The sequence below is a fragment of the Saccostrea cucullata genome, unplaced genomic scaffold, assembly GCF_032062105.1.
Source record: "Saccostrea cucullata isolate Sc308-1 unplaced genomic scaffold, CSIRO_AGI_Scuc_v1 ctg830, whole genome shotgun sequence".
Lineage (NCBI taxonomy): Eukaryota > Metazoa > Mollusca > Bivalvia > Ostreida > Ostreidae > Saccostrea > Saccostrea cuccullata.
In genome coordinates, this window is record NW_026941126.1 from 1 (window position 1) to 72,089 (window position 72,089).

General features: G+C 33.0%; 3 protein-coding genes across 5 annotated transcripts; 2 read left to right on the plus strand and 1 right to left on the minus strand.

The window, feature by feature from the left end:
* Positions 1 to 1,323: 1,323 nt before the first annotated feature.
* Positions 1,324 to 5,646, minus strand: LOC134257237 (contactin-associated protein 1-like). Its single transcript, XM_062739876.1, has 3 exons — positions 5,603 to 5,646; positions 2,004 to 2,158; positions 1,324 to 1,578 (listed from the first exon to the last, which is right to left on the minus strand). Exons 1-3 carry the CDS (start codon positions 5,631 to 5,633, stop codon positions 1,324 to 1,326), a joined length of 441 nt encoding a protein of 146 aa, XP_062595860.1. The 5' UTR covers positions 5,634 to 5,646.
* Positions 5,647 to 16,407: 10,761 nt separating this feature from the next.
* LOC134257246 (small ribosomal subunit protein bS16m-like) lies at positions 16,408 to 18,653 on the plus strand. The gene is made up of 2 exons (XM_062739890.1): positions 16,408 to 16,690; positions 18,262 to 18,653. The coding sequence occupies exons 1-2, from the start codon at positions 16,441 to 16,443 to the stop codon at positions 18,531 to 18,533; spliced, it is 522 nt and encodes a 173-aa protein (XP_062595874.1). The 5' UTR covers positions 16,408 to 16,440; the 3' UTR covers positions 18,534 to 18,653.
* Positions 18,654 to 22,302: 3,649 nt separating this feature from the next.
* On the plus strand, positions 22,303 to 49,228 carry LOC134257238 (unconventional myosin-Ie-like). 3 transcript variants are annotated; one of them, XM_062739877.1, is made up of 30 exons: positions 22,303 to 22,521; positions 25,804 to 25,929; positions 26,176 to 26,265; positions 26,543 to 26,637; positions 27,259 to 27,346; positions 27,449 to 27,538; positions 27,914 to 27,991; positions 30,930 to 31,014; positions 31,238 to 31,341; positions 31,567 to 31,699; positions 32,095 to 32,291; positions 32,772 to 32,939; positions 33,157 to 33,327; positions 34,565 to 34,645; positions 35,186 to 35,271; positions 35,479 to 35,560; positions 36,545 to 36,651; positions 36,862 to 36,960; positions 37,098 to 37,242; positions 37,423 to 37,537; positions 38,286 to 38,455; positions 38,735 to 38,794; positions 38,972 to 39,057; positions 40,683 to 40,832; positions 41,715 to 41,869; positions 42,370 to 42,525; positions 43,112 to 43,253; positions 43,689 to 43,727; positions 46,231 to 46,409; positions 47,526 to 49,228. In XM_062739877.1, exons 1-30 carry the CDS (start codon positions 22,513 to 22,515, stop codon positions 47,600 to 47,602), a joined length of 3,363 nt encoding a protein of 1,120 aa, XP_062595861.1. In that variant the 5' UTR covers positions 22,303 to 22,512; the 3' UTR covers positions 47,603 to 49,228. The 3 variants fall into 3 exon arrangements, with proteins under 3 accessions (XP_062595861.1, XP_062595864.1, XP_062595863.1); XM_062739879.1 differs by lacking the exon at positions 22,303 to 22,521 and adding an exon at positions 25,302 to 25,451; XM_062739880.1 differs by lacking the exon at positions 43,689 to 43,727.
* The last annotated feature ends 22,861 nt before the right edge of the window (positions 49,229 to 72,089 follow it).

A 72,089-nucleotide genomic window follows, 5' to 3' on the forward strand; every position in this document is an offset into this window, starting at 1 on the left:
CGTTTCGTACCATCCCGGTATCTCAGTTGGTAGTCAACTCGATCCGTGATCGGAAATTGTGGTTGGAAAATTTACAAAAGACTTTAAAAGCCAAGGCGTCCTATCACGACAGTCGTTGTCACAATGCTCAGTAACCATGAGAACCGAGAAGTGTTCCAACTTTGAAGCTCATCACCGGTATATGATGACGTCTTTATATGAGTGAAAAATTCAAGAATGAGATGTAAAAACATGCAATTTATCAATCAATCCATCAAAGTCTCACTAGCTGTTGGAGAGCATTATGACACTTGACTCTTCTTGACAGAAAAGTCGTTCTTTCATGTGATATGATGTAACTTTCTAATACGAATTTGTTTGTTGTTTGACGTCCTCTCGAGATTTTTTTTGTTTAACGTCCCTCTCGAGATTATCTCGAGAAAATTATATGAAGACGCCAATCCTTGCCGTTGGGGAGCTGCAATATTTAAAACCTATACTCATCACTCAGTGGCAGTAAGGTATCTTTTTCGTGCCAGCATTTTTTGCGACACTGGACCTCGATATATACAGTCTTATCCGAAGGACCGGTCTTTATGTCCTACAGTGGGCGTCGAACTCACAATGAAAATATCAGCTCCTTACTCCGCGACTCTAGAGCAGACGCTCTACCACTGCGCCACAAGTACGATTTTTGTTACCGAGCATGCTGACTGACGTTTTTCATACTAATTGTTAGTCCATTATTTATACATGTAAACTGAATTGACGACGTATTTTCACGTTATTTCCCGATCATGACAAGGAGCACACGGTGGGTATGACCGGTAGGCAGGGGATGCTCAATCCTCCATGGCACCTGATCCCACCTCTGATGTATTAGAGGTCCGTGTTTGCTCTGCTCCTGTTTTGTATTGTTTTATGGACTTTGATATTGAATACTGTTCGTTATCTCCATATCCTTCATTCACTTAAAGTAACCTTCTGGGGGTATTTTTGAGAATTAGGTCAAAATTCGTTGTATTTTTCATAATGTCTCATTACATGTTCTTACAGAGTTATCTCTGATATGACCCAAATATGCTGATTATCTGCATTATGAGCAATGATAGAAAAATACATCAAATCAAGTTGACAAGTAACAAGCTTAATAATAAGGGTATTTTACAAACGCCGTAGTGCCCAACAATACTAGTATATTATGTACAAAAATTAAAAAAAAAAAATATCTCTCTGGAATTCTCCAGCTATGAGGAGTAACAGACGGACAGGCAGACAAACACCGGGTAAACTGATACATAGCTATCACTCGTCTCTGCAAATGACACTAAATATGGAACAGACTTAAACGACAAAATGAACTTTTCTTGGCATAAGTTTATGAAAAGATGACGAGAATTTTATTTGACCCAGAGTGGACATTAAAATATATACATGTATATGGTACTTTTGACGTACATTAGAAGAGCCATATTGCACTACCATCCAGGTAGATGCCGTGTTGCTGTATATGACCTGGTATTTCTTCACCCATTCCATTAACCCACCCATTCCTTTTGTCAGCACAGCTCTTATCGACATTTCTCTTCCGAAATCTACCTGTGAAACAAACATTATTGATATTATTCTCTCAGCATTTTGAATTGTAAGCAATATCAATGTAAAAGGTGTTATAATGAATAGTGAGGTCTAAAAAATCAATAAACAATACAACTCTGTTTAGAGGGCATAAAATAAGAACCCCTGGAAATTGGTGAGATCAGGGAGTACAAATCCCTTGTTGACCTCTCATATACTTCTCTAAGAATCGATCAAGGATAATTTTTCCATTCAATACAGGGGTCTCTTTGCAGGTGCGACCAGTCGACCGGAGATATTGTTTCCAGATTTTTCTTTTTTTGTTTGCCTTTTTCGGTATCTTCACTTTTTACATTTATTCAGACTGAACATTAATGCAGAATTAAAGTAATTAAAACTTTCACATAGAATTTTCATTTAATATGTCCGAAAAAAAAAACATGTACCTGTATCCAAGGATTGGCCTGTGATACCAGCGGACTCCATCCTTGTGCATTAGACAATCGGGCTTTTAGGGCGGGGTACTTGTAGCTGTAGATACTTGATGCTGTAAGTTTATCGTCTGTTACATTCTTTACTAAATAGCTGTCACATGCATGGACTAAAAAAATAATGAAGATATTTATTGAAGAAAACGAATCACGGGCAAACCTAACATAATAATCTACAATAACATATGATTTAACTTCATGCAGATTAGAATAACCCACAAATCGACTGCGCTAGGTGTTAACATTTCCAGACTTATTTGTATCTCAACAGCATACTATAAATATGATTTTTAAACCAAGAAAGGCAACTGACATATAACTTCATGTTACAGGAATTTCAACAAACTCATTTAAAATTAACATTTAAATTCTGTTTTTTGTTTTGTATTGTTTCAATTGCAAAAAAAAAACTTTACATGGCCTGGATATCAAGTATCTGAAACATAATCCTCCATCGTGTTCATGTTCTTCTTCACCCTATTACTATAGTCCTGCTGGACACCTTATTACAGTTGACGTAAAATAGTTAATAATGAAGACCTTAGATCACTTATTTTAGGTCCTAAATATAGGGAGCCCCAATCCTTCAACTGGCGTCGGATATTCATAAATATTATGGATTCTGTTGAAGATTACGCCAAACGATAGGCCAGATATGAAAAAGAAGACGTTGACACTTAGTCAGAATGAATTAAATGTATCTGGTACATGCTAAAATCACGTATCAACAGAGTGAGGGGCAATATGAAAACCATCTATCCATCTGTATTCAATAATCTAGAAATGAAAAAAGAATTAGATAGATTACATGATCAGTACATACTGGTCCCTGCCGACAAAACGGTTAACAACAATGTCTTCGTTTGTAAGGCTCATTATATAAATTGTATTTAGAAGAACTTGGATTTAATGCTACAAGTGGTAATCCAACTTATACTCATAGTTCCCTTTCTAAGAAAGACATTCTTCAAAATCATACGAGGGCTGTTCAATAAATAATGTCCTGAACTGTATGACATACAATACAGATATCATATGACATTAAGCTTGACTTTTTCGCATTATTGAATCTTTAATGAATCTGCCATTTTCCGGTATACTTATACCAAAATGAGTTCTAAAATCAGAAATTGGATAAAAAAAATTACGTTCATGTGTTTTAATTAAAAGAGAATATAAAGTTAAACCATTAAGACTAAATCATAGAAAAGCGTCTTTTGCTTCTTTCCGAGCACCGAGGACATTATTTATTGAACAGCCCTCGTATGTCAGTTTTGAATATTTTTAATATCCAGAGGAATCAAAATAATTTTGACCTACCGTATATATGTTTGAACCAATGTATGTTTTATTGACAAATACAGAATCCTTAAAAAAAAAGATATAATGAATCCTTACAAACAAAGATACATTGCAGGTTCCAGTAAATGTTCAATCAAGCCTCTTTCTTTACTCTTCACTAAGATATTGACAGTAGTGAAGTGAAGGAAAAACTTCAAGAGTACTATGCAACAATATTCAAGCAGCGGTGTAAATCAGATATGGATACTCAAAAATTCCAAAGAACTTTTGGACCATTTGAAATCACAAGATTTTACCAAATTCAACAGCTTAAAAACTTAGTACGACTTTTCAACTTTATACACAACCATTCCCCACAACAAATTAAAGTCCGGGCTTTTTTTATACCATTGACAGCTGCTTTTTCAATAAAAATGGAACTCGTAAATTTACTTACTTGGTCATTTGCAAAATTATTTTGTGAAAAAAATTCTGATTGCACACACAAGTAATCTGAAGATTACATCAAAAAGATGCTTCAGTTTTTGATTGACAATATCTATGTGGTTTTTGGAGACCAGGTCTTCCAACAGTCTGTTGAAATTTGCATGGTTACCAATTGCTCTCAGTTATTAGCAGACCTATTTTCGTATTCATATTAAGCAGAATTTGTGCAAAATCTTATGCATGAAAAGAAGAAAACACTTGCAGTGGGCTTCACCTCAACATTTATAGATATATCGACGACGTATTGTCAATTAACAATGGTTATTTCCATTCCTATGTCGAAACGATATATTCTGGAGAGCTTCTTGAGATAAAAGATACCAAAGAGTCTGACACATCTAATTCATACTTGGATATTTTACTTGAAAAAGACGTTCATGTTAATCTGAAAACCAAGCTCTATGATAAACGTGATGACTTTAACTTTTCAATCGCCAACTTATGCCGCAATATACCATCATCACCTGTATATATATATATATATATATATATATATATATATATATATATATATATATATATATATATATATATATATATATATATATATATATATATATATATACGGCGTTTATATATCTCAGTTGATTCAATACGCAAGAGCATGCTCTACGTATGAACAATTTCTAAAACGAGGTAAATCATTGACAATTAGACAAATTGATGAAACAAGAATATCAGCATTCTCGTTTAAAGTCATCATTTCGTAAATTCTTTGGTCGATACAATGACATTGTCAGCAAATACAATTTATCATTGAGTCAAATGATGACTGATGTTTTTCATACTAATTGTTAGTCCATTTTTTATACACTGAATTGACGTCCGATTTTTCCGTTATTTCCCGATCATGACAAGGAGCACATGGCGGGCGTGACCGGTCAGCAGGGTATGCTCACTCCCCATGGCACTCTATCCCACCTCTGATGTTTTAGTGGTCCGGAAGTATGGCCTTAGACTTAAGTACCCTTCATGTTAACCCCCAGGGATGTACGAAAGCTTTATAGGTATTGTCATTGAGAAACTATTGTAGAGTTTTAATCGTATATGAAAAATACTTTTAAACTAGACAGATGATGTTGTAGATAAGCACAAAATATTTGATATACGAATTTGGTAATAATTTACATGACAAAAAATATTTCTTTTGTATACCCAGCTTCTGAATCACAGACGATAGAATTACAACGAATAATTCACGCGAGGTGAACTCCAAACAGACAATGTGTGCATTTTATAAATAAAAAAAAGTTGAAGATTTTACTTTTTCCTCCAAAAAAATAATTTAAACGAAGCAAATTTCACTCAGTAAAATATAATGGTTTGCTCTTAAATTTGGATAATCAAGGCGTTTATGTTTACTGATTTCGATATATAATATTATATTCATTCGTGTTCTTTTCTTATCATTTAAAAAAGTCATTTTAGACGGCAATATACATGTAAAAAGATAAAGGATTCGTCGGATTTTCCTTTTTTGCGGGGGAGATGGGGTGAATTTGTTTTATTAATTTGGTTTAGATATTTTTGTTCCTTACACTTGCTTCCAAAAAATACTCGTTCAATTCTAATTTAATTATATGTTTGAAATACAAAGATGATTCTTCACTGTTCAGCTAACAGTCACGAGATATACATGACTAAATAAATCTAGGAGACACGTTACTTGAAGCAAAAAAGAGCATTTCTAGATACTAGTATATCCATTTGCTGCAAAAATAATTTTCATTACAACATGTACAAAATTCAAAATTAAAGTATCTTACCTTTTTCGGGCGTAGAATTTCCAACAGTCATCCAGATAAGTAAATGTAACGTTGAACGCAGCATGACAGAATTCTCATAGGTGGTTTTAGTTATATTATTCACGCCAGACGCCTTTGGGTGTAGAAGGTAGTTCTATATAGACTCATTATATGTCACCAAGGGATGAGCGAAAATCAATGTGAAACGGCGTCATCAGTAATGTAACATTTTACATTATGCAAACAGACCCCTCACGAGATCTGAAATCTCCATATATAAATATATTTTACGATTTTAAATGCATTGGATTTTCTAATAATTTGAATTTGATTTTAATGTTTATGCACAATGGGTTTGTGACAAATTGCATGACATTATTTGCATTATTTCTTATAAAACATTTAATTGCATTGTTTCAAACAATGGGTAAACCATGTTTTTCATCATGAACCTCTGTTGTATTCACCTGTCACTTCAGCAAATCATATTGATTACTTCTCGTACACATTGCATTCAAATTCTACATTTTATATCTTTTATATGAAAAGAAAAAAAAAGGAAAAAGATACTGCGAGTAAAAACATATTAATATAGGAGTTAATCATAAGAAATACAAAAGCTTTTTTACGGTACTTGCGCATTTTGTTTGATTCTCTCAAACTCCTTTATCGACTTTACCGTCTTATCCTTGACTTTTTAATGAGATCTTGTCTCAAGAGAAGTTCATTTCATTCTATGTATTGTAAAAAAGGGGAAGGATTCCTTTTATTTATACAAGGTCGTGTACTTTAATTTATATGAGGTTCATTCCGACATAATCCTCATTGTGATGTGTTCAGATCTTTGTACAGTGACCATTAGAATTTCGGAGCGTAGCGAATTTGATCTGATTTTCATCAGATCGGAAAAACGTAAGCCAAAATACGACCTAATGATAGGTCATATTTGCTAACTAGGTCCTTGTAACGACCATAGAATTTATGCCGATTTTCTGTTTATAAACAAGCCTGTTGAAATCCCTGTAACATCAACTTATCTGACAGCAGCCCGTGTCGTCTTAAAAGTTGTCCAGTTTTTGACGAGCATATATCAACAGTTCTTTAACATAAAAATATTTTTTCATTTTTAGTACATTTACTTTTTTTTTAATGTAACACCTAGCTGTATACTTTCGAAAATACTTCATTTAGACATTAAATATTTCAGTTTTAAATTAAAATTGAAACCCCTTGAAAAAATATACAGGGTTTGCAATGGCAGGTTATACCCGTATGATATGTTTAACATTTTTTTCTTTCTCCTTTTTGATTGTTTCATCCCAGCACAAACTAACAAGAGTAGTTACCGTTTTCACCACTTCAATTGTGAAATCTGCCTTTGATATCAACTCCTCTGGGTTGTAGTAAATGACAAAAAAATTGAAAATATTATCAATGATAATGATTTAGGATAGTCAGGGTTGGCAATTATTGCCTGTAGAATTCCGTCTTGATTGTTAGAACTTCGACACTGAATCAATGTAAAAGAAAAGAACATTTTGATAATTTGTATTGATAATTGAGAAAAATTGTTTATTGATTTTTGGGCAACAACGACCCGTGTATTAATGAGACTGTCAATAAAACATAAGTTTTTTGGAAATCGGGCACCAAGCACCCAAAACTTGTTTGTTTAAATTCTCCATTATTAGAAGAAGATAAAAAATAGTTTTATATACAATTATAAAATTGTTCAAGTTTTTCAAGAATGTCTTAAAAAATATTTTTAAGTCGTAACGTCATTTTTTTTTCAATCGGTATCTTTCAAGAACCTGCAAGTCTTCCCTTACTCATTGTCATTCATTCACTGAGTACACCTTCCGTAGACTACAGTATACGAGGAGAATTGTGAATAAAAAAAACTAGGGACAGCCGTTCCATGTGGATGTAATGACAATGTCGATAGTGTTGGAAATCTTTCCAGTGATCGAGCCCACAGTGTAACCATGTTAATTACGAGGGCTGTTCAATAAATAATGTCCTGAGGTGTATGACATACAATACAAATACCATATAACATTAAGCTTGACTTTCTCTCATTATTAAATCTTTAATGAATTTATAACAGTTTATGTTACCACTTTTCATCACATAGTTTCATTGTGAGAAGCTGGAAAACAAGGGCTATTCGAGACACTGCATTATAAATGAATGGTAAAGAATCAGAAAACTAGAGTGAAAATAAAAGCTTCATTAAAGCTTGCTGTAAAACTTGTTAAAAATCCCAAAGAAATATTCACTGAAATATGTGACATTTACAGCACCCAATGCCTGTTTTATAGACAAATGAGCAGGTGGATTTCAATGATAAAAAAATATATAGTAATGGGAATCAAAAATGGGTACCGTCCTTGCCAACAAAAAAATATAACAACTTATTTTCTGTTTGCCAAATTTCAGCAAATAATATTTGATGATGTATGATTGACTTTAAGACACATAGCAAATTTGATAGACATCATTTCGGGAGTAGTTTACACTGTTTTTAAAAATCGTTTGAAGGTAAAAAAGTTTAGTACTCAAAGGTATTATTTTGAAAAATTAGTTAAAAGGACAGCGAGTACAAATGTCTTAACAATTGTTTTAAAATATCAGTAATTGTAGTTATCCACGTTTGTTTGATATTCAAACAGATATTGAAACTGAATCTATTGCTTAAAACCCTCAAAACAAAATTTACCATAAGATGTACTTGATAAAAACAGCGAAGGTCTGACAGGAGCAAAGGATTACAAGAGCACAAAGACAGATTTATATGCAATTTTCTTAAATATTAGTGGTATTGTTGTTCAAATTCATATTCGGGGAGACAGTTTAATTTCGTGAGGAGTCTAGAAAGCAAATTTTTTGCCAAAAAATCGAAAGCTTTATTAGAGGAAGGACCCAGAATCAGGAATCCACTACATTAAATTTCTTCATGACAGCGTCCAAACCCGCACGCCCTGAAGAGTAAAGGGGTTTTCGGGATAAACAGAAAGTTAATGTTTTTTCACATTAACATTATTCGCCAGATCTTTGACCTTCTGACTTGTTTCTATTTCCAAACTTGAAAAAAACACATTTCAGAAGGAAGAAACAAGTCCAGGAAATCATTGGATCTGCCATTTTCCAGTATACTATGGGTCATACCCAAAAATGAGTTCTAAAAACAATCAGAAATTGGATAAAAAATGTTACGGATATGTGTTTTAATTAAAAGAGATTAATAAGTTAAATAATGAAGATACGTAACCGTAGTCATTGGCATCGGTCTTACAATCAATTTAATTAAAATCAGACTTAAAAGTCTTATTTTGATTAGATTAGTCATACAATAAACCTTTAATACACGAAGTCTCTTTTGATTCATTACTACCTTTTAAAGTAAATCAACAGTTTGGTATACATCATATTCGCACCAAACTTTTCTCTGTCTCTTTGAAACTTTAAAAAAATCTTCTTGAAAGGGTCAAGGAAAGTCCAATTCTTTTTTCTTCCTCGATACCAGAATATAGGCTCGGAACTTTGATTATGGATATTGCAAATCATAAGATTTTTTTTAAATCTGAAACATAATCCTCCATCGTGTTCATGGTTTCTTCACCCTATATCCTATAGTTTTGTTACTTGTGACGTAACTTATAAGGACCTTAGTTCATTGATTTTAATAGGTCCTAAAATAAAGAAACCTCTATCCTTCAACTGGAGTCGGAATTTCATTTAATATTATGGATTCTGTAGAAGTGTACAGACATGAAACAGAATATCTTGACACTTCGTTAGAATGGATTAAATATAATTATCATAAATGCATATTAAAATGGCGCATTTAAAGATTGAGGGGCCATATGAAAACCATCTATCCTTCTGTATTCAATAATCAAGAAGTGAAAAAAAAATTATATAGATTACATGATCAGATCGCTGCGGACATTAAGCAAGTAACAGCATTGTATTTGTTTGTAAGGCTCATTATATAAAATGTATTTCAGAATATCTATGATTTAATTCTACAATTTATAATCCAACATAATACACCCATGGTTCCCTTTCTTAGGAGGAAATTCTTCAAAATCGATATCATTTGTCAGTCTTGCATATTTTTAGTATTTCAAACAAAGTGATTCTGAATTACCATATCTTTATTGGATTCATAAAATCCTTAAAAATAAAGATGCGCGTACTTCTCACTGAGATATTGACAGTAGTGAATGAGAAACTTCAAGCCTTAGAGTACTGTGCAACAATATACTGGAGAAGTGGTAAAATCAGGTCATGGATACATAAAAATTCCAAGAAACTTTTGCAAAATTTAAAGTCACAAGATTTTATCGAAATACAGCTTAGAAACTTACGACATTTCAACTTAATACACAACCATTCGCCACGATAAATTAAAGTCCAGACTTTTTTTTTTATATCATTGGCAGCTGTTTTTTTTTCAATACCCTCAATAGTCATTTGCAAAATTATTTTGTTAAAAAACATTCTGATTGTACACACAAGTACTCTGAAGTTGACATCAAAAAGATGCTTGCGTTTCTGATTGACAATTATCTATGTCGTTTTCGGAGACCAGGTTTTCCAACAATATATATATATATTGGAAATCCCATCGGCACCAATTGCGCCCCGTTATAAGCAGACCTATTTTTGTATTCATATATGAAGCAATTTTTTTTTCCAAAAACTTATACGTGAAAAGAAAACATACATTTTGGCTTTCAGCTCGACATTAAGATAATATATCACCGACGTTTATTAACAATGGTAACTTCCATTCTTATGTCGATACGATATGGCCCGGTGAGCTTGAGATAAAAGATAAGATACTTCAGAGTCTGACACATTTGTTTCATATTAAGATATCTTACTTGAAAAAGGCGTTAATGGTAATCTAACAACCAAGCTTTATGATTAAAGTGATGACTTTATAACTTTTCAATCGTCTACTTCCCTTACTTAGGCAGCAATATGTCTTTATCACCTGCATACGGGGTATTTCTGTCAGTTGATTCTTCATGCAAGAGCATGATGCACATGTGTACAATTTCTATAATTGACAAAGAAGTTGCTGAAAATGGTAATATTTTCGTTTGAACGGAAAGTTTAATAATTGGGTGTTTCTTATCAATGACACACCTATTCCAAGAAAGAAATATTCGTCGTTTTTACTTAGGCCACCCTGGCAATCTTTTCGATCAGCAACATGAATTTCACTGAAATGGAGATTGTAAAGTTAAAAGAACAAGCAAATTCAAAGAATTGTGGTCCCCCGCTTTCGGTGTCTTTGTGGGTGAGATGTCATTTTTTATGATATATTGTCTCAAATATGAACGCCCTATCATATGTCATTTAGAAATTTAAAAATCAATCCTGAAGGTCAAGGTCAATAGATCACAAATCAAAGCATGCTTGGAAATATCTTGTCACAGGTAATGCACATGTCAAATATGAAAGCCATATCTCTTCTCAATATAAGGAACAAGATGTGTTTGTGAAACACTGAGGACCCCTGATGGCAACATAGCGAAGATTAAACTTTTCTGAAATGCAAAATAAATATATTATTACCCAAAATTTTTTTATTAAAAGTAGGTCAAACTCCAAGGTCAAGGTCATTCTGGAAATCCAGTAAAAGGTCCTGTCGCACGGATTAAATATGTGAAACAGGAAAGCCTTAGCCCTAACCCTTTAAAAGTTATGGTCAAGGTTTGTTTTTTAAAAGGAAGTTAACTCCAAGGTCAAGGTCAAAGTTCTTTGTATCCAATGAAGGGTCTTCTCACAAGAATTACATATGTGAAGTATGAAAGCCCTATCCCTTACCATTTAAAAGTTATAGCCAAGGTTAAAGGTTTTTCACAAGTACAGAAATCTCCAAGGTCAAGGTCAATAGATTAAGGTTGTTGGTATCCAATGGAAGGCTTTGTCACAAGGAATGCATAAGTGAAATATAAAAGTCCTAGTATCTACCATTCAAAAGTTATGGCCAAAGTAAAAGTTGGGAATTTTTGTGTAAAAGTGGGTCAAACTCCAAGGTCAAGGTCAAATTTGGTGGTACCCAAAGAAAGGTCTTGTCACAAAGAATACACATGGGAAATATTAAAGTCATAGCTCCACTTCATCAAAAGTTATGGGCAAGGTTAAAGTTTTTGTGACGGACGGACAGACTGACGGACAGACGGAGAGACGGACAGACGAATAAGATTTAATGTCCCCTCGCTTTCGCGAAAGCGGGGGAAAAAAGGTAATACTGAGATAATTCAATGCGCAATGAAGCGCATTGAAGTGGATCGATGTCACTTGCACGGGTTATTGATTGATTGTTGTTTAAAGGCAGAGATTTTAAGCACGTCCCTCTCGAGAATTTTTCACTCATAATGAGACGCCACCACTTGTCGGTGGAAGAGCTACAAATTTTTGTTCTATACTCGGCACTCAGGGCCATTGAGCAGTAAAAGATCTTTTTCGTGCCAACACCTACTGCGACACGAGACCTCGCCTTATACGATCGACTCCTTACTTCGAGACACTAGAGAAGACGTTGTTACCACTGTGCCACTTGCACGCGGGCGACTTGAACTAGCTAAGAGGAAAGTAAAAAAAAGAAGATTTTTTTAATTATAAAAGTATATAGGGCCCTGATAGTAGCTTCTATTCTTGAAAAGAAGACACAGCATAGTGTAACATCTCTTTCAATGCAAATAATCAAGTTTAAGGAGGAAGGCCACACCAATTTTTATGTTATTGATCTCTGGGTCAACCTTTTTAAACAATGGTTTCAGCATTGAAAGGCCGACATTAGCTCTTAATTATTTTATATGAATTTTTTTGTATTTTTTCAAAGAAAATTAAAAAAATTATTTACATAAAAATTTCAAAAAAAAAAAGCTTTCTTGTAAAAATTTTGCTGTGAATGAATGCATCACATGAATATGTAAAGAAGAGCCCTATTATGGAATGCCATATACGACAGCCAACTGCTGATTGCTTACTGCCAACTGCCACACATATTTGAATAAATTTTATTTTAATATTAATATTTATGTAATTAAAAAAAAATGGCGTGGATCTATAGACCATTTCACCAAGAGGGTCACTCTGGTAAAAAAAAATCCAGCCCAGAAATTTCTTGACAAGAAAAAAATACGTAAAGTCCTTTCCTAAATGTGAAAATTTATTTCGGCCGTCCACATTTTCGGTTGGGGAGGGGGAGGGGTCTAAGGTCCCTTTCATTTGATTTATTTTATAAATAACTTTTAGTTGGTTTAGTTTGCGCATTAAATAACATTACAAATTTCAGAGGGGCATTCTGGAGCCCTCTCTCTAGATCTATGCATGTAAAACATATTTTATTTGTACAAACAAAGAGATATAAATGTTTGAACGGCGTTTTCTAAGTGGAGGGTCCAAGGTCAGTTATACCAGTGTTTCGTTTAGTTTATTTAACGTATGACTGCATGTACAAATTTTAACCCCCCCCACCCACCCCCCAGATCTATGCGTGTGAAACATTATAACACACAGAGATATACATGTACATCTTTAATTTGAGGAAATTTTTAACTATATATAGAATATAATGGAAAACGGAAATTAATTTTCAAAACATCTTTCTCTGCGAAACGACAAATCTTTTTTATTATTATTATTCTCTCTTCAGAGGTTTTGTTGTCTCCGGGGGAGGGGGGGGGCTTCTTTAAAGATTAAAAGCAGAAAATGAGCATTTTATTACCTATTTCAAATAGGAAAACAAATAAAAAAATAAACAATGTACTTTATTAACCGCACATATTGAATATTACATAAGATAAAACATATTGGTCATTTTATTCAATTCAATTTTACCAAGGTGACCCCCTTGGAAAAAATATCCTGGATCCGAGCCTTTTTTTCCCTTTGTTTTTGTGAAAATTCATATAAATATCAATACAAATATAAAATTTATTCAAATATGTGTGGCAGTTGGCAGTAAGCAGCTGACAGTTGGCAGTAAGCAGTCAGCAGTTGGCAGTAAGCAGTTGGCTGTCGTATATGGCATTCCATACCCTATAGATATTAAAATTTTTTAAGTAAAAAAATATTTATGAAAAAAAACGCACATAATTTGTGAATATTTTTATACCCCCCGCTTGAAAAGTGGGAGGGTATATAGTAATCGGTATTTTTTAAACTTGTGGTTAGAATTTTCTTAAAACCAGTCACAACTGGGAGAACATGTTCGTTAATCATATTCATAAAAGAAATTTTAGAGAAAATAATTTTTTTTTTTAATTTTGGCCAATCCCGATCAAAATTAAACCGATCCCAACCATAATTGTACAACAAGGTTAGCTTTTTTAAAAAAGCTGAGAGTCAGCCACTGGAATACAGAAAGTTTCTTTCTTGTTTTGTAATGGTTTATGATTTGATCTATCCATCATGTTGTGTTCCTTTTAAAAATGTAATAAATGCCATTGTAAGAAAAGTTAAATTCTTGTAATCCTTTTCTTATTTGTAACATAATAGGCCTACTGTACATAAATGATAAAGCATAGAATATTTTTTTTAATTCTGCATCGTGATCATTACAATGATCTCCAATAAATTCTCTTCGGCGCAGACATCAGAGAAAGTTCATCTTATACCGGTAAATGAACAAAAGCCACCATGACAACTAAGATCACGTTAAATTCTATAAAAATGATATAGATTATGATGAATAAAAGGAAGGTAGACTTTGTGTTAGATTGTTTTTAAATATTATTACATAACAGTTTTCATTTGTGCATTTCGAGGCAATACATGATGTGGAAGGGGGGGGGGGGAGGGAGGGGGCATACTGCATGTACATATTTAATTCCATTTCTAAGTTTAAGCATCTATTTTAGTGTTATTAGGAAAGAAAAGAATTGCTTCCAAAAAAAGTAATGAACGCCACGGAAAACAATTTAAAATGGAAATTCAAAATATTTTTATACATGCAGTACGCGTACGTATACATGTACACAAAATGTCTTTGATGATGTCTACCATCATAGCAAAACTATAGATTAAAAAACTGGAATCCATCCCCACCCCCTCTCATTTCATTGTCGGGGGGGGGGGGTTGACCCTGTCTATAAATCAGCACAGTTCTCTCAGCTATCGCATTTCCACTGTGGTCATTTTCTCACATGTAGGTGCGGTTCACGTGCACAGGCGACACTTACACGTCTATCATCATGTAAATTATAAGAATTTGCTGTCTTACAGTGGTCTTCTGATGTTTTCATAACTTCCATCATTAGAGTGAAAAGAAATTGATCTTTCTTCCTTTTTTTGTACTATTTTGGGACCTTTGTGGCAAGAGGATTGTTGTGTGAATTCCGACCCGTACATGTCTTATGCAAGGTATTGAATATTGGTCGAGGGAGTCTTGCATCAAGCATCCAGAGGAATACACAATTTAAATCTTCGGCTTGCAATGGCGATTGGGGGAATAAATGTACTTATCTTCTATTAGAAGCAATGAAATATTTTCACAGTATTATTTAAAAACTGACAAATATCCCTTTTAGAGGCTGAACAGTCTATGTCATTCATTTTCGCCGAGAACGACTAAGAACGATCGAGGTCGTGATCGAGTGTGCGTGAAGAAGCACGCCCTCGGGTTGGAGAAAATTGTGCAAATCTTTTTCCCAGAATTCTGATTAACGCAAGCGCACTTGCAGTTTCATCCCAACGTAACTAGTCAGCCCGGGGGCTGACTAATTATTGGAAATAAATAATATTTCCCCAAGAACACTAGTCTGATTGGGTAACAGCATTGTCTTTGTTTGTGCTCATTATAAATAATGTATTTCAGAATATCTATGTAATAAGGGTTAAAACATTATTGAACTTGACAATAAAATAGATTTCTTCATTGTAAATACATAAAGAGGCAATAAATTAGTATTTTATTCATTTTGTGTTAATTTTGATCGCTTTAGGTCCAAATATTAAAAATTCCTCTAAAATTTCTCAATTTCGTTTCAATTTCCTTTTAAAATATGATTGACAAACATGTTCTCCTTGGTTGTGACTAGTTTCGTGGTGTTTATAACCATAGGTTTAAAAAATATTCACAAATAATATCTTTTATTTTCATAAATAATTTTTTATAAAAAGAATTAAAAAGTCTAACAAGCCTTTCTTTACATAGTATATTAGATATTCATATGATGCATTCATTTACAGCAAACTTTTAACTCGGAAAAAAAAAAACAACTTATTTGGATGTAAATAATTTTTTTCATTTTCTTTGAAAAAATACAAAAAAATTAATAAAAAATAATTAAGAGCTTATATTGGCCTTTCAATGCTGAAACCATTGTTTAAAAAGGATGACTCAAAGATCTATAAAATAAAAAGTTGGTGTGGCATTCCACCTTTATGTTTTCATCATTCGAATAACGCAAAGAACGAACTAATGCTAAAAAAATCCAATACGAAACAGTATATGAATGATATAATTAGGAGGTTGGAAACATTTTAATAAATATTTTAAGGATAAAGGTAAATCTACTCACTTTCTTTATGTATCAATTTGTTTCAAATATCAATAAACTCAAATTTTTAACTTGATACTTTTTATCCCGAATCGATAATACCCAGATCGAATTGCAATTCTTACGCCAGAGTTTCCTCTGATTTCTGAATACGTTTATTATTTTTTTTTAATTATCCAATAAAGAATAACTATGAAAAGAATGAGCACCATATTTTTGCAGTCTTTATACTAAAGAATGATTGTATAAGAAAGAAATATACATAATGTACGATAATATTTCGTGTCAAATACCTTCTTAGTTCAAGTATTTGTTCCATTGTATTTTTAGATGAAGCCCTATCCAGGAGCAAAGCTTGTGGTCAGAATGGCGCGCTATGGTTGTACCAATCGTCCTTTCTACCATATAGTTGTTACCTGGAACAGATATCCACGAGACAAAAAAATTAAGGAACAGATTGGCTTCTATGACCGAATACCCAACTTAAACGGAGAGCAGGTGCTCGGACTGAATCTGGATAGAGTTCGTCATTATTTTAAGTTTGGAGCAGAATTTTCCAGGCCTGTACTCCAGCTTTTAGGTATAAATTAAGCTAAAAAATAACACTGTGCGGAAAATTAAAGCTGGCCTCTTACTAGCTGCAGAACTGTAGCTCTCTGCTTTAGAAAATTCTGATAGATAAAGCAGAGATCTACAAATCCAAGCATTATTAAAACCTTCAATTTACGCTACTACTTTTTTGTCGCTCACTTGGGATAATATTTCTAGTATTTTTAGCTCCGAATTTACTCAAGCAGAGAGCTACAGTTCTGCAGCTACCCTGGGACTGTATCTGAAAAATACTTTTTATCCAAGCTTTTTTACAATTAATTTTTGATATGTCAAAATTAAAAATTAACATACCGAAACTTATACCTTGGCCTTAATGATGTTTTACACTATGAATGGATATATTATGTATGTTACGATTTTGGTTGTGTGAATTTAAAAAAAAAAAATTCCACAAAAATTTATTTAATGTTTAAATAATGTAAACCATGTTTGCAAGTGGTTAAATTTTGAAGCTGTTTGCCACAGAAACTTAGTAAAATTGAAGCAAATTTACCATTGAAACTTAAACATTGTTGAAATCACAGGCACTTAACCCTATTGTATAATAATAATAAAAGGTATCCAACTCCAAATTACCCTGGACATGGGGTATCCCCTCCGAAGAATCACACTCATTTACACTTTCAGAGGAAATGCTTGGGAAAACTATTTATTACCAATTTGTCTTCTATGATAATTTATAATACAAACATATATGGCTTTCTTGTCTTTATTTTCTTTAATCTCTGTAAACAGTATCAAAATTCTTCTCGCGGAATGGAAAAGTGGAATCACCCAATGAAAAGTGTTTATTTCATTTCATGTATCACTATCAGTATAAAGCCATGCAAAATAAAATAAAAGCTGTAACTTTAAAAGAAATAATATTGTCACATTATCAGGTAAATTGTTGGATGTCAAGATTTAATGCTTTTGATTTTTCTATTAGGCCAAACAAAAAAAAGGTGAGGTTCCGGTTACACCTCCAAAAAAATTAGGATAGGTAGGTAGGGATTTTTTTTTTTTTTTTTCCAAAATGATATTTTTAATTTTTCTTCATAATACCTATCACTGCTTTGCAGGTGGCATTTAGATATGGCATAATTATATACTAGTCAACATTGGTGGGTGCCTAGTTATGAAAATCAACCACCCCCTCCTTCAGTCATTATTCTATGGGGGGTCATTATTCGTCTTTACACCAGCTGAACAGCTGAAACAAAAACTAATACCAGGAACCAATGACGGAAAGAGAGGAAGTTCTGGAAAAAAATATGGAAATTGCCAAAAAAAAGTTTAGGTTCGGGGGTGAAAAATTATGGAAGGTAGGGTAACCGGAACCACACATATTTTTTTATATGGCCTTAGACACAGAGTACATGTAGGCCTATGTCCTAATTTGAGGCTGTGCAGAGTGGTCATTCTATAACATGTGGAAACATTGATATTGTATTCAAAGATAATCTAGATTTTTGATAATTTAATCTGTAGATAGAAAAAGTTGATCCTTCAACTTTTTCAGAACACCTTGTAAATGTATTGTTTCTGGGGTTTTTTTAGGAATTGTGGGATATTTCCCCATTCATCCATACACTCTGCTTGAGGCCAAAAGAATAACTCGCCGTCGGGAAGAACTACAAAAGAAAGTTTTAGCTTTGCACAGTGAACAAAAAACTGACCAATCAGATGAGGAAGTGGATAAAGAATGTTTAGACATTGACAAATCAGATAAGATGGATACTGACATTGTGCCTACATCAACCAATCAGAATTTAGAAACATTATCAGAATCATTAAGCAAAGCAAAAAAATTGTCTGTATTAAAAGTGTAATAAAAAAATACTCTTGTTGTTAGTTTCCTGCCTTAAGGTGCATTATATATTCAAATATATTTAGAGGCATCATTTTAAATTCAGTCACTCTTTACCCTGCAAAATCAAGAATTACAACGATGAACTAGTTTTAATAATGGAAGATGTAATACTATAAGATCTTTTGAAACACAATTTATCTGTTTTAAGTGATTTTGACATCTGCATTTTCAGTTCTGTGTCAATTTGTCTTTTCTAATTTTCTTTTCTGACTAGTAATCTATATAGGCCTTTCAACTGCCGCTAGAGTTCGCTGTTATGAACGATAACTCATTGCGGAAACGTGTTTAGAACAGGTCCGAGGTATCTAACTGTTTATACGCAAGTCAGTTTTTAGCATTTTTCAAGTGTTTCTTTGCTGTCAGTAGAATCCAGTGGTATTAAAATTTAGCTATAATGTTAAACTGTATAGTTGCAGACACCATTTAATTACATAAAAGTAAAATTTTTAATTAAAATAAAAAGTGAAATCTACCCTCCTTCTTAATTCTAACTGATTAAATTTTTATACTCGGTCGTTCTTAGTGCTTAGTAAAACAAATAAGATAATTATTAATTATTGTATTTACTTGTAAAAATATATATATTTATATACAGTTATTTGACCAGTTCCGAATAAGAAACCGATTCGGCGGTGCTATAAATATACTAGGCATTATTTTAAAATCCAATTGTTTTATCAAGGTAGTTCGATGACTTGTGGAATTAAATATTGTTTCATAAAAGTTCAGCCTTCCCTCAAAAAAATTTATTTCGCAAGTTACCATAGGTGTCCATTTTACCAGTTACGAATAAGCCGACGAGTTCCGGATAACCTAGAGATTCTTATTCAAGTCAACCCTAAATTAAAAATTATATGCCCCAGACGTTATCCATTGGCATGCCAAGAAAAGTTAAATAAATTGCTTACCAATAAATTATTTGTATTTCCAAAGGTTGAAGAGAAACTAGAGGTACTGTGGGCACTGAGCTCATTTTAATGATACCCCACACCTCCTTTATGATTATTTATGACAAAATGCATGTTTTGCTCTGGGAGAACCCGAAATAAGTGTCAGATCAAAAAGTAAAACAAAAGGTCACAATGTAATAAAGAATCGGTGAAGGTATCAATAAGGAATGGATACCCCAGAGCATATCAGACGGACGGACGTGCAGCTAGACGGACGTACAGACGGATGGATGGACAAACACCCCATTACTATATACCCCTTTCTTCCTGTTTTTCAAGCGCGGGTATAATAAGTCACGTTTACAATGAAGAAAACAATGAAGAGTGAATTTATAATAGTATTTAAAATGGGTATTCGGAACTGGTAAAATAAGAGCACGAAAATATTTCGATATCTTCCAGTGTTCTAAATATTTATTTTTGACAAGTTATTAGTATATGTTAGAGTACATATCAAATTTACTTTTGATACCTGGAACGTTGTCTTATGTGAAAAATGTATGTATCTACAGAGGTTTTTCTGCAGACTAACGCGTCGCGGAAATTCAGATTTGTTGCATTGTAAAAGTATGTCGACTGTTTCAAGTACGATAAAAATCAAAACTTCACATAATTCAAACACTCATAAATAAGCCTTCCTACCATAGATAACAATTTATTTTTACACCGTTGAATTTATTAATTATCAGTCCTTAAATTACTAATTATTCGGAACTGGCTAAAATCCGGAACTGGCCAAACGACTGTAGAAGCGCAAAAGTGCGCACATAAAAAAAATATGACGTATTTTCTTCTTCATAACAATCGTCAAAGAGAGTTAAAAATATTGAATATAGTCTGTTCCCCATTCATTTGACCCTGTTATTTCAGGTAGAGTAAAGACATTCTCCTTCTTTTGGTCAACACTTTTGTGTACAAAACAATGTAAGGAAACCTTTTGTGTACATAACAATACCAATGTCGATAAATCGGCCGATAGTTGGTCATTTTTCACACCTGAGTTACCTGTCCTTAAAACACAACATCGTACAAGTCCATTATAAATACTTAAACTTTTTAATGATTTAATTAAAGGTATGCGTAAGTTATTATCTTTTTTGTTAATTTCATGTACCTATAAATCTATCTATGAAATGTTTTTTACGATAATTTTTGCAACTTGAAAAATTAGTTGAAAGGCCTATAATCTGTTAATACTTGTTCAACAGTTAAAGCCAATATTAAGTTTTTTAAAGTAGGTTAAACTTCAAGGTCAAATATGGATGTCCAAAAAAAGTTCTTGTCATAAGTATGGCACGCCAAATTCACAAAAATGAGCAAATCATAGTTTCACAAATACAGTTTCACAATTTGTAAACTATAACAACGTTAATCTATATTTTACATTTGTAAACCGTTAACGCGATAATCTATAGTTAACAACGGAAACAAATTTGCGATCGCAAAACATAGATTATCTGATAAATACAGTTTCACAATTTGTAAACTATAGTTTACAAACCGTTAACTATAGTTAATTTGTGATAACTATGAAACTATTAACAACTCTTAACTATAGTTTACTATTGTAAACTATAGTTTACAAACGTGAATCTATGTTTATCAACAAAAACTATTGTTAACGCTTATTACAGACAGATAAACTTAGATAAGCATTCGTAAACTATAGTTAACAACCGTTAAATATAGTTTTACAGATGAAAACTATACTTAACGAATCGTTAACTATAGTTTACGATTTGTAAACTATAGTTTACAGTCGATAAACCTAGTTTATCAACTGTGAAACTAGGTTTAGCTTATTTTTGTGAATTTGGCGTGCTATACATAAGGGATACACATCTGAAATATAAAAGCCATATCTTTAACCAATCAAAAGTTAGAAACTTAGAAGCAAGGTTAAAGGTTTTGCGGACAAACAAATTAATTTGAACTTTATTCTCATAACTGACAAAACAGTGAAGGGAAGATACAGTGTATGTACAGTATAATAAACAGGAAATATAACAGACAAACAGCTAAACGGACAGGGCAAAACTTATATACCCCCAAACCTTCTACAACGAGGGCATAAAATAATGTTCGGAAAAAGGTACACCCCAAGGGCTTACGTACAAGTCTGCATACTAGTGGACTTAGAGAACTCTCAGATTTATAAGTCCAGTAACGTAGCATCGTTTTCGTACGAGAGCCCATTGAGCTCATTTTCGTAGGTTAAAAAAAATAATTTTTCGCGTTATAACGCGAAACTTTCGCGAATAAACGCTTAACTTTCTCGTTATAACGCGTTTATTTAGTTGAGGGTGCGAAATTTTTTTTCCGGATTTTTTTTTACGATAAAAACTTCAGACTCCTGTGCTTGAAGAATAATCTGTTTCATAGGGGAGGGGGTCCATTTTTCAATACCATTTTCTCCACTCGAACTTTATTTGACTGTACAAGATGCAACAAAAAATGGAGGCCATCCAACCGGACTTTCAATGAACATTTTCCATAGTACAAAGTTATGTCTGTTAAAAAAGTGGGAAGGGGCTGATACTTACATGCCTGTAAGTTGAACATGTACATATATGCAACTTTCAACATGTTTAATGAAACTAAAAGAAGGCAACAGACGCGTTCCTATACTTTGGAACACTTTAATCTTTAGGTATCAACCCGTAGACCCTTTTTACATTTATTATCCTTTTTAACCCTGATTAAGGAAGTATCCCCCTATATATAACGGGACAGAGAGTGATAAGACAGAAATATGTGTTTAAGCTATGTACTGAGAGCGTTTAGTCAGTTTCCGTGTAGCTAGTCGTATCGGAAGTTGGAAATCGACGAGCTCTCTGGGGTCATATCAATTACATCCCTCATGTTTACTCACTGGAGACCCAAGGATTAACCACAAATCACTGATTTTGTTCATTTATATTTTATATATGCCTTTCGTCACCGAGCATGTTTTGATGATATAACAGGACTCAAACAGAGGGGACAGAAATGGCGGCGGTAAGGTTCTTCCTTTTTTTTTTGTTTCCATCTGACCTTTTTGCTGTGTTGTTAGATCTATGCTAAAGTGATGCAGAGTGCCTAGATGTAGAACATGAATTTGTAAGGGCCTGTGAAGGGGGACACTTAAATGTGTATCCTCTTTAAACGTTTATCAGAGATTATCTATATATGCAACATTTCATGCACATTATCGTTCATCTCGAACGAAGAATATTGTACAATTTAAGTGATATAACATATCAGTTCAGATTTGTATTAATATTGAATAGACAAGGATACAAAATCTTTATAACTTGCGAAATCTCCTGGAAAGTGAAAGTTGGTATTAAAAATAAAAAAATATAACAAGGAAATCAAGTCAGTTAATGGGAAATTAATGCCGGGGAAACAACACCTTGTAAATTATGATTCGTTGTAAATTAACAGCATTTTTTGAAAGTACATTTCAAATTTATAGTAGATTCAAGTTTGTTCAGATCACGTATCCTTGGGGTAGGGTGGCCGGGACATAGTACAGTGTTAACTTGCAGTGTGTGTGTGTGTGGGGGGGGGGGGTAGTCAGTAGTCATTGACTTTTAAAACTTCATACCATGACTTTTCATACCAATTTTCACACATATCTGTGTTTTCGAGGAGGGATCCGCGTTTCTCGGGGGGGGGGGGGGGGGGTTCCAAGACTCTGGACAAGGTCACTTTTACTTGGTAAAGTATATACATTAATAACTCTTCTATCCCCCCCCCCCGGACACCCCTCTAGACCCGCGCATGGCAAAGGATCCTTAAAATCATGTTCTCAAAAACAGCAAAGCCACGATTGTAATCATTACAGTTTGATTCAAGTTTTAAGGAATAGATTCAAATTCGTTCAAATCATGACCCCGAGGGTAGTTTTGAGCCAAAGGATGCAACCAAAGTTATATAGAGGGAAAATCATTAATTCACGGATAAAAATACTGCAGGGCCTAAGTGGTTCAGATGAGTGATGTAATTAATATGTTTGTTTTTTTTTTTTTAGAAAAGTAATATTGGAGAAAACCGATTGAAATGTTTTTCCCCTTTTGTCTTTTTACTTGGTTATACAATAATGTTTTACTATTTTATATTGAATACAACATTCTTAAACATGATCTGATACGTTTTTGTATAAATGTAAAGAATCGGATCCTGACGACCTATTTAAGTTTGATACAGGGTCACTAAATTAACAATAATTATCAATAGTTTATCCGATTCTTCATTTCCTACATGTAGTTATAATTTAAAAATTTAAAGATTAACCTGAAATTAAGGAAAGCAGAGTCTGAATTCGACGAAAGTAGTGTAGTGGAAAGTCAATCTATACTGTTGATATTGCAGTGGTGGCGTCTCCACATGAGTAATAAATTCTCGAGAGGGACATTAAACAACAAACAAACAAACAGGCAATTTCGGCGTGTTGTATTTAATTCTATATACCCCCTCTCTCTCAGGTCCCGCGTTATTTTTGTTTTGTAAATAATCTAGCGACATACTAGTACCTAAATCTTTCTCCGAGACAGAATAATCCCGGGGTGAGAACTGACCCACAGCTATACATGTATAGGGGTAATATATTTCAATGTTGATTTTGAAAAATGAACCTCGGGTGAATATTTTTCAACCCAGTCACTCAGAATTCTTCGTTACACCCCATACAGGCCCTTTAGCTTGATAATCCTGGTGATTGTACGATTGGCTAAGATATTAAAACTTTCAAAAGCGAGATTAATTTATTTGTAGAAAAAACTGGATTCTATTCATTTCCAGCCTTATTCTCGTTTTGTTTACGACTAAATGTCATATTGGGGGTGGGGTGGGGGTGGGGGGGGGGTGGGGGGGGGGGGTAGTTGCCAACTTTTTCCAATGCCAAACCTCTTTCAAGTCCAATTATTTTCCATACTATACTGCATTTCCTTGATATCACTTTATTGTGGTAAGAAGTGGGGGGCCAACCATCCTTTCAATGAACATTTTCAATAGTAAAGGTATTATTGGGAAAAAAGTGGGGGGGGGGGAGGCAGACCCCCCCTGGCCCCCTGTTGCTATACGTGCCTGCCTTAGCAATGGTTTCGAAGGTGGGGGTTGGGGTAAGGGAATTCAAACGCTGCCCCCACCCCCGAAAAAAAATCTGACGAAAAAACTCATAAACTGTCCAGATCTTAAAATATTCAAATTTATTAAATTTCTCTGTCAAACAGTACAAACCAACAGAAAACTACAAACGCTACTTTGGCTACTTTGAGAATCCTAGCTCCTCACCCCTCCCCTGGAAGTCAAGATGAAAATATTCCTACATCTCTTCTGTCGAAATGAAATGGCAAAGTCACATTTAAGTTGATTTAACAGCAGCCAGAAAACTATAATAGGGTACTTTTTAATTTAGACGCCCCCCTCCCCCCGATGGCTGCCAAGTGAGTCGACTGAGCCATTTCATTTTGCTCCAAAATTTTGTTCAGTCAGTCGATCACGATCCACATCGGAACCATGAAAGATCAAATTGTATATACCACTGTATATTAGATCTAAAATTAAACTTGTTAAAGAAATCCAAAAAATTAAACTTTTTTCATAATTAAAAGCTTCTCAAAAATGTTATTATTTGCGAGTCAATTTAAAGATTAAATGAAATTACTAAACAAATCACAGGCGATTGAAATTTTGTCTATATACAAATTGTTTTATGATCATAGGAAACGGGATTAAATTTCCCGCCAGCACACCTACAGTTTATTACTTTTGACATTAAGTGCGCGCGCAACGTACAGGTGCTCCTTCCTTTAATCTGTCAACAATGTTTCATTAGATTTAACAATGTTAGTGAATGCTAAGTTTACGACTTTCTGAAACAAAAAATGGATATATGAAGAGGACAGTTTGTGTGGATAGTTTAGATTTACTAATTTAAAATGGTAAGATTGGCAATATTTGGTAATATTGTACCTTCATTGCATGTGTGATCTTTTAATTACCAGTGAAACATTTCCGGGATACCCAATGGTCACCCACTTGAAGGAAATTGTTCTGCTTTATTTCTTTTTATTGATACTAAAAAAGACATAAGTTTTTTTCTGCTTTATCGTCTTTCAAGAAAGACTGTATCTGTAGTGTTAATAAAAATAAATTTTGCAGTTTTAGTTACAAGGTGCGTGGGAGGAGAGAAAGGGGGTTATGTTACATCTAGGCATAAGAATATTGATACCAGTTATCTCACAAATATATGGATATGTAACTTGATGTCTTAAACAAAAGTTTTTTTTCTAGCCTTACCACTGGCAGAGCCACAATGTTAAGACCAGCGGGGTCGACGATATGGTTCTCCTCCAAAAAATCTCTGAGTCCGCAATCGTGGAGAACCTCAAAAAGAGACTCATGGAGGACACCATCTTCGTATCCTTTTTAATAACTGACATTGATTTCAATCCATTTTCCAGTTTTGATTTTTAAATTGGAAAAAAATACACACAAGTTATGTACAAGACTTACTGGAAAACATATTTTTGAATTTTAGTTCTGAACACCAGGACAGTTTCTCCCTTTTCTAATGAGAAATCAAAAATAATGCTCCAAAGTTGGATATGTCAGCCAGTGTATTAGTAATAATGATTGTTATTGTTTTTAACCTTAACTGTGCAGACCTATATTGGACCTGTGCTGGTCTCGGTCAATCCATTCAAACAGCTGAGCATCTTCACAGACAGAGAGGTGGAAATGTATCAAGGAGCTGTAAGTTGGTTAACACTTCAGATTCAAAATACAATTAAGTAAAGGTCATGAAATCTTAATCAAGGACTCGAGCTCTTTAGTGCAATAGTTCTTGCTGATTAACTGGAATAATAAATAAATTGCTCTCATCAATCATTTATTAATAATTCATAATTTTGGGAAAAAAATTGAAATTTAACAGAATGAATTAGGCTATAATGAAAACAAAAAGGATTTAAAGGGTGAATTACCAGTTATCTTTGGATTTTTTGCTGACACTTTAATTCATGTTTTTTAGGCTCAGTATGAGAATCCTCCACATGTCTACGCCTTAGCGGATAACATGTATAGAAACATGATGATAGACATGGAAAACCAGTGTGTTATTATCAGGTAACAATACAAATTTTCACATATGTCTACACTTTAGTGATAATAATGGCTTGAATTGTCTATGGGTAGCTGCAGATCTGTAGCGTTATGGTTTTATATATTTGTCTTTGACCATAATGCTCCAGATCCCGTAATGCAAAATGGTGCAAATTACGGCGCAATATTTTTTGCACACTTTTGAGGAGAATTTCTCTACTTTCAAAAATCGGTCTATTAACTGCCTTTTACTCCCAATTCTATGCACACTATTTAATCTGTAAATTTAATCCACCTCCAAACCCTTTATAGTTGCCTCTACAAGTGATAAACTCGCTTGATTAAAATTATTTGTTAGATTGCTGAAAATGCACCTCAAGCGAGTTTATTTCCTGTAGAGACAACTATAAATGGTTGGTAGGTGGATAAAATATTCATATTGGCTACAGAATGTGTGAAAGGTAGTTGATTGACCAGTGTTAGAAAGTGGAGAAATTCTCCCCAAAAGGGTGCAAAAAATATTGTGCCATAAATTGCACATTTTTTGCTTTATGGGATCTGTAGCGTTATGGTCAAAGACAAATATATAAAACCATAACGCTACAGATCTGCAGCTAGTCTATGGGTACATTTATTTCTTTTCAGTGGTGAAAGTGGTGCCGGAAAAACAGTGGCAGCTAAATTCATTATGGGTTTCATTGCCAAAGTCTCAGGTGGTGGTCCAAAAGTTCAGGTACCTTTTGAGAAACATGGGTCAACATGTGTGTAAAAAGGGAAGGTAAACCATTCATTATGTTTTGATGCACAAGAAAAAAAACTTTTTTTTTAATTTCAGAGAGTCAAAGATGTTATACTGGAGTCAAATCCATTGTTAGAAGCCTTTGGAAATGCAAAGACAGTCCGTAATAATAATTCTAGTCGATTTGTAAGTATAAAGGTTTGCAGGTGGTTCCTTTTTAACAATAGATTTTTAAATGCAATTTAGAGTAAACATGGAGATTTTTTTTAGGTGTTTTTTGATAGATACATGTACTTGGAGAAACATTTGTTTTTGTGGAGATACATGTACAAATTTTAATTTGTGTTAGTGTTTATACATTTATATTGAGATAGTTTTTGTGTTTAAAGGTAAATATGTGGAGATACAGATTTTAATGTGTTTTAGGGTTGATACTTGTACATGTATTTTGAGATAGTTTTTTGTGTTTAGGATAATTTGGAGATGCAGAATTTTATGTGATTTAGGGTTGTAACTGTATTTTGAGATACATGTAAATTTTTTTTTTTTTTTGCGTTTTAGGGTAAATATGTGGAGATACAGTTCAGTCGCGGTGGTGAACCAGATGGAGGGAAAATATCAAACTTTCTCCTAGAAAAGGTAAAGGATTAATGTAAATCTTAGTTGGAATCACATCTTATTTTAAAATGAATGTTTTTATTCATTTTATAGGCAAGATAGTACTTTGGCATTGTATAGCATTTGTGTAGTTTCAGCATAAATAAAAATAAAAACTGATGATAAATGAAAAATAAATTACAGTATCTTAGGCCATATAAAATTGAAATCTTGGTTTTCAGGCCCGCGCGCATCCGTTTTGAGGTAGCCGCATTGCCGATTTTACATATTTTTGATAAAACTTAAAAAGTTGGTCTTGCAAAATCGGGAAAAAAAAATTGAATTTGTTTGACTTTATTCAAATATCACTTCGGTAGCCATTTGTATATAAAATTGTTTTCACTATATAAAACTATATAGAATAAAAAATCGTTAAAAAGGTATGTTTTGAAAAAATATTTAGCAGGAGGTGTTAAACATACCTGTCACATTAGTAACAAAAAACTACCCACACAGCAAGGAAAATATGCATCAAATCCACGTGTTTTCACTGTGTTTATAAACATTCGCTATATATGGTAGCCTCCTATGACATGAAAAAAATAGTTCCTGTCAAAAACCTTTATACAAAGTACATAAAATATAGGCACAGGTACCAAAGTTGTAAAAATGGCATGAAAGAAAATAGAAAAACGTCTCAAAAGAAAAGAAAATCAATTTTATATATATGGACCTACATTTGACTAAGTTCATTTTGATTGGTCAATTACCGGTGTGATATAAGGGCCTTTGAAGGTGTTCGATTTTTTCCATTTTTGCACCTACATGTAATAATTTTTTTTTTTTTGCTTATTTCTGAAGATATGGTATCTCCCTTACTCCAGAGCAGTCAAGAATAACACACAGAGCACTTTAGAAGCAGTTTTTTGTGCATCTTTTGAACCAGAATTTCATCATTAAAAGAATAGGGACCAATTTTTTATCTGTGGAGAGTATATGCTTTTTCTCACCACAAACAGAAAAGGTAAAGGATTAATGTAAATACATAACAAAGTTGCATTTTCCCCTTCAAAGAATCACAAAAATACAGAAATTGTTAAAATGATAATGTTTTTATCTTCAATTTATTTTATACAAGCTGCTGTGCAGAAGATAAATGCTGTGTTGTACTTTGGCATCAAAATGTATAGCATTTGTGTAGTTTCAGCTCCCACACTCCATTAAAAATAAAAATAAAAACTGTAATTTATGATAAATGACACAAAAATGAAATTTCAATTTAACATGCATAATTATTCTCTTTTCATGGCACTCAGGAATTTGTTTAATTTGATTTATGCAAGATATATCTTTTTTTTACAAATTATAAAAAATGAACATTTAAATTTTAAAATAAAAATTTTAAACATTTTTATGAGTTTGAACACTTTTCTATGTGACAAAAACACAGAACCAGAGAGGAATTTCCATATATTTTACCAAAAATGTGTTTTGGTGCTGACAATAAAAGAAAGGTACTTTACACAAACATTATTCTGATATTTTAATTATGTAAATATCAAATTTCTTCATCAGTTAAATTTGGAATTTATTAAATTTTGATAATCCTAAGCCTTGGTCTTCAAAAGTGACAGTCAAAACCTACATATTGAAAAAATAACAAAAAACAGTACACTGAAAAAACATGAATGGTGCAAAAAAATAGCTGAGAATAAATGGTGCTAAGTGACATTCTACATGTATATCTTGTCAAATTTATTCAAATCATTCAGAAATTTTTGGTCATAACCTTCCTTTCTGAAAAATTCTTAATGAATTTTAGATTCTTTGTATTAAGTTTATTAGAGAGACTCATTTCATTATTTTTATTCTTCCAATGCAGTAATATATGTATCACTGGAGGTGTGAATAAATTAAAATAAATCATGTGTCATGAAATTATGTGAACATATTTTATAATTACATTTTACAGTTGTCGCTTGTGTCTCACTAAACCTAGAATTAGTCTATTTTTGAAAAATCAGCTTTAACCCGCAAAGTCTGTAGACACAATAATTGACTAAAGCTGGTGCAGTCATATAAAATGAAAAAACAATATTCTCAAAGACTTTTTCCCACATTTTAGAGAATAATGCTACCTTTTTGGAAATAATTGTTTTAATGTAAAAAATTATAATTTGAAAAAAAATGTAAATTCTAATTCTAATTTTTTGTGTGTTTTAAACAAAATTCATAAAATCACATATTTTTTGAAATATGGAAGTTGAAAAATGTCTTTAATAAGGATTAAAATGATTTTTCATAATCACCTGGCCAAGGTATCACACCGGTAATTGTTTTCACTATATAATTCTATATAGAATAAAAAATTTAAAAACGGGTATTTGGCCCAGCAAAATGTTTTACCTGTCACATTAGCTGAAAAAATAAAATAAATACATTTTTATAACTGTCAAAATCAATACATGTTATGACGAAAAAAATAGTTCCTGTCAAAAACCTTTATTTATTCTCAAAGTACATAAAATTTACTAGGCACAGGTACCAAAGTTGTAAAAATGGCATGAAAGTAGAAAAACGTCTCAAAAGAAAAGAAAATCAATTTTATATATATGGACCTACATTTGACTAAGTTCATTTTGATTGGTCAATTACCGGTGTGATACCTTGGCTACTTCGTTTGAAAATACATTCGAGGACATTACCTACGATGTTTACACGCTGTTAAGCAATGGATAAAGCAGAAATTTTGACCAGAAATGGAAAGTATATCTGTGATTAAAAAATTATCTTTATGTTAAAGAAAATTCGGAAATTAAAATTAAAAAAAAATGCCGCTATTTTTCGTCCAATAAAATGAAAAATTTGTCGCGTTTCGGAAAGTTGCCTGAGAACCAGGGAATTAAATTTAGATAGCCTTAGCACTGATTTGATTTGTAGAAATAAGATTTTACAAATTATTATTTTTTGTGATTTTCAGTCTCGTGTTGTGACGCAAAACCAGAATGAGAGGAATTTCCATATATTTTACCAGATGTGTTTTGGTGCTGACAATAAAATTAAAGGTAGGTACACAAACATGAACCTGAGATATATGATGTTCTTCTTTCACTTTCAACATTAATATATTCAATGTACAAATTGGTAAAATAGCAATAAAGTCCTCCATTATCTTGTCAAATTTATTCAAATCATTAGTCAGTTTCTTTCAGATTCTTTGATGGAGAGATCTTCTCCTTGATACTGTAAGAGTTGACATGAAATTATAACCATTATGATTCATTACAGAGTCCCTGGGTCTCACTAATCCTGACTACTACATGTACCTGAACCAAAGTGGAGCTTATAAAGTGGATGGCACTGATGATGTACAGGAATTCAAAGATACCATGGTAGGGCACCTCTGGAAAGTAATTGTTAATCATGTTACAATTTATTATTCCAAGTTTTTGTTTTGTTTTAAATAAAATTCATATTATTTTTATGGAAGTTGTGTATCAATGATGAATAGAAGTGAATAATATACAAATATGGTAAGCATAGATGTAGGTGTTAAAGGTTAATCAAAACTTTTATAAGGGTTTTACCATCTTTTGGTAATGTCATTGTTTTGACAGCATGCTATGACTGTGGTAGGCATTCCAGAAGAAAACAAAGAGGACATACTGAGTCTTATAGCAGCCATTCTTCATCTGGGAAATGTTAACTTCATAGAGGACGGAAACTACGCCAAAGTACAGAATGATGATTGTACGTGTCATTAACATACTGTAAATCACTTTTTATTCGTGAGAACTTTATTTTCGCATAATTACGCGAGACAATGCATACGCGAAAATTAAATTCTCCCGTATAAAAGTATTCCTTAGATTATATAGAGGAATAACAACTATTTCGTGAAAATAAGGTGTCATGAAAATTTAAAGATTTACAGTAAGTCAAAGATATTAGCTTTTTATGTGAAATGATATTTCATGAATTCCTCATCGAGAGAATTCCTCATCGAGAGAAACATATCAGTCATTAAATACAGTTTAATACATTAAATATATTTTAATGCCATGTTTTACTCTACCATTCTCATTTGACTTTTCTTTCCTTTTCTAGTTTTACACTACTCCTCACACCAGCTATTCTGTTTCTAGTTTTACAGTACCCCTCTTACCTGTTAACTGTTGACCAGGAATTCCTCCGCCAGAAGCTGACCAGTCACACGATGGACAGTAAATGGGGAGGAAAGACGGAGAGGATTGAGGTCACCCACAATGTAGAGCAGGCCGAATTCACACGGGATGCCCTATCAAAGGCCCTATACTCCAGGATATTTGACTACCTTGTCAATGTAAGTGTTTATAATGCACCCCTTGTAAATTGTGAGGGACCAGATAGATGGTTGCCAAATATTAACAAATATGAAAAATGTAAACTTCATCATTGAATGCTTTCTTGAATAAACTTAGTTTTATTAGCTTGTCACATTGAAGATATTCTGCATCAGTTCTTTTATTACATGTAGGTTCATTGATACAATGTATGTCAAAACTTTAAATGTAAATCACAGCATATTGGTATATTCTCCATTTGCTAATGTCATTAAAAATCAAATTAGTAGGCCTGATGTACATATACATGGTACAATATATACATGTCCATGACTTCTATTGCTCTTGGTTTGAACTTTGAAAAGTATTATATTTATAGAAAGTGTGAAGATTTACCCAGCATATATTAAGTTCTTATTACTTATATCATTGTATAGAAATTGACTTGTTTTCACATATCAGCATACTTTGTTAGGCTGTAAACTGTTTTACTGCTTTAGGCTGTGAACAAAGCTATGAGGAAGGATTATGAAGAAATCAACATAGGAATTTTAGACATCTATGGATTTGAAATATTTCAAAAGAATGGATTTGAACAGTTCTGTATAAACTATGTGAACGAAAAACTACAGCAGATATTTATAGAACTAACATTAAAAGCTGAACAGGTAAGAGCAAGAAAAGAATATATACATGTATTGTTGTGGAAATTTATATATACAAGTACATAAAAATACAAAAGAAAATATGTTATTTCTTGGCTTATAATTGGTTTGAAATATGCATAAGGAAGTTGTATTTGAGGAAATCTGCATAGAAATGTTTAAATTTTTCTTTTGACTGAAGCCTGGTTAAATTCTGATTGCCTAATTTATTAATTAACAGGAAGAGTATGTGCAAGAAGGAATCAAATGGACACCAATAGAATACTTCAACAATAAAATTGTGTGTGATTTAATTGAGACTAAATCTCCACCAGGAGTTATGTGTATTATGGATGATGTCTGTGCAACCATGCATGCCGTATCAGAAGGGGCAGATCAAACTCTGTTACAGGTACTGCAATTGAATGGAGAATTTATATATACCTGTACATGGTACAGGTACTGCTGTTGAATAGATAGTTTACAGATACCTGTACATGGTACAGGTACTGCTATTGAATGGATAGTTTACAGATACCTGTACATGGTATAGGTACTGCTGTTGAATAGATAGTTTACAGATACCTGTATGTGGTACAGGTACTGCTATTGAATGGATAGTTTACAGATACCTGTATGTGGTACAGGTACTACTATTGAATGGAGAATTTATATATACCTGTACATGGTACAGGTACTGCTGTTGAATGGATAGTTTACAGATACCTGTACATGGTACAGGTACTGCTATTGAATGGATAATTTACAGGTAACTGATAATTACAGAGCATACATTGCTTAGATACAGCTATTAAACAAGTGTTTAAATTAGATTCAGCATATGGAAGGTAAATAACCAGATAATTAATGGGCATGTATAATTGAAATGATGCTCAAACCAAATAATTGACAAATATAGAGTAGAAAAGTTGAGGAAGGAACCATGGTCTCAAGTAACAAAAAATGTGTGTAGACCAACAATTTTAATACAATCCTCAAAAAAAGATAATTAGAACATATTTCCCACATTTGGATGCTCCGATTCAATATTGTTTACTAGTTAAGCCTAAAAATAAAAGTCGCATGAAAACAAACTTTTTTTCTGCCACTTGCTGTTTTGCTTCTTTTCTTGCTTAGCAGTACAGTTGAGTTATCTTTTGCTTAATGATAGAGATACTGTATCTTAAAGAGAAACGCATGATTTTTGACTTATTATGTAAATTTAACTTTTAGGTGAAATATAATTTACTCCTTGCAATAAAGGAACTCTTAAATTGGGTTTCTCAGCTCTATGATGCCCTTGTTTATTCAGCATTATCATCAATGAGTGCCTTAAATAATGTTTATTTTATAACAAAAGGTGCAGGGGTTACTTGATTTTGTGTGTTTAATCATTTTAGTTCATTGAAGTTCATGCATGAGCACCCATAAATTACAGTACGAAAGGATTTGCTGTATGATTTTAAAATAAACTTAGAAAACATGTACTGCTCTGAAAGCTTCAATGAAGATTACTGTCAAGTACATGTATAACATTTACATGTGTTATAAAAGATCTATATAATCAGTGAGAAATGGATGCAGGTTTATGCATATAAGTGTAAATGTGTATGTACATAAATATGATTTTAAATTTTTCTATATTGCAGAAATTATCTGGTGGAGTAGGGAGTCATGAACATTATCAGGGATCTAGTATAGGATTTGTCATCCATCATTACGCAGGAAAGGTAAGAATGATCCCTCTATAAACATTATCAGGGCTCCAGTATAGGATTTGTTATCCATCATTACGCAGGAAAGGTAAGAATGGTCTCTCTATAAACATTATCAGGGCTCCAGTATAGGATTTGTTATCCATCATTACGCAGGAAAGGTAAGAATGGTCTCTCTATAAACATTATCAGGGCTCCAGTATAGGATTTGTTATCCATCATTACGCAGGAAAGGTAAGAATGGTCTCTCTATAAACATTATCAGGGCTCCAGTATAGGATTTGTTATCCATCATTATGCAGGAAAGGTAAGAATGGTCTCTCTATAAACATTATCAGGGCTCCAGTATAGGATTTGTCATCCATCATTATGCAGGAAAGGTAAGAATGGTCTCTCCATGAATGATGAATATACATACAAAGGACAGAGAAATCCAGTTGTAATAGCAGGAATGTTAATACTATTGCTATTCATCTATTTGTTTTCTTGGAGAAGTACATTTCCCCCAACATGTAAATTACAATATGAGCTACAGAGTAGTTGAATCCTTTCTAGGTGTCCTATGATGCTGATGGATTTTGTGAGAGAAACCGAGATGTCCTGTTCCAGGATTTAGTCATGCTGATGCAATCCAGTCAGAAGTAAACTGCTGTTTTATACTTCATGCTCTTCATTAAAAATTCATCATAAATAATTCTTTTACAGAATAGTATTTCAAAAGGATTCCATTAGCTTTATGTAGTTGAATAATAATTTGAAAAAATGGGAAAAAAAATAATGCTGTTTTTTTTAATTTATTTAAGAAAATCAACATTAAAGAAACATTATACAAAACTTTCTTGATACAGTGAGTTCTTAGTCAGTTTGTTCCCAGAAGATCTTAGTCAGCAAACCAAAGGGAGACCATCCACAGCTTCCAGTAAAATTAAGGTAACTCCCCCTTTTACCAATAATCAAACATTAAAATCATTTTAACCATTTAATGCAAAAACAGTAATAATTAAAACCATATAAATTGAAATAATAGTTGTCAGACCCTCAAACATCTGTTTTAATGTTGCATTGGGAATTTAATAGTATATTTGATATTAATTCAAAGTTTGTAATGTGGAGTCCTATCCAGGAAAAAAATTCTGCCTGCATTTTCAAACAGTTTCTCATAATGCATGTATAGTTTTAGTAACCTTTTTAAAAGAGACCATTTGTTATTCAATATAAAATTCAAAGTGAATGCCTACAATAATCAATCATTGATAAAAACCACATAAAGCATTCATTTCCATTATACAAGATGCTGATATCTTGTCATATCAAAACAAACCATCAGCATAATGATGTGTTAAAAACAAAATTAGGAGCAAATGCTTTTATGCAAATAAGTTGATAAATGTATACTATAAATAAGGAAGTTTTTCTTTGCTGTTGCCATTTATTTATCGTTACTTTGGTGGTTTGTTACCAAATCAGAAGTTAATACATTTACAACGGGTTTAATATTTGCCATGTGCATCACAGGTACATGTATGAACGTCAAGTACGGCCCATCTTTCTCAGAGATGACAAAAAAGTATAGCAGTATTAACAACTTTTTTTTCCAACCACAACTTAAAATTCCTGCTTAATGATATATTTTAGAAAATTTGTTAAAATGCCTTGGTTATTGGCAGGAAAAAAAAACCTCCGTCATTTTTCTCGAGTAATTGGTCTGAGTAAGAGATAATCAAATTCCTGCAGCCTCAATGATTGCAAAAAAGTGCTCTATTTCAAAACATGATTTTCATAATTTTTGTCGAGACATTTTTTACATCCATGAATATCTGTCCTTTTATTTAATTGGATAGAGTCGTACATGTAGGGTTGTTATTTTTCACCCACCAAAAATTTGTCAATGTTTGATTTGATTTAATTTTTCAGACACAGGCCAACAAGCTGGTGGACACATTGATGAAATGTACCCCACACTACATAAGATGTATTAAACCAAATGAAACAAAGAAACCAAGAGATTTTGAAGATAGCAGGTAAGATTGTCATATCCTTGGTAATCTGACACAAACATTTGGAATTGAAAATTTTGAATGGTGAGGTACCTTTAATTTGATGGAAATTTTGTTGTACATTGAATTCTTACGGGGTAGGGGACAGCACTGCCATTTATCAGGAGGGTATTTTCAGTCTTACGCTGATTGACTATCTTTGTTAATGTGTTTTTCCCTGTTTTTGACCTCTAGGGTGAAGCACCAGGTGGAGTATTTAGGACTGAAGGAGAACATCAGAGTCAGGAGAGCTGGGTTTGCCTTCAGGAGAGAGTTCTCCAAATTCTTGAGAAGGTAATAGATCAACTTAACATGATCAATTATTTTTGGAAGTGTAAAAAAAATGTATTATTGCTTTTAAAGGATGTAGCATGCCCTATATATTTTGTAATGCATTCATTTCATGTGTATTTTCCTGTATTATTAACAAGGTATGCGATCTTGACCCCTGAGACGTGGCCCCAGTGGCGAGGGGATCCGCGGCAGGGAATCAAACACCTAATGAACTACGTCAACATGGATCCTGACCAGTGGCAGTTAGGACACACCAAGGTGTTCATCAAAAACCCTGAATCTGTAAGTACAAATAATTCAGACAAATTACAATATTTTTGGATACATTAAAAAGATCTTCATATTTGAAAATTACATGTATAATTAATAATATGAATAGTAATTAAATGTAGTATATTTAATGTTTATGTATCTGTATTTTGAAGACTGGTTTAATGTTGATTTGTTGTGTTATCAATTTAGCTGTTCTTACTAGAAGAGATGAGAGAGAGAAAGTTTGACGCATATGCTCGAGTCATCCAAAAAGCCTACAGAAAATACCACGCCAGGAAAATGTACTATAAACTACGAGAAGAAGGTGTGTTACACAATATATTTTGTTCATAAAAATATTTTATACAATTGAAAGCAAAGTAGATTGATTAAATTTCAGTTAGGTATAATGATGTATATAAATATTTAAAACTCAAAATATAGCAAGCTTTTCCTACATATGAAGAAATATTTCCATTTCTAATCTAATTTTTTTTCTCTGTGATAAATCTTTGAAAGTTAGTGGAGTTGATTTCTCGATAATTCTACCCAAATGTAAATTAGGCAGGTCGATAGGTCAGGAGCTAAGGAGGCCTAATATGCATGCAAATCTCCTGCACATCTGTCTCTGTGTCCGATGCTAAGGAGGCCAAATATGCTTGTAAATCTCGTGCGACTGCCTTTCTGTTTGACGTCAGAGGGTCGAGGACTATTGAAATTGGCATGGGAGTCCTGGTGTAATTTAAATCTATGTCTACATTTTTAAAATCTAAACCCACAATTTTATTTCACAATGAAATGGAAATATAAGGAATCACTGTCTAGTTAGTATAGAATGCTAGTGACATCAACAATAGTGGGAAACATAGGATAATTTATGCATAACAATTGCCCGTTATGCAAATTATCCCATGTTTCCCACTGTTGTTGATGCCCTGGCATACTATACTAACTAGACAGTAATTCCTTAAACAATTCATGCGCTTTATTCATATATATTCTAAATAACTTTACTCTCAGCCTAAGAAAAAAAAAGTGTTTTAAATATCTTTTTTATTCCTTCCTTTATATAGCCTCGGACATTTTGTTGAACAAGAAGGAGAGAAGAAGACACAGTCTAAACAGGAACTTTGTCGGGGACTACCTCGGAATGGAGGACAATCCCGCATTACGTACATTTGTTGGCAAACGAGAGAGGATCGAGTTTGCTGATACTGTGCTGAAGTTTGACAGAAGGTTCAAGGTACTGTAAAACTTGTTTAGTCATGGATATTGTAAATTCATGGATATAGCAAAGTTATCTGAGATCCCCAGCTACAGAAATTTTATCAATTTCCTATAGGGATGTAACAAATAATGGTTATAGCGAAGTAATTTCATAAGTCCCAGTGACTTGTTACAAATGAGTTTTACTGTATTGTATTGCAAAAGTATCTGTACTATCTAATTTGTATTTGAATTGTTAAAATGGAATTTCATTTTTTGCATTAAAATTGATCAGTTTTTCTTTTTTTTTTGACAGATTGCCAAAAGGGATCTTCTTTTAACAGCAAAGAAGATCTATTTAATAGGAAGGGAAATAGTGAGTAAAGATGAAAGATTTGAGAATATTTCTAAAAAGTTGTTGAAATAAATTGCAGCTTTCAAACTCTATCATATTTTAAAGAAAAATTAAATCAGTAAAAAGAAAAGACAGTCATTGTTTTCAGCAATTTCTGAATAAAATGTAGGCCATGTCATGAGGTCATGTTTTTCCTAGGTAAAAAAAGGTCCAGACAAGGGAAAAATGATAGAAGTTCTAAAACGTGACATTCCACTAGAAAGTATAAAACAAGTGTGCCTTAGGTGAGTAATGTTCTGGGATACATTGTACTGGATATTAAAAAATTTTAGGTAATTATGCTTACAGTGTACGTGAACTTTCTAAGATGTTTTTGTTGATTTTTAGACAGAGTGGCTGTGATACATGTATCTAATCCTGAAAAAAAAAGAATTCAGTCCACATTCTCAAGAAATTTTTTATATTTTTTTTAATTGTCTTAAAAATGCATTTGTGTGTATTGATATTGACTGGTATATTTTTGGAAGCAAACCTATGAATACTGACTTTTCCTTGTTTATACAAGCACAGAGATAAATTATTAGCTCACCTGAGCCGAAGGCTCAAGTGAGCTTTTCTGATCAAAATTTGTCCATTGTCTGTCATTGTCGTCGTACTCGTTGTCATTGTAAACTTTTCACATTTTCATCTTCTTCTCAAGAACCACTGGGCCAATTTCAACCAAACTTGCTACAAAGTATCCTTATGTAAAGGGGATTCAAGTTTGTTCAAATGAAGGGCCACGCCCATTTCCAAGGGGAGATAATTATGAATTAGAAAAAAATCAATGGCATTTTTAAAAAATCTTCTTCTCAAGAACCACCGGGCCAGGAAAGATGAAACTCATATGGAATCATCCCCAGGTAGTGTAGATTTAAGTTTGTTCAAATCATGACCCCTGGGGGTAGGGTGGGGCCAAAATGGCCGATCAAAGTTTTACATAGGAATATATAGGAAAAATCTTTAAAAATCTTCTTCTCAAGAACCACTGGGCCAGGAAAGATGAAACTCATGTGGAATCATCCTCAGGTAGTGTAGATCTAAATTTGTTCAAATCATGACCCCTGGAGGTAGGATGGAGCCATAATGGCTGATAAAAGTTTTACATAGGAATGTATAGGAAAAATCTTTAAAAATCTTCTTCTCAAGACTCACTAGGCGAGGAAAGATAAAACTCATGTGGAATCATCTTCAGGTAGTGTCGATACAAATTTGTTCAAATCGTGACTTCCGGGGCTAGGGTGGGGCCAAAATGGCCGATCAAAGTTTTACATAGGAATGTATAGGAAAAACCTTTAAAAATCTTCTTCTCAAGACTCACTAGGCAAGGAAAGATAAAACTCATGTGGAATCATCTTCAGGTAGTGTCGATACAAATTTGTTCAAATCATGACTTCCGGGGCTAGGGTGGGGCCAAAATGGCCGATCAAAGTTTTACATAGGAATATATAGGAAAAATCTTTAAAAGTCTTCTTCTCAAGAACCACTGGGCCAGCTAGGAAAGATGAAACTCATGTGGAATCATCCCCAGGTAGTGTAGATTTAAGTTTGTTCAAATCATGACTTCCGGGGGTAGGATTGGGCCAAATGGCCGATAGAAGTTTTTACATAGGAATATATAGGGAAACCTTTTAAAATCTTCTTTTCAAGTACTTCAAAGCCATGCTTAATGATATTTATAGGGAATCATCCTCAGGTAGTGTAGATTCTAGTTTGTTCAAATCATGACCCAAAATTCAAGCCCCCACCTCTGTAAACTTTCAGTTCTGATCTGATATGTGCTTTTTCCTAGCCAATTGCTCAGGTGAGCGATGTGGCCCTTGGGCCTCTTGTTACTATTAATTGTAACTGTTGTATTTTGTATTTACAGTCCCTTACAGGATGATATATTTGTGATACATATAGAGAACGACTTCAGCAGCATGTTAGAGTCCATGTTTAAGACAGAATTTCTCATGACCTTGAAAAAGAGATACAAGGAGAAAACGAATAGAGAGCTCCCAATCAGTTTTTCAGATGTGTAAGTTTTTGATTTTTGTTGCTTTGTTTATTTTATTTATTTATTTGTTGTTGTTGTTGTTTTTTTTTTTTTTTTTGCTGCTTTTATTTTGTTACAGAGCTTATTCAAAATGTGCACAGTTCTCTTTTCTGGTAAATTTTGGATTTACATTATATACAGTGGCTGTTTAAAAACATGGTGATGTACATTGTATAGCTGTGTAAACAGTCATGTTTTATGCCCTGTTCACACGGAGAGTTTAATTCGAATTAAACGTAAAGTTACTGCGAATTAGCTTCGCTTAGCGTTCACACGGATAATTTAATGCGAATTAGTTTAATTCGAATTAATTTACTGCGCATTAAATTACTTCGCATTAGCTTCATGTGAACTCTAAGCGAAGCATATTCGAATTAAATTTTGACGCATGCGTAAGGCCAGAATTAAGTCACAGGACACGTGTTGGTTGTTATATATAGGTATTTGTGCTATCTTTGGTTCAAAAATTGAGGGAAAGTATGTTAATCACTAAAATCAATGAATACCTGTAGCCACTACATGATGTATCAAAGGATGGCTCTGCATACGTGACGTGATTTACAAATGACGTCATAATAGACTTACTGAAGCCTGACTGTAGAAGAAAAATTTTAATTCGCGTTAGTTTACTTCGCATTTTTAGCTGTCGTGTGAACGCAATTTAATTCGCATTAATCTTATTCGCATTCGTTTACTTCGCATTAATTTACTGCGAATTAAACTCGTCGTGTGAACAGGGCATTAGTTCATTTCTCATCGGAGTTACATACTTTCTTTATATACACTGTAGAAACAATGTCTCTTCTTCAATAGGCAATATATTTTTAAAAATATTGAAATTGATATAAAATGATGCTGTTGTAGAATTGAGTTCCCTGTCAAGAAGGAAGGATGGGGAGGAGGAGGAACTAGGGTGATAAAGTTCCAGAGGCTGCCCCAACCTAGTGATATAGCCATGCTCAAACCATCAGGAAAAACTCTGACTGTGTCTATAGGGCCAGGGTTACCCAAGGACTCACGTAAGTACTCAGTTACTAGTGACATAGCCATGCTTAAACCATCAGGGAAAACACTGACCATGTTTATAGGGCCAGGGTTACCCAAGGACTCACGTAAGTACTCAGTTACTAGTGATATAGCCATGCTTAAACCATCAGGGAAAACACTGACTGTGTCTATTGGGCCAGGATTACCCAAGGACTCACGTAAGTACAGTAACTAGTGATATAGCCATGCTTAAACCATCAGGGAAAACACTGACTGTGTCTATTGGGCCAGGATTACCCAAGGACTCACGTAAGTACTCAGTTACTAGTGACATAGCCATGCTCAAACCTTCAGGGAAAACACGGCCAGGGTTGCCCAAGGACTTGTGTAAGTAACTGGAGTTATGTAGGTTTGCTCAATTAACTACAGATATAGACTCCCTCAAACCGTCATATGTAGTAATTCCAGGGTTCATATCTTGTAAACAGGAAAAGAGATATGTATATAATTATTCTGTCAAATGTTTATTTAGGTCCTGGGAAGACAAAGATGGCGGTCAGAAATGGCAGCATGCGATCGAGGAGGGCAGGGTCACAAAGAGGTCCCCCCTCAAGGCCCGCCCCTACCCGACCCCCTCCAAACTTTGCACCACCAGCCATACCAGGGTCAGGACCAGCACACATGGGAGGTGAGTTGATTCTATATTGTAAATACAGGTAATTCAGGTGGCTATTTAGATTAGTCATGCATGGGTTACAAAGATATAAAAATGAGGAAGTTGTGTAGGTGTGTTCTACAAATGTTAAATAGAGTAAAATATGGATATAGAGCTTTAGCAAATAGGCTTACAATGAATTCACTCTAACTGTAGATTTCTACATCAGTGGAAGGAATTAATTCCATGTACATGTAGTTTGATACTGAGGCAATGAATGTGTTGGAATTAAGCTTTGCTTTGAATATTTCACCATTATGATGCTGGGGTGAAAATTTTTGTCACCTGTTTGACTGTAATGTATGTTCTGTATTTTAAACTTAAAAAGGAATGGTGTTTGTAGTATGCTGGGGAGTTGGTTAAATCACATATACCTTTTGAAATATACTATTGACATTGAAGCTCTGTTGATAAATTGAACACATTCATCTTTTATGGAAGGCCCCATTTTGAATTATATATAGATCTACATGTACAGTATTTCATTCTACTTGTAATGATTTCTTGTTGTAAAATGTAAGATTATGGCTTACATTGTTCATTGATTGTTCATTACCAGGAGGGAAGCGTCGATCTCGCCTTAATAGTGACCACGCCCCCTCGCTGCCTCAGGGTGGATTCCAGCAGGTCCTACGGAGGAGTAAGAAGAATGCTCCAATCAACAATAACTTCATGGCCACACCAGAAGCTGGCCAGGCTGGGTAAGTCTATCAGAGGACATAGCACATGATGCTCCCTTACAATTAGATACCCAGTAAAGTACATGTAACTGGATGTTCAAGGTCTGATGTGTTAGTTAGCACATTTACAGTCATTTTATTCGCGTCACAATGGAGTGTACAATGTAAGGCTGGATGTCTCATGATTAACTCTTTTATGATAAGCCTTACAGTTCTTAGATAGATGAAACTCTCATCAGTAAATTAAATCCATGGAGAATTTAATAATTTAATAAGCAATGTTCTCAATTCATTCAGCATACATGGGTTATATGTTTATCAAGTTCAGAATGGATAGTGAAAGGGTGATAGTACGAATTAAAAAAATTACCCAGGGAGGCTGAATATAGATATACTTATCCCACCCTGCTGGAGGAATCTAACAAACACTAATAACACTGGTTCGTTGTTCTGTAGAATTTTAGCCCAGTTAGACCAAGAGAGGATGACATCACAGTAAGTTGTGTGTTTGTTGCATGGTTTGAAGGAGACCAGTTTCTGCACCCCACTGTTCCAATTAATGTCATTTCAAAATTCTAAGACATTTTTATACCCCCCGCAAACGAAGTTTAGGGGGGGTATATTGGAATCACCATGTCCGTCTGTCTGTAGACGAGACTTTGTCCGGACCATTACTCAGAAACTATTGGAAGGATTTGTCTGAAAATTTGTACACATATTATTCACCATATGAAGTTGTGCACCTGATATTTTTCATCTTGATTGGATTATTATTTTGAATTTTACAGGTGTTTTTTCATTTTTATTTTGGGGTTTTGTTTGGACCGTTTCTCAGAAACTATCGCAAGGATTAATCTGAAAATTTGTACAATTATTATTCACCATATGAAGTTGTGCACCTGGAATTTTCAACTCTTTTTGTTCATTTTTCTGCATTTTACCGGTTTTTTAAAATTTTAATTGACTTGTTCATTTTGGGCTCATGTATAAGGTTTGAGACATAGAATCTAGAATATCTGTACAAAAACATGAACTACAGCTTAAAACTACTCATAAAAACTTAAAAAAAAAGAAACATCAAGTGTTAAAAACAGTTTTTACATTGCACAGAAGATAATGTAATTTCATTTGTCTCTTGGGAATAATGACTGGACATGCATCCAGTTAAAGATAAATTAATGAGTTTGGTGTTGGAAGTTGTTTAGGCATATCTCTTATCAAGTGTGTGTGTGTTATCAAATCTTCAGGGAATAAGGCACAAGAATTAAAGATCTCTCTTCTCTTATTCTCTTAATTGTAATTTATTGTCTGTCAAAACACTTCATTACTGGATGACCAGTTCTTTATTTTCAAAATGCATTTCAAATTGATATATCAAGATTAATTTGATTTTGTATAATGGTTTCTTTTTTCAACAATCAGTTTGCAGAGTGACATAACACATAATTGCAATATATTTTTTTAATGCAGTAATGAAGAAAAATTAAATGATAAAAATAAAAAAAAAATGTTACAATGGAATTACAATGTATTAGTATTGATGTTTCATTTGGTTGCACCTCCGTTTCATTCATAAAGAAACATGATGAGCAATTTTATTTCACTGCAAATTTTTTTAAGTAAATTGTGAACATCTCTAGATCCATAAAGTATTTTTGAATTGGCACCTTCTCTGAAAAACCCAGCGGGGGGTATTTGTCCCTATTGGACAGTTCTAGTTTTTCATTGAAGTATTAACAAAAATGTGTATTTTTTGTTGCTCACTTGTCTGGTGTGTTTTTTTTTAAATTTTTTTTTTTAGTTTTAGTTTTTTGCTTTTTGTTAATTCAGTTTTATTATTTATATTTTAAGTCATAATTACAGTTACATGCAAATACCAGATATTTTAAAAAGAGTATTATGCATACTTCAAGCATCAGGGATTCTTCAATAGTTGGTTTAGAGTATTAGGAGTCAAGAGATCTTCATTAGACTTCATGCTTTACTAGATTTGCTTGGCAAAACTTCAGGGAAAAACATCACACAATTACAAACACCTACACTGTGAAGCTGTTTTATTGCCATTTTAATGACACGTATCACATTCACATTCAGGTAAAATGCTGCAAACAGTTACAGTATGTGTTTTCTGAAAAATTAGCCTTTAAAGTTTTAAAGATACATCTTAATGATGCACCCCGATAATTTTTTTATAAGTACAAACAATATTTTTTTGTTTAAATTAGACTTTGTTTGAATTTTTGAAAGAGGATGGGGGGTTAAAATGTTTTAATTATTAACAATTATGCTGAGTAAATATAATGTCAGATATGCACATAGTAGCAACACCTCTCTATCTCACACCAGAATTGTAAGATTAAATACTAGTTCACTGTATGTACTGTTTGAAATAATCAATCTGTTATTGCTAACATTCAGCTTAACAATCCAAGAAACTGCTTCCTTTTCAGAACTGTTCTATCTTTAATAGGTCAGAAAAATTAGAGTTTATTTACCTCCTTCTTTTAGAGATAATATATACAGTGTATTTAGGTCTTTCAGGATAACTTACAAACAATTTTGAACTTTGATGTTTTATTTACAAACAGACTGAATGCTCAATTTTACAATATGAATTTTTTTTTTATTGAAATTGATGTTGAGAGGAGAGGGATTGAAACAATTCGATTTGAAATGTATTTTTCCATTTTAACTTAGTCAGCACAGAGACAGTTTTTACAATGAAGAACTACATTTTATTTTTCGTTATCAATTGCTGAGCAGCGTGTTTGCTAGCTTGTCACTGCTGTTAGGAAACGGAAACAATGACCCATAAGATTTAATGCCTTTAAAGTTTATTTTGTATTTAAATTGTAATTGTACTTGTCCTGCATGCATTGAAAACTTAAAAAACATACTTATCAATAATCCTTTTGATTTCTTTTTTAAATAAGTCTCTTTTAACAGAGAATATTGGATGTTGGCTAAATGATTTGATTTCTTGTGTTTGATCTTTTAGAGTTCAGAGGAGGAAGTCCGGGGGAAAGCCCCCACCCCCAGGGGCAGGTAGACCCAAGCCCCCTCCCCAGAAGCCCAAACCTAGTCTTCCCAAATGTCGCTGTCTTTATGCTTATGACGCTCAGGATACAGATGAACTCAGCTTCAACGAAGGAGATATTATAGAAATCCTCAAAGAGGGTAGGTTCACAAGCAAACACTTTTTAGCTCACCTCAACGCAGTTGGGAGGAGCATATGTGATACCCTCAGCGCCGGGGTCGAAGTCAGCATCCCAGGTTTCAGTTTTTGGTGCAGTATTCTATTTTAGTACTTCTATGCTTCTATGCCCTACATGAGTTAGAGATGCATGGAGAATGCTTCTTGTGTGTTTCATTGTATCAGTCAAGGTTTCGGATGCTGTAATTTTAGCAAAGGAATGACCAGATTAATGTTTGTGAAGCAGGTTAAAGTTTTTGGCGATGGTTAATATTTTTGGTGCAGTTCTCATTACCAAGTAACTATAAGCCCTATGATGACCAAACTTGCATGGATGATACATCTAAGAATGCACACTACCAAGCTTGCTTTGATTGCTTGATCTGACCTGCATTTTCCGGATGACTGAACAGGTTAAAGTTTTTGGTGCAAGCCTCATTTCCAAGTAACTATAAGACCTATGTTGACCAAATATACATGGCTTATACATTTCAGGATGCACATTAATAGAGTTGCTTCAGATGCTGGATCTGGCATACATTGTCCAGATAATGGACCAGGTGAAAGTTTTGGGTGCATGTCTATTACTAAGAAACCATAAGGCCTTTCTGATCCAAATTTGTATTGATGATGCAACAAGGCATAAACACTCCCAAACTTGCTTCAGATGCACTGGATTTGAATTACATTTTCTGGATGAGAGACTAGTTTGAAGGTTTTTTGATAAGTCTACTCCTAAGTAATTGCAAGCCTTATCAGATCAAAATTGCATGAATTTTGCATTTTGGGATGTAAACTTTTAGATTGTTTGTTTAATTTGGGACTTTGCCTTACTTAAAGACAATTTTTTCATTGAGGTGAGCTCTATAATATATTGATTACCTATGTTTTCAGTTAATTGAAAATATATTTGTATAAGAACTAAATTAATTTTTGATTTGTCAGGGCTTAACATCCTTTGCATGCAAGTCTGGTGAAAGAGCCCCATCGCAACTGAAAATTCTCTTTATAATGAAGGAATTGATATTCTAAAATGCTAGCTAGAAGTACATTTACATTGTTATTTTGCCTTTTTCATCAGTATCTCTTTTTATTATTAGATCCTGCGGGTTGGTGGAGGGGCCGGTTAAGAGGAAAAGAGGGATTGTTTCCTGCCAATTACATAGAAAAGATGTGATTTGTTTGTAAGATTATGATAGTGACATTCTGATTAAAGGAAGAGGAGTCGAGTCAGTTAAGCAGTGGCGTGTGATATGGACCATCAGTAAATTCAGTTTTAAAGGACTTCTCAGTAGCCAAGGAAAAGGGCAATCAACTCTTGGAAACTTGTTAAAGTGACATTCATGTTTTAGAAAAGGAAATGATAATTTATGAAAACCTGATGATCAGTGAGCCCTTCTTAGTAGTCAGTAGGAAACTTTTAAAGTAACTTTTTATGCTTTCCCTAAAATAGTGACTTGAACAAAACCAATTCTTTCTGATCTCTGATTCTACCTTAACAGACTATGCAAACAAAATAGATTTTTGACATAATGTCAATACTATGTTCATTGGCATTGTTTTAAGTGATATACTTGTGATATGGATATATCAAAATTGTATGGTCAATAAATCTTTTTTTTGTAGGCTGTCAAAATGTATTATGCTAGCTTTTCTTAGATGCATATTATATATTAATGTTATTATCCACTATGTAGCAAACTTTGAATTCAAAATTAAAAAAACCTTGTTTTAGCTAGGTTTCTGCATTTGTAGGCATATCAGACTTGGAGATCCAAAATGAAAATAAATAAATTCAGCAATAATATAGTTTCTTTAAAAATACCTCTTGGTTTGAGTTAAAAAAAGAAGAAGCATTTTTTAGAAAACTTTTAAAATTAGAAGTTTGAAAACCTGTACTTGTAGATATAGCATTGTTCACCTTTGAACATTGTACTGTTGTTATATTTTACAAGTCTTGTTATTGTTGGAGGGATCATAATTGTTATTTGTTTTATTCTATGAAGTTTCTTGTTATCAATCAACAATTGGTGCTTGTGATAAAGTCTGTTTTATATCAAAGCTATATCCATTGATCAACACCACCTCTATGCATTTTCTCCGTCCCTTGTAAGAATTGAACTTTTCTAGGGATAAACTGAAAATGTATTCATATATTCTGAATCAAAGACAGAGAGAATCTTATTGGAGTTTACCTCAATACTTCATGCTGCATTTTTTAAAAAAGATATTTTCAAAACATTGTGAAGTTAATTCTATAGTAAGTATAAAATTTTCTTATAAAAGGAAAAATGGAGTAAGCAGGATCAGGCGCTGTTTAACTTTTATGTAAGAACTTTTTTTGAATGTATGCTTTATCATATTTATGTGATACATGAATTCCTAGGGGAAAATGTCTCAAATCCCACTTGTATTTTTCAAGTGAAATCCACAGTGCTATACAATTATGTATTAATAAGAACAACCATTCTGTGAAAATCAGAAAATTAATGATGCCTATTTGCAATTTTATAGTTGTACATGTACATTCTAGAGAATATGCTTACTGCAACTAAGAAGTAAATGACTCATTAAACAAAATTAATTTTCTGAGAGAAAGACAACATGAGTTAGCTATACATTCCTGTTCAATGGCAATTTTTTTCTTCCAGTTAATCTGTGGTACATGACATTGCATCCTATGTCACCATGACTTATCAACTTGTTAAATATAAAGATCTGTTATTTTTTTAACAACTGTTATTTTTATATGCATATTTTCTCATTATGATTAGTCATTAAATTGCAATATTGTAGCTTTTTACACAGTTTTTATGTTATTTTTGTAAATCAACATTCAGTATTGAATTATCCTTACTAACAATAGTGCAAATCTTTTGTATACAAAAAAGAAGTTTGGATAATTTACTTTGCAAGGAAGGAGTTCCCTGTAAATATTCCCCAGATATGATATACATGTACTGCACCTCAGCAAATCAGTAAATCAAACTTAACCTAGTTTGTATGAGAAAGGAAATGAATTTAGCTTTTCCATTGTCAACTTTATGTCTGTATTATTCCGCTTTCACCTTCACAAGTGTTTGCATGAGTGTTTACTTACCTGCTACCCAAGAGCATGTTCTGAGTACAATCAAGTTTTAAACCGAGGCAGACTTATCACACATAAGTTGATGCCGGAGGGATTCCAACAACCTCAATTAAAATCAGCATTTCGAAATTCTTTGGTCGCTATAATGACCTTATTAGCAAATATAACGTCGTGTTTTGGCTGATTTGTTTCTTACCAATTGCTAGGCCTTTGTTTTTGAACTGTCAGAATTTGACTACAATATGTTCCATGTACTTGATTGATACAAAGGGTTCATGGTGGTGTGACCACTAAAAGGCGATGCCTACTCCTTCTAAGCACCTGACACCACTTTCTGGAATCCCTGGGTCTGTCTTTAAGCTTTTTTTTTTTTTACATAATTGTACTACTTAAAATATTTATGAAGTCGAGCATTCTTAATTGTTATCTTCATCCGTTATCATTGAGTATCGGTCGATATTGTCAGCCATGATTGCAGCATCACAATATTTTGAAATACGGTTTTGATCTCTCTCTTTTCGGATAAATTACAAATATAAAGTATTTTTAAAAACTTTAATGTATACAACTCCTACATTGATTTCTTTACCAATACACATGCCAGATTCTAAGATTAATGTGAATCCATTTACCATGAAAAGAAATGAATTGCTTTATATAGAATGTAATGTTGATCTTTGCTGCACGCAGTCTCCCACTGACGTCATCTGTTGGTTGGACAACAGCACTGATGGTTTGTCGCCTGATAGAAACATCCCAGACAGTGGTGGATACTGGGAACCTGGAAACAGTCCTCTGTAAAACAAAGAAGAATCTCCTTTACTGTTTCTCGCAAAAATATCAGTTTTTTAACCAAATTTTAATATTTTGAGAGCATGACTTGAATATTCATTCCAGTTACAAAACCATGAGAAGTAACGACTGGAAGCAGTGTGGCAACGCACTTTGAAAAAAAATTTTTAAAGTGCGTTAAAATTGGGACAAAATCAACGTACTTTGAAAAAAATTTTCGAAGTGCGTTAAATTTAGGACACACTCGATGCACTTTGAAAAGAATTTTCAAAGTGCGTTAAGAGTGTACATAAACATTTTTTACCATGGTGACATTTAACACACTTTGAAAAAAATTTTCAAAGTGCGTAATTTTTCAAAGTGCGTTGTAACAAAGCAGAGTTCTCATGTTTCTCTAAAACTTTGTGAGCAGGTTACACTATTCACAGTGTAACCAAAAATTTCAAGAGAAGGATTTCCCCCATAGCCAGCTTTCCCCGGAGGAATCTGTACTCTTGAGTAGGATTTATAACACGTGGGAAATTGTAAAATTAAGTCACAGATGTCAAAACACACTCTCTCGGTACGTTTTTACTCATGAATTTAAAAATTATATCCAGGATATGTTACTAATTTGATAATTTGATTGCTCTCTAAAGGTCCAGTATTTCACCTGTGGATGAAACATGGAGATAACGAACATTATTCAAGATTAGAAGTCCATAATACAATACCAAATAGGAGCAGAGCAAACACGGATCTCCAAAACATTAGAGGTTGGATCAGGTGCCATGGAGAAGTGAGCATCCCCTGCCGACCGGTCACACCCGCCGTGTGCTCTTTGTCATGATCGGGAAATAACGGAAAATCCGTCGTCAATTCAGTACATAAATAATTGACTAACAATTAGTATGAAAAATGTCAGTCAGCATTTGACTGAATGATAAATTGTATTTGCTGACAAGGTCATTGTATCGACCATAGAACTTACGAAATAAAAATTTTTAAACGAGACTGCTGAAATTCTTGTTTCATCAACTTGTTGTCAACAATTTACCTCGTTTTAGAAATTGTTATATATAGAGCATGCTCTTGCGTATCGAATCAACTGAGATATATAAACTCTGTATGCAGGTGATGAAGGTATATTGCTGCATAAGTAAGGGAAGTTGACGATAGAAAAGTTAAAGTCATCATGTTTATCATAGAGCTTGGTTGTTAGATTACCATTAACGTCTTTTTCAAGTAAAATATGTGTCAGACTCTGTGGTATTTTTATCTCAAGCTCAGCAGGATATATCGTATCGACGTAAGAGTGGAAGTTAACTTTGTTAATTGACAATACGTCGCCGATATATCTAAATGTCGAGTTGAAGGCCACAACAAGTGTTTTCTTCTTTTCACATATAAAATTTTGCACAAATTCTGCTTCATATGAATACAAAAATAGGTCTGCTAATGATGGGGTGCAATTGGTACCCATGGGAATTCAACAGATTGTTGGAACAACTAAGATATTTGTCAATCAGAAACTCAAGCATCTTTTTGATGTCAACTTCAGAGTACTTGTGTGTACAATCAGAATGTTTTTTAACAAAATAATTTTGCAAATGACCAATGACAAGGTAAGTAAATTTACGAGTTCCATTTTTATAGAAAAAGCAGCTGTCAATGATATCAAAAAAGCCTGGACTTTTAATTTATCGTGGGGAATAGTTGTGTATAAAGTTGAAAGGTCTTAAGGTTTTAAGCTGTTGATTTTGGTAAAATCTTGTGATTTCAAATTGTCCAAAAGTTCCTTGGAATTTTTTAGTATCCACATCTGATTTACACCACTTCTTGATTATATTGTTGCACAATACTCTTAAAGTTTCTCCTTCACTACAGTTAATATCTTAGTAAGGAGTAAAGAAAGAGGCTTGATTAAACATTTACTGGAACCCGCTATGTATCTTATACGTACTTATATACTTATATATGTAGTCGTATATGGTATTTCAAATTCCTTAAAATTGGTTCTTTGGAATATTAAAAATATTTAAAACTGAAATATGATTTTGAAGACTCTCTTCCTTAGAAAGGGAACTATGAGTATAAGTTAAATTACCACTTAGAATTTAATCCAAGTTCTTCTAAAACACAATTTCTATAATGAGCCTTAAAAAGAGGACAATGTTGTTACCTGCTTTGTCAGCAGGGACCAGTGCGTGCTGATCATATGTAATCTATCTACTAGTAATTGTTTTTTTCACATCTGGATTATTGAATACAGAAGGATAGATGGTTTTCATATAGCCCCTCAAACGTTTAATATGCGAACCTAACATGGATCTGATACATTTAATCCATTCTGACAAAGTGTCAACGTCTTCTTTTTCATATCTGGCCCATCGTCAGGCGTAATATTCAACAGAATCCATAATATTTATGAAATTCCGACGCCAGTTGAAGGATCTGGGTTCCCTATATTTAGGACCTTTTAAAATGAGTGATCTGAGATCCTCATTATTAATTATATTTACGTCATTGTAATAACATGTCCAGCAGGACTATAGTAATAGGGTGAAGAAGAACATGAACACGATGGAGGATTATGTTTCAGATATTCGATATCCAGGCCATGTAAAGTTTTGTTTTTGTACTTAAAAAGTTTGGAAGCAATAGTCCATGTGTATTTGTAGGAAATACAAGGTGTAGTCTTTAACATGAAATATGGTGGAATACAAGACTGGACCCTTTTACGATTAAGAATATTACCTATGTTTAATTACCACGTCTATTTCTTTATTGGCATGTTGAAGTTTAAGGAAAAGACGGACTGTTTTAGCTGCATTTTCTTCAGTAAAACGTGCGGGTTTAAAAAGCCTGTGATTTGCAATATTCATAATTACAGATCCGAGCCTATGTTCTGGTGTCGAGGAATCAGTTTCAAAGGGACAGAGACAAGTTTGGTGCGAATATGATGTAGACTTTTAAAACTGTTGATTTACGTAAGGTAGTAATGAATCCTTTTGACAAAGAGTAAAGACATTCTAAAGTTTATGTTATTGATATGCCCCAAATCCGCCATTTTATGAATGTTTGAAACTATTATTTCTTCAAAGGGAAAAAATGACTGCTTGAGAGAAGAAGGTCCTTTGTGACAGAATGTTGAACTTTCGCCAACCCACAATCTGAAGGCTTTGAAAAGCCAAAACCATATGCACAGCAATGCACCGAAGTACAAGTTTGTCTCCTCGACCCCCCAGATGAAAATTAAATATGGAAGCAGAGAGCAAATGCGATTTTGCAGAGATCAAATTGTTAGAAATAATTTACTCATTTCTAGTTCCATGGCAATATTCAAACACCATAATTTCGGAGAGAAATTTTGAAATACAACAGAAGAAAAAAAATCTATTTAAAATAAAAAAATGCTTTTTGTTTCTATGGATAATTGCTACACAGATTTCATTGTACCATATGTCGACCCCAAAATAAGCCAAACAAATAAAAAATTAAAGAGAGTGTGTGTGAGTGGGGAGTGAGTGCTGAGAGAGGAGGGTGTTCCCACCCTATACATAAGTACAGTTATGATATTTTATGGGTGTGGAAGCTGACTCTAGAGGAAATCGAAATATATAAGATTACACAAAGTAGAACCCCCCCCCCCAACTGAATCTGGTTTTGGATTTCCGTATGGGAAATCCTCCTTCAGAATCATTTTCCGTTGGGGAAATCCTACTCTAGAGCCTATTTTTCGGTAAAAGGGAATATTTCTCTAGAGCCAGTTTTCCGCGGGGAGAGATTTTGCAGGGGAAAGCCTGCTCTACAAGAACGGTATTTTTCGATAAAATGAAATAAACCACCATTTAAAATGCCTCTACAATCGTTCTTTTTTGCTTCTTATCTTGCAAAATTATATGTTTCAGAAAATAATATCTTTATTATTATTTAAAACATTCAAGATAGATCAAGGATATATGCATGTATATAAAAATACAAACACAATTCTTTCATTCAATATCGTGTATTTCATTCAATAAAACGTTTTAGGGACACAAATGGGGTGTGAACTGATAGAATTCGCATTCTGTCAATATTTCTCTACCCACTTAATTTAAAAATATCTATACTTTTTTTTTCATGTTATATCTAAAATGTCATGTTATATCCAAAGTGTTCAATATTATTTCTGAAAATAAAAAAAATATGATTTTCCCCCAGAAAGAATATTCAAATAAATTTTCACGAACTGAAATCAAATCGTTTGTTGAAGCATAGAACTGTTTTCCGTTTAAGTAAAAGCTGCCGATGTAATTCAATGAAAAGGATTGAAACATATACCATATAGTAAATGTAGGTTTTTTTTATTTAAATGCTACAATAAAAGTCAAAAGCCTAGCATATAAATTAAAAAACAATTTTTAAATATTCAATATATCTTTAGAACACAAGAGCAAAATTCTATGTAAATATCAAAGACAATGATATAAAACAAAAAGCTTACGTGCTTGGTCTGTACTTGATTTGTCAGCGTAAAGGAAACCTTTTATAAAAATAATAAAAAATGCGTTTTACAATCTTTCTCTCATTGCAAAAATACTTATGACAATAGTACTTAACTGTATAGTAACTTGAAGACTGTTTCTAACTTACTTGCACACTGAACGGACAACACTGCAAAGCAGCAGAGAAGTAAAACACAAAAAATAAAACTCTGCTTCATCTTGACCAAGTCCAGCTGATGAAATGTTTATCTCGTTTCTTCCCTCCTTATTTAAACAACTTTGTAACCCAAAGTATTCTAACATTAACATAAAGTTTTTCAACTTACCTTTGTTTAATTGAAATCAGATAAAGTTATCTTTAAAAGGATACCTTAATTGAATTGTAAATGTTGGCCCGAAAGTAGAGCTTAAAAAGTAGTCCCTGAAACTGTTAACTATTAACTACCTTTGTTTGGCATCTATGGCTAACTTATCTAATTTAAGAGCAACATTCCAATGTGTTTAATATATTTCATTCATTTAACCTTGTCAATCACAGAAACTAGAAGAAACTCAATATCTAGTGATATAAAAAGACATGTCCTTCACCTCGTGTCTTAACAAAACATGCCTAGAGATTCAATCGTTTAATCGTCATCAAAATCTCAGTAATTAACCAACTTCTTAAAATATCTTGTTTGGGGTCAAGAAGAAGGACGCGGAGACATGTGATACGCGGACAGTGATGGAACTTGAGAAACATTTATCTCTTTAGAGAACGCAGATTTTCCAATTTTTCCTTCCGTTCCCCCTTTCCACTCACACTGTTTTCTTCGTGACGCCGAAAACTAATAAATTGAAGGATTTCGTCTTTTTTGGTTAGGATTTTTTGCTCATCAAATTATTTTAAGAAGTTTGCTCCCCCACTCGTCAGTTCCTAAAACTTAATTTACCAACAAAAGAATAGATGCTATGAACAAGTAATCTTCTTAATCATAATTTTAAAAAGTTAAGTCTTGCACTCTACCATTATATTACAAATTTTAATACTCGTATTTACTACAGATAACCCCAAACTGTTTTTTTAAGTATCTTTAATTACAAACAAACCCTACAGTACCTGGGTATTGAAGATCTAAAAAAAAATCCTCTGAAATGTTCTTGATTTTCTTTTTCTTTAAACCACAGTCCCGCTAGACACGTCATTACTGGGATATGTATATTGCTGAAAATGAAGACCTAAAGTCAATTATCGCAAAGGATCTTAAATACAGACAACCCTCTTCTTTTGTTTGGCGACAGAGCCGCAAGAACTCTATTCTATATTATACCAAGCATTGGACAAAAATGGAAAAACAAAACCCACTTCATTAGAATACATTAAATGTTTTATAATGAAACATATGGATGTAACGAATAGTATATAAGATGAAAAGTCTATAAAACAATACAAAATTGGAGCAGAGCAAACACGGACCTCCAAAACATCAACTTTAATATATTGAAGTATCGTATAAGAATATTGAAAGGCAAAATACAAATCAACTACTAAGTATCCTTTTTTCACTAGATTTGAGCTGATAAGAAGCTGGAGACGATCTGAACAATTTCTAAAGCTCATTAATTATAACTGTATTTTGGAAGAACTTTGTTTTAATTGTACGTGTATAAATCTTAAATATACGTCTAGCAGTGGTGCATGTTAATCAAATATTTATTTTAAAAAACCCTGAAGAACTTTTAGAAAATAAAAAATCACCAAATTCTTCAAAAGTCTAGAACATCAAAACGTGCGATTTCTTTTTACACTTTATACAACTTTTTCTCACGACAAACTAAAAACAAGTTAGTTTTTTGCACAGAAAACTGGTTCTTCAATTAAACAGAAAGAGAACTAGGAAACTTTCACCTCTTGTGATTGGTCCTCAACAAAATTATTCTTTGTTAAAGATTAAAATGGTTGGAATTCCAAAGGAAATTCATTGTGTCCCTTTATCAGCCAAGCTGATTTTATGTTTGTTAATTTGAAGCAGAATTTATTCAAAACCTTCTACTCGTCCATGAAAGGAAGAAAACTCAACATTTACATATTCGAAGACTTTTTATCAATTAACAGTAGCTATTTCTGTTCACATTTCGACTCGACATATACCAAAGAACTTGAAATAAAGACATAACATAGTTTGCCACATCTGTGTCATATTTGGATGTTTTACTGACTATAGACGACAAAGCACAACTAACAACTGATTCGTATGACAGAGGAGATGACTTTTGCCGTCGGCAACTTGTCTTAATTTTGTAGCAATGTTCCGCTATACCTACATATGGTGTTTATGTCATTTGTTATTCAAGAACAAGCCCTGAGTATGATAAATTCGTAAATAGAGGAAGGCTACTCACACATACGAGTAAGTGAATGTAGCATTGGGTAAATTCTATGCTCGCTATAATGACCTCATTACCAATTACAATTTAAACTATCACTAGGTATTATTTTGGCTTACTTATCAGGTCATTGTTTTTATATTGGATTCGACTACAGAATTTCCGTCTGTTTGGTCGATATATAGGGCTCACGGCGGGTTTGACTGGTCAAAAGGGGATGCTTACTCCACTTAAACACCTGATCTACCTCTAGAGTTTAAAAGAGTTCGTGTTTATGCTATGTTTACATATCTGTTTTATTTTTATGAGGGTAAATATGAAATCTAGTTCAGACGTTACAGAACATAATTTATACGTATAGATTCCACATAATACCAATCTCTCATTCATTTGAAAACGCTTTACATTTTAACCCAAGAAAACTTGGCACGTGTTGATTCTTTTGTAAATGTCAACGAGATAGAGAGGTCAAGGTCAGATTTAGTTTGTTTTATTCACTATTATCAACTGTACAGGGAAAGAAATTACAAAAGATGTATACAAAAGATGGATTAACACACATAACTTACTTTTACCTCCTGATAAAATGATCACAGCAGTTTCATTTATCAAAGTCTGGCTTTGATAATTTGAATTATAAAATAATTGTAAATAAACTGAAGTCTGAATTAATGAGTTCTTTCAATGCCAAGTACCTTGACCGACTATTGATGGAATTCCTGTCGACAAGTAACCTTGAATAACTTTAATTTAATGTTTCTCGGCACACTACGTTTCATATATCACTTTTGTCATCTATAAAGACATATGACACTTAGACTTAGGAAAAAAGGTTTTCCATGCCTTAAGTTTTGCAGATTCCTGTGAGGAAAGTTTGTTCGTAAAAAAAGAAAAGAAATTATAAATCTATATAAAATGAATAAAGTTTGTTTACTACAGTGCCTGAAAAAGTTTGAGCTATATTTGATTCACCGAAAGAGTCTGGATTCTTCCTGGAAGTTACCCTTGTGCAATAACCTATGATGGTTCTTTCCCCATTTTTCAGAAAATTAATGAAATAAAATTTATTTACAAAAAATAAATAAATAAAATAAAATAAATAAATAAATAGCGTTTACAAATATTCTGTAATTATACAAACTGTAATTCCCCTAATTAGCTTGTACAAAATCTTATGAAAAGAAGAAAACACTTGCTGTGGCCTTCAACTCAACATTTAGATATATCAACGACGTATTTTCAATTAACAATGGTAATTTCCATTCCTATGTCGATACGATATATCCCGGTGAGCTTGAGATAAAAGATACCACAGAGTCTGACACATCTGTTTCATACTTGGAAAAAAATATTTTATTTGAAAAAGACGTTAATGTTAATCTAAAAACCAAGTTCTATGATAAACGTGATGACTTGAAAATTTTCTATCGTCAACTTCCCTTACTTATGCAGCAATATACCTTCATCACTTGCATGCGGCGTTTATATATCTCAGTTGTTGCGATACGGAATATCATGCTCTACGTATTAACAATTTCTAAAACGAGATAAATTATTGATAAACAAGTTGATGAAACAAGAATATCAACAGTCTCTTTTGATGTCATCATTTCGTAAGTTCTTTACTCCATGACCTTGTCAGCAAATACAATTTATCATTCAGTCAAATGCGGACTTACGTTTTACATACTAATTGTGAGTCAATTATTTATACACTGAATTGACCACGGATTTTCCCGTTATTTTCCGATCATGACAAGGAGCACATGACGGGTGTGACCGGTCAGCAGGGGATGCTCACTCCTCCATGGTACCTGATCACATACCATTCAGTCAAATGCTAACTGACGTTTTTCATACTAATTGTGAGGTCATTATTTATACACTGTATTGACGACGGATTTTCCCGTTATTTCCCGATCACGTCAAGGAGCACACGGCGGGTGTGACCGGTCAGCCGTGGATGCTCACTCCTCCATGGCACCTGATCCCACCTCTGATGTTTTAGAGGTCCTTGTTTGCTCTGCTCCTATTTTGTATTGTTTAATGGACTTTGATATTGAATACTGTTCGTTATCTTCATATCCTTCACTTGTGCTCTTTAAGGGATATAAATATCATTAACGATAAACTCGTAGATGCTTCATGTATTTCAACAAAATTAAATTAATTTGTTCCTCTTTGAATTCATTATACCCCCCCCCCCCCCGCCACGGCTACTTGAAAAGTTGAAGGGTATATAGTGATCGTGATGTCTCTCGTTTTGTTAAGCTTTGCAATACCCATCTCTTATCCACAAAACTCCTCTTTTGCCATCGAATGAATTTAATGAGACTTTCATAGAATCTTTGTTACATAGTGCCATATTGTGCATCACCTATTTTACTTTTTGATCGGACACATATATTTTGGGTTTCCAATAGCAAAGCATGGCCATACACAGCCTTTCTTTCTGTAATATTGAAGGATACTCATCTCTTGTCCGCAACTCCTCTTATACCACTAACTAAAATTTAATACTTTAACGGATTCTTTATTACATAATGCCTCCTATTTATACCCCCGCTTGAAAAGTGGGAGGGTATATAGTAATCGGTATGTCCGTCCGTCGGTCTAGGTGTACGTCCGTCTGTTACGCTATGGGTTACCCATCTCTTATCCGCAACTCCTCTTATACCACTGAGTGAAATTTAATGAAACTTTCACAGAATTTTTATTACATATTGCCATTGTGCACCTCCTATTTTATTTTTTGATCCGACGCATATTTTGGGTTTTCCGGCCACAGCAAAACATGGACTTCTTCCATTATAATTATATGAGAGGCGGGGGTATCATTTAGTGAGCTCATTGCTCATAGTACCTCTAGTTTACTTTGTGATCTGACACTTTTTTTGGGGTCTCCCAGAGCAAAACATGGACTCATTTGCCATTTTAACCATGTAGGAGGCGGGGTATCATTTAGTGAGCTCATTGCTCACAGTACCTCTAGTTTAATCTAACATTTTGAATCGAAATACTAAGCATGTGTTGGTAGCGAGGAATATTGTTCCAATCTGGAAATGTGTCGCAAAACAAACTCAGATGTAGAATTCATCAGGAATTATTGCCAGTTAATAAAAAAAAAATGTATACATAACACTGCCCTTTAAAATCAACTGTTTGTTTTTGTTTTGATGTCATTAGGGATCCGAAGTCCTTATAGAAACAAATCCCATGGGATCTGAAGCTCATTTTTGCAATGCCCTTGATTTTTCTCACTTTTTCAGACTATTATACATTTATTGTATGGCCCGGGTTATTGGAAATCATTGAAATTTGAACAGAAGAAAAATATAATCTAGTGTTCAAAAAGTAATATTTCACATTTATCGTATTTGGCATTTTAAACGAATAGGGTCAACAGAAGTCAGAAAAGAATGCATATCGCATGAATTATCTTTGTAAAAACAGGATAAAAACCTCTGTCATCCAGTATAGTGAATGGTACTAAAAGACTACACACTGAATGACATAGCTCTACAAACAGTGTCCTTTCTGTGACCATTTAATTAACGTAAGTAACGTCTTTCCATCGTTAAAATCGTAAATCCTTTTGTTTCTAAACATTGTTGAAGATTACTGTTATGAAAGTCTTCAAGTATTTGTATATTTTTTTTATCTACGGTACTCCACTTAAAGATTTGATCCCATCCCCTGGAATTATCGATAGTCTGTGTTTTCTGCTCTGTTAAGATTTGTACTGTTTGTGTGTGTGTATATATATATATATATATATATATATATATATATATATATATATATATATATATATATATATATATATATATATATATATATATATATATATATATATATATATATATATATATATATATATATATATATATATATATATATATATATATATATATATATATATATATATATATATATATATATATATATATATATATATATATATATATATATATATATATATATATATATATATATATATATATATATATATATATATATATATATATATATATATATATATATATATATATTATATATATATATTGCTGTGTTTTATATATATATATATATATTATATATATATAGATTTAGCCATCTGAGGAGTACAATATTCACCAAGCCCGGAGGGCGAGGTGAATATTGTACTTCGAAGATGGCTAAATCATTGTATTGACCGAAAAAAACAGCAATAATTGTTTTATTATATGATTCACTAGTAAAATGATAAAACCCATTAGTTGTTTGCATTTAATTAAGTCCTATCCAAATACAATTAAGACAGAAGCAGAATTAAAATGTTAATCAACCTTACAGGTCGTATTTATTTTTTTTTAATCAATTTTAGTTGCCATGAAAAAAAAATTATGTCAGTCTTTTTTCTAGGATAGATTTTTAAAGGAAGGAGTATTATCAGGGAAAACTGACTGCCAAAAAGTAAAAATTGTTGTTCAGTAAAAGTGTTGGAGGAGTGTCCCTGCATCCCCTCTTATCACCCTCACCCGAAAATATATATTCGCTTAAGTTATCTTCACATGAAAAAAAAGTTATAGTAGTTTAAATAGCTTTCCAAATCAATTTGTATCAATTTGGAATATCCCGATCTATTTTTAGATCAATGTAGATGAAATAAATCCTTGTATTGACCTGGAACGTCACGTACAGGTCAATACAACGTAGTATTTTTCTAACATAGTTGGATCTCAGCCAATCAGAGAGATGGAAATTATTCAATCATATAATAAATATATATATATAAAAGGATGACATTTTCCACTCCAATGTCCCTTACAAATAAAACAAATTTACTAAATAAAAATTATTCAGAAATGTTAATTTAAAAAAAAAACAGACAATAAAAAAAACTCGATAGGTAATTTTCATGCTGATACATTTTATTAGTCATAACAATAAAGATAAAGAATAAGCATGATACAATAAATAATAGAATATTTTTTCTTAAATATATTCATGAGTATTGCACAATAAAACAGGAAATTATTGCAAGATAAATAAAAGAATTGAAGTTATAGTGTGATAGAAATGAAACATTTCAAAATGACTGAATAAGATGTTTCATAAATAACGTGTTTAATGTCTCTTGCAACACTTTCTCCGTCAGCTTGCATGAAATTGCGGTCAGTATTGAGATGGATAAATTCAATGGTCATGTATTGGTTCGTGATCAGGACAAACTGGTCCGGCGTCGGTATTGTCTGTTTAAGCAGATTCACACTGCGCAGCAGCACATGTGTTTAGAGTAGTCGTAAAAACAACCCTGGCAATGGAAACGGTTATATTCCAGGTTGCAGTCATCTGCAAAATGTAAACGGAAAATTAGAAAAAAAAAATATTATTCACATATAAGTAATTTATATATTCAAATTTCATACCAAAAATTCGAGAATTTTACAATAAAAATCAATTTATTTTAATCAAGGTATTACCATTACAGTACTTGAAAAATCATTATGACACATCAGAAACTACTTTTACTGTCTTTTAATAAAATGGATTTATTTAATATCTTTTGACAGGGATGAAAGAACTTACAGAGCTTTGTAGGTTTCGAAGTAGTACTGACTATACTTTCATCGGACTGTATGCCAAGTTCGGCTTCCAATCCAAGATCATTCAACACCCCTGCAAAAAGGTTTTAAAAATAATGAGATGGTTTTAAAGATGGCATGGGTTTTAAATCAAATAGTTTAAAACATTATTATTATCATCATCTTTATTTTTACCTCTAGCAATTGCTTTCGGGACTTTCTGTTCCACGGGGTTTGGAACTCTTTGAATTGCTGAAAATTATGTTAAATAAACTTTTCAATATCATTAAAATAAAACATTTAAGTTCATTTTCCTATTTCAAACTTAAATTTATTTCTTAAATCTCTAACTTAATGTTTCTATTAAGCTAATATATTTCTCTCATTAAGCAAAAAAGGGAAAATTATATTCTGAAATAAAAATCAAAACTCCATAATGACCATAAATAAAAATAGGCAATTTAATTTCTGCAAAGTAAATGAAATTCAGAAAAAAAAACTTACATGCCGAGTACACATATCCTACAAGAACAAAAGCGAGAATTATCTTCATTGTTGTTGTGTTGAAGCTTGAGAAAAGTTTCAAATCTGTACGATGCAAATCACTGTTTTGATCGAAGTGAATGAAACCAGTGCTTTATATAGGATTGTTACAAGCCCTGGGATTTGTGTACAAGACCTCGTGGGTCGCTTGATATGGTAAAACTAGCTTTCAAATTTGAGAAATCATGCCCTCGTTTGATATGATTTAAGGAAACATTCCACCGATTCTTTTAAAAACAAGGATTAAGATATCATTACTGACCTGTTATCTCGGGTTTTAGAATAATGTTTACAAGAAATTGACATGATCTTTGACGAGTTCTTAATGGCCGGAGAAGGGGATGAGAACCGGTAGGAAATTGACTGCATGGCCTGTCTACAGGAAACGGGCAAAACTAATGACGACAGTCTTGGGTTGTTGATTTCGTCGTGATGTAGAATCAAATCCTTTAAGTTCGGTCTTTCTTCTCATTCAATCTTTAAAGACAACACCATTCACAAGATAAAATAATTTCCTGTTAAAAAAAGTAAACAACAGAAACAACATTATCTGAATAAATACATACATCTGAAATATGGTATCAAATGGAAATGGAATACTAGTGGTTAAAGAAAATTTTCTTCTAATCGATGACTTGTTTTATTTTTTCTTTCTTCATAACTATTTTTTAATTAATTGAACAGATTCTGAAATGATTGAAATTAATAACTTTGGACTAAATTTTAAAAATATATCAAATAATTATGATTCTTTCAAACTACGATCTTGTAAGCTTTACAAAGCGTCCAATCTATAACAGATTGAGCAAAAAATCAGTAAAAATGGGTCTTTTCTCTAACTACATATCAAACGTTTTACGTTTGTATAATTTTGTGTCATTATTTGACTACTTCACGACATGTAAATGAAAAGTGTACTTAAAAAGATAAAGCTAATTTTAAAAATTCCTAAAAAGTTAAGAGAAATAAAGAAAATTCGTGTAAGCAAATTTCTTTTTTAGTTAAATGTACAGTCGAACTTAATCTAAATGATTCCATGGTTCGGTGCCACAATTGTTTTCTTGAATCTTCGAAAATTACATTTATTTTAACACAATAAATGCGAGAAAAATCCCCCAAACATATATTTTCATTAAGGCACCGTTTCAATAAGCAAACTTGTTAATTTCCATTTTGTGCTTCGTATACATAAAACTTCAGTACTTAAAAATTGGTTATGATTGGAAATGTAAATTAAACATAAGACATAGTCGTAGGTGAAGTTTTAACGGGACTCATGCACTAATCACAAAATATACTGAATGTCCTTTGTGGTATTGTCCCAAACTCTGGGGGGTAGGTTCGGGGGGAGATATGTAAACAACATAGATACGAATCACACAAGCATATCAGAGTTCATTCTTCATCAAAATAACAACATAACAGTGTTATTTGATGAAGAATGAACATTATAGTGTGAGAATGGTACCCATATACAAACACCGTTAACTTTAGTCCACATAATTTGAAATATGACCTACTGGCCTGACACCCGTTAAAAGATTATGAAATCAGACATTCCACTTGATAATTTGCATTATATAAGCATTTTTTCTATTCAATCTATTGGAAACATATGTGATGCTGTTTACAAAGGCAACATTGTTCAAACTAAGATACATTAAGTATTTTATTTGATACACTTTGAATTATCTTAGAATAAAATGTTAATTTCAATTTTGCTAAAAAAAAAAAAAGAGAGAGAGAGAAAGAAAGAAAACATATTGACTGAAATGGAGCCGTGATTAAACTAGTTCGAAGTGAGTAAATCTACTTATCCGTTTCAAATATTTTGGCGATTCAAAAATATTAATGCAAAGATGAAAGGATCAGTACATGACTTTTCCATATAAAGAAATGAAACTCCTTATTGCTTTGTCCAAAACTAAGTCAATATTTCAGATGGAACAAAGGTCTTTTTGCATTAAAAATGCACAATCTAAAATGAAGGCTCTCGAATGACTACAGACTAAATAATCATGATGTCAATATTTCTTTATATACATAATATATACATTATGACGAAATATGTCATAGCTCATTTCTTTACTTACAAAGATCATCGATTATTGGCATTACTAAGAATTCACCAGAAGTAATAAAAGAACAATGAGACATATTCATTTTATGTAATCTTTCTAAATAATCAAACTAGTCAATTCCAATCTGTAAATGTATATCATAACATAAAACTCTAGTTGTTAGGTAACACTTATGATTTAAGATTTGTAAACCAAGCATTAGCTGTATGTGCTGTTTCTACGACATTATGGACTAATTACGAAATATATTGAATATACACTAGGCTATTCAACAAACTCTGGGGTTAAGGTTCGGGGGACATACGTAAACAACATAGATATGGAATCACACAAGCATATCAATGTTCATTCTTCATCAGCATAACAACATTACAGTTTTAGAATGCTAGGCATACACAAACACCTTTCACTTTAGTCCACATAATTTGAAATATGACCTACTATCTAGACATCTGTTAGAAGATTGTCATGTCAAACATTCCATTTGATAATTCACATTATTTAAGCATTTTTTACTAATTAATCTACTGGAAACTTATGTGATGCTGTTTATGAAGGCAGTATTTTTCCAACTAAAACTCAGTCAGATATATTGTTAGTGGTATAATTGAGATAATTGTGATGAAAATTTAGAAAAGAAATTACCGGGGAAAAATAAAATATTATATTTGCAACACTTTCATTCTCTTTAAATAAAATGTAAGTTTAATTTATTAACCAAAGAAAAGAAAGAAAAAAAGAAAACTTATTTATTTAAATGGAACTGTTTCAACTTTTTCAAAAATTTATGAGGAAAATTGAAGAAGTGGTTTCAGATATTTTGGCAATTCAAAAAAAAAAAATCAATGTAAAAATGTAAGGATCAGTAAATGATTTAATATAAAGAAATGAAACTCCTTATTGCTTTGTCCAAAACTGAGGTCTATATTGGAGGTGGATCAAAGGTCATTTTGTATAAAATACTCGAAACTAGCAATCATAATTAATGTAAATATACAATCTAATATGTTCATGTAGGCTCGAGAATGACTAATGAATAATTATGGTGTCTCTATTTTTTTTTTTACATATAAATTATGACAAAATATGTCATAACATATTTTTTTAGTTACAAAAAGCATCGATTATAGGCATTATTAGTGATACATTTCTGGTGCACTTTATTAGAAAATGAGTTAAACAAAATTTCATAGGCGGGTTTTATGCTACCTGAAAGTAAATAAAATGAAGTAACCCCCAAATAAATAAAATAAAATAATATGTATATACACTGTATACAGAGTCAATATTGCTCGTGTGTTTATTAAGAAACGGTTTCACTTGTACATGTGCTATGCTTTTTTTATTTTTCTTTTGCTTATTTTCTATTCAAAAACTTGTCATTTTCTATCAAAGAAATACATGACTTTAAAAGAATCTTTATACTAATTTTATTCAGAACTAGTGCTAATTGTAACGGGAACCGTTACAGATGTTCCCCAAACGCTCCCCAACTCCCTTTTGGTGCCATATTCCCTGTAAGCCTTATTAAATAAGACAACATCTGTGCATTTTTGACTTTAACAACGTTTTCCCAAAAAGATACCAATTATATTCAAATTTTAACATTGCACGCGTGCCCATGTGAATGCACGTGCATTATGATCATATCATCTTGTCTACACTTTCTATAATTTAAATATACTATATATTAAAGCATTTAGTCCAAAAATATTTAAAATCACTCATTCATGTGTATTTTTAATTCCACTCGTTCAAGATGCACGCAGGTGCGTGCACGTGCATGATGACCATACCTTCTTGTAGGAGGCTCTTATATCTATCTATGTTCTAAATCCCATCCTGTTTGTTTGAAAACCAAGGGAATTATAGCCATTTCAAGTTTCAGCCAATCAGATTGCAGCACAAGTGCATCCACGTGATTTCAAGACTTTTTTTCTTAATCATATTGTAGAATATCCTAATGCATGACTATGTTTTAAATTCCAAAGCATTTCGTCAAAAAACAAAGGAGATATAGCCATTTAAAGTTTCAGCTAATCAGATTGCACCACACGCGCATGCGCGTGATTTCTTAAAATTTTTTGTATATCATATTGCAGGATATCCTAATGCATGACTATGTTTTAAATTTCAAAGAATTTCGTCAAAAAATAAAGGAGATATAGCCATTTAAAATTTCAGCCAATAGATTGCAGCGCACGTGCATGCGCGTGATTTCATGATATTTTTTCCATATCATATTGTAGGATATCCTAATTCATGACAATGTTAAAAATTTGAAAGCATTTCGTCCGAAAACAAAAGAGATATTGAGATTTTTGTTTCAGCCAATCAGAGGAAGGCGCACGTGCATGCGCGTGAGTTCGTGCTAATTTAACAGTGTCATATTATTAACACTATTAATATATCCTTATGTAATGAGTTTCAAGGCATTTCATCAAAAAATGTAAAAGTTATAGCTATATTAAGTATATCAGTCAATTCACTCATTTCACGCGCACGCACGTGCAGGCGTATGCGCGCAAAATGACCTTCGTTCCGCACACCTACACTACACACCTATTAACCCTAAAAAGGTTTTAGCTCAGTTGGGTGAACAGTTTCTGAGAACACTCGCGGACAAAAAAGTACCGGAGAACAAATAAGAAAAAAAATAATAATAACTAGTGCTAATTGTAACGGGGACCGTTACAGATGTTCCCCAAACGCTCCCCAACTCCATTTTGGTGCCATATCCCCTGTTAGTTTCATTAAATAAGGCAACCTCTATGCATTTGAGACTTTAACAATGTTTACCCAGAAGTGTATCAAGTTCATTCAAATTTTAGCATTGCATGCATGCACATGTGAATGCATGTGCGTAATGACCATATCATCTTGTCTACACAATCTATATATTTTAATATACTAAATATTAAAGTATTTAATCCAAAAGTATTTAAAAATACGCTCATTCACGTGTATTTTTTATTTTACTCATTTCACATGCACGCACGTGCATACATGAGCATAGTGACGATACCCTCTTGTAGAAGTCCATTACATCTATCTATGTTCTAAATCCCACCCTGTTTGGGTGAAAACTAAGAGAGTTATAGCTGTTTTAAGTTTCACCCATAAGATTGCAGTGCATGTACATGCACGTGTATGCATGTGTATGCTGACCATACCTCCTTGTAGAAGTCCATTATATCTATCTATGTTCAAAATCCCATCCTGTTTGGTTGACAAACAAGGGAGTTATAGCTATTTAAAGTTTAACCAATCAGATTGCAGCGCACGTGCATGCACGTGTTTTCATGATAATTGCTATATACTGTCTTGTAGGATATTCTAATGCATGGCTATGTTCAAAATTTCAAAAGATTTCGTCAAAAAACAAGGAAGATATTGAGACTTTAGTTTCAGCCAATCAGAGCAAAGCGCACGTGCATGCGCGTGAGATCTTGCTATTTTGACCATGTCAAATTGTCTATGCTACTAAAATATCCTTATATTATAAGTTTCAAAGCATTTCATCAAAAATTACAAAAGTTACGCCTATATCAATTAAATTGGTCATTTCACGTGTTGCACGTGCACGCTCTTGCAAGCACGTGCGCGCAAAATGACCTTCGTTCCGCAATTCTACATAACATGCCTACTGACCCTAAAAAGGTTTTACCTAAGTCGGATGTGTAGTTTACAAGATCACTCCCGGACAAAAAAGTACCCAGGAAGAAGAAGAAGAAGAAAAATAATAATAATAAGAAACAGAGTAAAAACAATATGTTCCCCAACTTCGTTTGGGGAACATAACTAGAAAAGAAACTCGTTGCGAGCAACGAGAGGTCTTCCGTCCGATTCAGAAAAAAAGTAAAATCAAACTGAAAAAGTGACTTTAAAAATCGGAAACATGGGGGATCGAACCCGGGTTGCCAGCGTGAAAATCCATTGCGGTACCCATTACACCTTTGGGAACCCGCTTAAAATTAACATTCGAATATCGCGAGATTGTTTTCTTACTCCAACATACATTACATTTTTTTTAAATTCAGTTTGGAATCATAACACGAGAGCTAGCTTGCCAAACTTTGATCAAGATGATCACATCGGAATTTGTTGCTTGAGTTTTAACAGTAATTTTTTGGATAGATAATCTATTAATGATGAACAGATGATACAGTTTTCTTTCCTTTTTTCGGTATTCAACTTTTTATCCCATGCAACTCCATATACAGACATGCCAATGTTATATATTTCTGCACTATTGTCGCCATTTGTCTACTACTAAGTCGGGTCATGATGCATTATTTCGTGCCAAACGTCACAAGTAGTTCTTAACGCTATTCCTTTGAAATGTTTGATTTATTTAATAGATGTGATAGCTTCAATGGAAATTAGAAATGTATGTTCTTATAACCAGAATTTCGAGCGTTAGAAAGTACGAGAATATTTATCACATTATACAAATATAATTTCGTATACGGCCAAGTAACAATAAAGCTGTGAATTCGGTAAGATTTTCCACGAATTTTGTATCCTGTTTACCCCCAAAGTGGAGATGAGTTACACGTTCATGAAAAGACTGGAATGTTTCGCTGAAAAAAAATCACTCGTCCTCCGACGGTCAAGGAATCTGATACTATTTATGTCAATAAGTTGCATTTATTACAAGAATATTCATATAACCTTTAATAAACAATCTTTTAAAAATGTTTTTCTTATTTTTGTCTTTTCTATTCATTTAATATATCACAAGCCTGCGTAAAGAAAAATAAACAGAAGTCAAGTCATACTTCAGAAACATAGTTAATATTAAGTCGGGCAAGTTTCTTGAAAAGTATTATAACCATGGTTTAGGATAAGTTTTCCCTGGTGCAAAATAAAAGACTGAAGTCATCGTATTTCCACTTGTAGTCAAGTTGTATTCTAACTTTGAGATGCAGACAAAAGCGATTTCAATAGAAATTTGAGGAAACCTCATGTTAAAAGTATACTCAATGCAACGTAATTGCGATGTAGCCATCAAAAGAATCCTTTACATTTCATAAATCTTTTTGGTAGAAGTTTCGTTCATCTAAACGCTCAGCTGACCTTCTAGAACCCGACTTGCTTAATGGCGGAGTTTACCGAGACCGCCGCCATCTTGGACACGCTTCAGATTTTTAAATGCGAATATCTAGTGTGTGGATTGATCAATTCATAGATAAATTATATATTTGGCCTTTCCAGTAGGGTCTTTATTACCATTAATTATATCAAAGAAAAATATTGAAAAACAAAAAAAGTTGAAAAAGTGTACATTTTGAAATCACTTCCTGTAGCGACCGGAAGTACTTACGACGCAAACGAAGTCAAAATTGCACATCTATAACTCATGGTCTATCATCTCTAACAAGTCTCCAGTTAATATCTTTAGCCGTTTTCGAGAACACTCGAAGACAAAATTGCATTTTAAAATCAGGAAATTGCCCATAACTTGGCACTGGTACCGAATTTTCCAAAAAACGGAATTTTATATAAAATTCATATCATGACCTATAATTCCTGAAATTTTTATTGAAATCCACCAAATAGTTTACGAGAAATCGCCTGCACAAAATTTTGTCTAAAAAAAAAGAATAATAATAATAATAATAATAATAATAATAATAAGAAACAATAGAATCGCTATAAGGTCTTCCGTGAAGACGGAAGACCTTAATAACTAGTGCTAATTGTAACGGGAACCGTTACAGATGTTCCCCAAACGCTCCCCAACTCCCTTTTCGTGCCATATTCCCTGTAAGTTTCATTAAAGAAGGCAAAATCTATGCATTTAAAGCGTAAACAACGTTTTCCCAAAAGTATACCAAGAATTTAGAATTTAAGCAATGTAGGGGTGCGCATGTGATTGCATGAGCGTAATGACGATATCATCTTGTCTACACTATTTTACTCATTGCACGTGCACGCACGTGCATGATGACCATACCTTCTTGTAGGAGTCCATTACGACTGTCTGTGTTCTTTATCCCATCCTGTTTGGTTGAAAAACAAGGGAGTTATAGCCATTTAAAGTTTAAGCCAATCAGATTGCGGCGCACGTGCATGCACGTGCTTTCATGACAATTATTATATATCATATTGTAGGACATCTTAAAGTATGCCTATGTTTTAAATTTCAAAGCATTTTGTAAAAAAACAGAAAAGATATTGAGATTTTTGTTTCAGCCAATCAGAGCAAAGCGCACGTGCACGCATGTGCATGCATCTAAATGGTGACCATACCATCTTGTAGGAGTCCTTTATGTCTATCTATGTTCTAATTCCCATGCTGTTTGGTTGAAAACCAAAGGAGTTATAGTCATTTAAAGTTTCAGCCAATCAGATTGCAGCGCACGTGCATGCGCGTGATTTCATGAATTTTTTTCTATATCATATTGTAGTACATCCTAATGCATGTCTATGTTATGAATTTCAAAGCATTTCATCATAAAACAAAAAAGATATTAAGATTTCTGTTTCAGCCAATCAGAGCAAAGCGCACGTGCATGCGCGTGAGTTCATGCAAATTTGACCATGTCATCTTATCTACACAACTTATATATCTTTATATAATGAGTTTCAAAACATTTCATCAAAAAATATAAAAGTTACAACCATATTAAAAATATCAGTCATTTTACTCATTGCACGCGCCCGCACGTGCATGCGTATGTGCGCAAAATGACCTTCGTTCGGCACATCTACACAACATGCCTACTAACCCTAAAAAGGTTTTAACTTAGTT

What these genes read in the sequence shown, in the direction of transcription:
- LOC134257237 (XM_062739876.1), bottom strand. Translation starts at nt 5,633, where the DNA reads ATGACTGTTGGAAATTCTACGCCCGAAAAAG. An exon ending in AAATTCTACGCCCGAAAAAG is followed by an intron (nt 2,159 to 5,602) that starts GTAAGATACTTT and finishes TTATTTTTTTAG; the next exon opens with TCCATGCATGTGACAGCTAT. An exon ending in AGGCCAATCCTTGGATACAG is followed by an intron (nt 1,579 to 2,003) that starts GTACATGTTTTT and finishes TTTGTTTCACAG; the next exon opens with GTAGATTTCGGAAGAGAAAT.
- LOC134257246 (XM_062739890.1), top strand. Translation starts at nt 16,441, where the DNA reads ATGAAGCCCTATCCAGGAGCAAAGCTTGTGGTCAGAATGGCGCGCTAT. An exon ending in GCCTGTACTCCAGCTTTTAG is followed by an intron (nt 16,691 to 18,261) that starts GTATAAATTAAG and finishes GGGTTTTTTTAG; the next exon opens with GAATTGTGGGATATTTCCCC.
- LOC134257238 (XM_062739877.1), top strand. An exon ending in TGGAAATGTATCAAGGAGCT is followed by an intron (nt 26,266 to 26,542) that starts GTAAGTTGGTTA and finishes CATGTTTTTTAG; the next exon opens with GCTCAGTATGAGAATCCTCC. An exon ending in CAGATCAAACTCTGTTACAG is followed by an intron (nt 33,328 to 34,564) that starts GTACTGCAATTG and finishes TCTATATTGCAG; the next exon opens with AAATTATCTGGTGGAGTAGG.